General features: G+C 43.0%; 2 protein-coding genes across 2 annotated transcripts; both read right to left on the bottom strand.

The window, feature by feature from the left end:
* Positions 1-5077: 5077 nt before the first annotated feature.
* bola1 (bolA family member 1) lies at positions 5078-6660 on the bottom strand. The gene is made up of 2 exons (XM_080720146.1): positions 6616-6660; positions 5078-5748 (listed from the first exon to the last, which is right to left on the bottom strand). The coding sequence occupies exon 2, from the start codon at positions 5710-5712 to the stop codon at positions 5260-5262; it is 453 nt and encodes a 150-aa protein (XP_080576272.1). The 5' UTR covers positions 5713-5748; positions 6616-6660; the 3' UTR covers positions 5078-5259.
* Positions 6661-11717: 5057 nt separating this feature from the next.
* sv2a (synaptic vesicle glycoprotein 2A) lies at positions 11718-42679 on the bottom strand (the record flags this gene model as incomplete). The annotated part of the gene is made up of 12 exons (XM_080741689.1): positions 11718-11901; positions 13051-13210; positions 13836-14042; positions 16455-16588; positions 17720-17884; positions 19173-19261; positions 20156-20260; positions 21482-21571; positions 22526-22659; positions 23010-23161; positions 24124-24304; positions 42070-42679. 12 exons carry the CDS (start codon positions 42677-42679, stop codon positions 11718-11720), a joined length of 2211 nt encoding a protein of 736 aa, XP_080597815.1.
* Between the last annotated feature and the right edge of the window lie 23595 nt (positions 42680-66274).

Raw genomic sequence — 66274 nt, forward strand, 5'->3', positions numbered from 1 at the left:
AATTAAAGGTCTTAATAGCCTATTACCATGATCTTAAATTCAACACTTGTTTTTCCTCACATCATGAAACCAGCTTCAGAGTAATGACCAGATCAGCATGGGAGCTTTTGAAACCTATTCTGTAGGGTTTTCTGTATCTTAATGAGGTCTGATTTCAATGCGTCCTCTATTCATTGCGGCTATAACTCTGCTACAAACACAACAATGGTAAATAAAAGAGAATGACAAAGATTACTGGCTTAAGAATGTGGCAAATATACGCATGGTGTCTGCTTTTTCCTTAATGTCAAATCCTTACTTTTCTTCCGGGTCTTCTGGTTTACCATTAAAACCATATAAACTTAACAGTTGTTGTTTTTAGCGGGGAGCTTAATTTAAATGTGTTTAACAGGCTGCTCTCTCTGCACACATGTTACACAAACCCTGCAGCTGACCAGGGGGGCCCAGCGGAGGCAGCTAGTCCCTTGGGATGACCAAACGCGAGTCTTTCTCAGACATCCATTTGGCGCACCCACCCCACCCCACCTCTAGCCCCGATGGATGACCCCCAACCAGGAGGGGTCAGCTGTGCAGTGGGAGCTTCGGCTGCTTCAACCCCCCACCCCACGGTCCGGAGCCATGGCGTAAATCAGGGGCCTGTCCATCGCGGGAACGCCGCCCTGTCAAGGGTCCCAGCCCGGCCTGGCACCATCCGTCCGAAGGCCGTGACGCAGGGCCAGTGCTGCCAAGGTGCGTTCCCACTGACCTGCCTGCCCAGACTGGGCAATGCGGTCTAGACCTGGAGCCCTGTGGCAGATCTGTCAGTAGACTGGACGTTGGAGAAACCACCATGTTGTACCATCTAACATGGTGGGTGGCATTGGCGGTCATTTGCTGTCATATCATATACTTGAGAATTGTATACTGTACTCAAGTCTTTCATTGTGCAGTACAACACACAAAATTAATCATTGTTTTTTTTTTTATTCTTATTTTATTCTTCTTCAAACCAATGCCTGATAATTTTGCTTTATGCTCTCAGCCATCCTCTAGTTTAGCCATCCTCACGTTTTGACGTGTGTGCTCTTGCAAATGTAATACAATTTTGATAGACTTAACAGATACTGGTACTCTAAATTAATCCATCCATCCATCCATCAATGTCTATTTGCTTCTTTATTTGATTGCTTTCAGAAGTACAGTAATTAGCAGAGACACTAGCAATAAATCCCTTTTCCCATCATTCGGATACAAGCGCTAACCAGTCTTAATGGACTCCCGACATACAGCCTACATAACCATTTCACCGGCATAAAATGCGTGCCATAACAAGTCACGACCTATTGGGACACTCAAACCCACCCTGTCATTTTGCTGTAACAACCAGTCAGAATAGGTGATGTACAACCCACAAATGTAAAACAGTCTGACTTTTAAGTGCAAAACAAGTCCTTGCACTCCTCCTTATCACCCTTGACGACTTGACATCTCTCCCTCTCCATCATAACAGCACCTGGAATTGCAACACATAAATCTCACCGCCAGAGACAGTCTGTGACTCCCCCGGGCAGTAAGACCAGCTTATTGCCTCCTCCCTAGATCATGCCGAGTGTCTCGTCCCCTGTGTGCATCTCTCCCCTTGGGCATGCTGCAAATGGACAAGCGTGGGGTCATAAAAATGGTTGTGTTACTGTTTTTCCTCTTCCAAACCAGTGACACCAGTTGTTCACCCTCCTCATCAGAGGCCTTTTGTGAAGTCTGACAGGCCGTCTATTCCAGACTGAGAACGGCTGTAGGAGTTGACATACATTACTCCAAGGTGACATTCCACCAAAGGCTCGTCTTTATGAGCTAACAATAACTTAGGATGGAGTAAAGTATTTCATGCTTATTTTGGCTGTGTGCATTGTTGATGGGACCTATTGTTTGTTGATGTGCTGTATCAATTAAAATAGAAAAAACTTAAGGAGATATAAAGAGCAACATTCATATATCAGATAAATGACACCAAGGGCAAAGGATGGGTTATTCCTTGCTGTTTTTAGACTCCTAACAATGGTTTTGAGCGATTTTTTGGCATTACTCTAAAATGTTTTTGTAAAAAGAGTGATAAGGGGGAGTTCACATGGATGAGGGCTGGCCTCAGTGGCCTGTGCTGTGACACACACACACACACACACACACACACACACACACACACACACACACACACACACACACACACACACACACACACACACACACACATCTTTCATTCACACTGAATATTCTGTTACTACAAAAAATAAGAAAAATACAACGTCAAACCTGTGTAGCCTATTCAGAGAACAGGTTTGTATTTATGGGGTAAAGGAAAGTTTCATTAGGATTTGGCCTATGCTGAAATCCAGTATCCATTGTGTGGGACCTTTTAAGGTCACAAAATCAGCTTTCAGTTTAACATAACATTTCCACTGCTTGCCCAATGCTGCCCCCTTGTGGTAAAACTACCACATCGAAATTAGTCTCTGCATTTAATAGACGCTTGATCAGTTTCTCTGGCTCCAACCTACTGTAGTACAGTGACAGTCTGTGAGGTTCAGGCGAATTCTGTTAACTGGCACAATCAATGTCTAATTGTAGGCTGTGTCCATCGTACAACTTCTCCCAAAAGCGCGTGTGGGTTACCCCGGTTGCCCCGCCATTTAGCGTTCTTCATAGACATAGCAACGCTAGCCTAGCCTCGATCGTTTGGAATGAACCTCACTCTCTCCCCACAACGGCAGAGTGTGGTTTCAAACGAACGGAGGACAACGAATATAATATTTTAATGTTTTTTTGCGGACCAAGCGGTCATCAACACAGTCGCACACAACTACAATACTATATAATTTAAGTACGTCACGGTGCAGTCCCAGTCAGCAGAGTGGCGCAGCGGAAGCGTGCTGGGCCCATAACCCAGAGGTCGATGGATCGAAACCATCCTCTGCTATTTTTGTTTTCCCTTACAGATTATTCAGTAATATAATCGTAGGCTACTAATAATACTCACGCCGGTCGCGTAAAGGCATTGCTTAATTAAAAGTCGAAAACCTGCACGTGGTCCTCTTCCCTGTAGGATTGGACACAGTAATTTAGTTACTTAACAGCAATCGTATTGTTTTATTGATGTAATACTTTAGAGGGACTGGTATGGGACGGAATGTATACCTACCATTTCTTAATTCATTTTCAATAATTCCATCAGCCGATCAGCGTCTTTTTGAAAGAAGTATGACTTGGACGCCTTTTTAGATGGTTAAAGTGTCGACGTCGTTTCAACCTTCTTGCAACAAAGCTGAAGGTCTGACTGACGTTGTATCAACGTTATATGGACGTCTTTTTGGGATGCGTCTTGTACACACGGGTTGCGTATGGTTTCCGTATGGTCTAACTTGGACGTCGTATGGACGTTGAACGGACGTCTTCTTGCCACGCGGGTTGTACGCGGGTTGCGTAGCGTCTGACTTGGACGTCGTATGGACGTTGTACGGACGTCCCCGTTGGTTGTGCGCTGTTGTGCGCTGTGGTAGTTACTTGCTACGTCCTCGTCCTGGGCACACAACCAAAACATTGTCTTTGTGCAATGTTGACGTTTTTAGATGGCTTTTCCCAACATGTAGTGTATAACTGTAGCCTATGAAACATCAGTGATTGTATACTAACTACAGTGAGGTGACAAAATCCAGCCAGGAAAAATGAAATCAACACCAACACAAACAACAGTTATAAATATTTTGTTGGCAGTGTGCCCAGTATTAATAGAACAGTATGATTTACAGGAGGACAGGGATTTGAACAAGAAACCTCTGTGCTGAAAAGTCATATTATTTGACCACCTCAGGGGTAGCAGTGGCTCAGTGATAGTGGCTGGAAGGTGACCAAGAGGTTCCCAGTTCGAACCTGGGCTCCCCCAGAGTTAGTGTTGAAATGTCCGAGCAAGTCTCTGAAGTCTTGAAGTCTCTGGTGCCTTCTATGGTTTCTGCCATCAGTGAATGTAATGCACAATCTATGTAAAGTGCTTTGGATAAAAGCTCTATATAAATGAGCCATTTACTTCAATATCACTCAGTGACGGCCACTCTCAACAGATGTGTCTCAGTACTGTAGTGTTCTTTTGTATGTTAGCCCTCAGTTAGTAAAGTTGAGATATTCTATTATTTAGCACATTATCCATGTAGTTTCCTGAAGGGCAACACAGTATTGTTCTCAGCAGACTTTACTCTGTAAATTCTTGTAACGTCACCTAACAATTCCAGGAACAATTCCTCATTGGCTAAAATGTTTTTTTTTTTTTTTTTGCTTCCTCGTTGTCTTAATGTTATAGTGATGTATGCTCGCAACACCAAAAGCAGTTATTGCTGCTTCCTCACTGGCTAAATGTTACTCCATAAACTCCAGAGGATTGGTCAAGCTTCACATGACATTGTGACCTATCTAAACTGGCCTCTATGCAGCCTCCTCATTGGCTAAAAGCAGTTTTTGCTGCTTCCTCATTGGCTAAAAGTTACTCTATAATGTAACCCCATTGACTTGAATGGGGGAAAAAATGTAAAAACGGCTTACTTTAGCTGCAGGGTTGGGGCATAAACAAGTGCAAAGTGAGTGGTGCAAACACGTCATACGTGCATATCTCCTTGTATGGGCTGTTCTGTCCGTGACCTCAGTTACTTTATGTGCATGAGCACAGACCTCACATGGAGATCTGAGCTCATAATTGTGTTTGGCTGACACACAAAGTGAAACGTAGTTCTATCGTTGGCCGAGCTTGTGTTAAAGTTCAAGCATTTTTCTAAAGGTGTCAAACTGCATTTTGGGTCAAAGGAGCAAGAATGTGTTAATTGTACAACCCACACAAATTCCTGTTGTACTACCTCAAACCAGTGTGAAATGGAATGGAAACAAAACAAAACAAGGTTGCAATTGTAGAGAAAAAAATAATAATCATGAAGTAGCCCTTCAAATATAGGCCTATTAACTATTCACTTTGTAAATTAAGCATTTTATTTCTTCATTGATAAATGTGAATAAAGGAGACATTTTAAAAAGAAAGTGTCACTTTATTGTTTAACATATTTATATAATAATAATATTGTAGCTTCACTTAAATTGACAGCAAATTAAAGTTTGTATTTACACAGCTGACATTTTGCTCTTCTCAGGGAGCAGGGTTTCCCACCCCCCTGAGTATTGGTTGGTTTGGTTTATCAATTCTAAACCAATTCCAGTCCAGCCCAGGGTCCATCACCGGAGTCCATCGACTCACTCTCGTCCAGCCTTCAACTTCTCCTCCACTGTGTGGTCGCCCCTGGATCCTCCCATGCACTGTGGACTTTTGGCCAGGGTAGGGTTACTCCCCCACTGCTGCGGGGTCTTCGCCTGGATAGCCAGCGCATGAACACAGGTACTCAGCTCCTCGCGCAATGCCTCGTTGACCAGACGGTGGCGCTGTATCAACGACAGGCCGTCAAACCTCGGGCTGACGACAAGGACTCTGAAGTGGGACTCGGAACCGGGAGGCACGGCATGCATGTGACTTTCATTGTGGACCTCCAAGTGTTCCGGTTCGAGCATGCTGCTCAGCTTGGTTCTGATGGCCCTCTCAACGGGCCGACTAGGGTCTGGGTCCATGTGCGGTCTGAAGTTGGCCAAAGACTGTGTAGAGGCAACAGTGGTGTAGACAGGTCGAGCAATGCGGAGGACACGGGGCAGCATTAGACGTAGTGGCAGCTGAAGACCTTCAGGGACAGGCTGGTGTAAACAGATGTGAAAGACAAATAATAATCAGGTGTTGAAAAGCATAAAACATAGTATTATGTATCCTCGCGAGGTAGTTGCTAGATCAGTTAAGCTTGCATAGAAGCCATACGCTGCTGTGTTAATTATTATCATTGCAGGTAAATTTGTTGCTGCTATATAAGGTGATAAATGACGTTGAGATGATGTCATTGCATTATGTTATTACGTAATGTCACAATTCTGCATCATTATGTATAATAACAATGTTAATCATATTGACGCACTGGCTATCTCTGTGAATGTACATGAAATACAAGTTAATATTTGTTTGTTATAATAGTATTATTATTATTATTTGTTTATTATTAACAACTTGTAATCAGATATATTTTTATGTCATATAGAGGGAGAATGAGTGCAGTTTTACACACTGTTCAAACATTTCTAAAATTGCCAAATTCATTTTATAAAGTAGCTAGATTTGTTGACAGGTGCTGTTGCTATATTTCGCAAAACAATTATTAAGTTGGCAACACTGAAGTCTGCATGGACTGTCAGTATGTGCTGCTATGTTGTGTTTATGTCTATGTATTTCTATAGACTCTACAGTCTACATCATAGAAATAAATACAAATGTCTGCAATGCTGCATTGCAGACAATGCATTGCCAATGCATCATAAGGTCTGATATGGGTTTGACAGGCATGCTAGCTAAGCTTGCTAGTGATAGCCGTTAGCTTGACATACACTTGTCAAAATCATTAGTAAACACAGTAACATCACGAATCTTGAGCTCGTGTATATTGAACAGATTGATTTTGTAACAGTACACCAGAAAGCAATCAGTAAAACTACTTTGCCGAAGTCAGTCAGACTCACCTTCTGCTCACTGTCACTGAGTGTACTGTTCTTGGACTGGTGGTCCTTGTTGATTACGGACGTTACGAAATGTTACGCCAAAACGGAAACAGCGCCTGCACCGTTTCCGTATCCGCTCTAGTTCTTAAAAAAATAAATAATAATAATCTTCTTTCTATCATATTACCTTACCTCTAATGGTCCAAGCAAGGTAGGATCAAGGAAGATATGGATATGGAATAAATGTATTTATGTGTGTGACAAATTACTTATTATTTGTATTCATTTATTTTATTTTCCAAATGTATTTACCATTTATTTGTTTATTTATTTCATTATTTATTTATTAATTTGTCAATTTATTTCTGTATTTTCGTTGAGTGCCTGCCTGGGAAATGGAAGGTCCCCCGTTCTATTCCGGGCTCCCCCTGAGTTAGTGCCCTTGACCTTGAGCAAGCCTCCAAGACACTGACTGCTCCCAATGAGCAGGTTGGTGCCTTGCATGGTTTCCTCTGCCATTGTGTGTGTGTGTGTGTGTGTGTGTGTGTGTGTGTGTGTGTGTGTGTGTGTGTGTGTGTGTGTGTGTGTGTGTGTGTGTGTGTGTTTGTGTGTGTGAATGTAATGCGCATTGGCTATGATAGTTGGTACCATAGTCATAAACCATAGTCAGCACCATAGTCAATAGTAATACCAGTCAGTCAACTTGCTGCTTGCCATGTTTTGTACAAAATGCCAGTGGGTCCCTGAGTAGGAGATGAGGGCCTCTACAGCTAAAGCTACAGATTGTGGCCTTTAGGTAGTCATGACCACCACTGTCATATTTTAAGTCGTAGTCATTTCCTACAAATCTGCGCATATATTTATGTTGGTTCTAAAAAACTGTATAAATAACAGAAACACATGGTTAAGTTTGTATTCTTTATTCTTCATGTTTCTTTGTTATCCATTGCAATTCTAAAAGGTCATTTGCACAACAGAGTGCAACTCCCATCATAAATCAACAATGAGAAAATATAAGAAAAAAAATCTCACACACCTTAAAATAGAATTGACGTTGAAACATTTAGCCTAACTATATTTTTCATAACCAGTATTTGACATTGATGTATTTACTTATATTCCATTCTCATTTACAAAATACACAAAATCAAAGACAACATACAGTATTGTTCATTTACAGTTTTTTTTTCTTTTCCTTTTTATATACGGTATGCATGGTTCCACAAACTGTTTCTATACTTACATACAAACAACTACAGGCTCTACAGCACAGTACTATGACAAATGTGATAGATTCATTGTTACATTTAATTAATGGCAATGCAATCTTATTGACAAAAGCCTCAGGACCTATAGTGTTGTTTTATAGAACATGTGAGTGTTACATGTTCAGCCCTGTTTATTAAACCAACACTCAGTATTTCCACAGACAAGGCCAGCATATAATGTGCTTAGATTCCCAATAGCTTTAAGGGAGAGAAAGAGACAATACACAAAGACTTATTGCTTTGTTAACTTTTTGCACTCACAATTTACTGTTGCTTCGGCAACAGGTAAGTTAATAATAACGATACAAAAAACCCTGTAACTGAAGCTAAGATATGTACGTATTTACTAGAGACCACCTTGATTTGACAAACGCCTAAACCGACTCACTGAGATTTGATAGATAGGTTAGCATTTTCACCGCATTCCATGTCAGATTATGCAACAAATCTTGACATCGTTGTTTAGAATTAGGTGAATACTGGATGACATACAAACAGGACATGGAGTGACACATTAGGAACATGCTGTAGTGCAGAGGTTTCTGTTTTTCCCAACTGATTTAGATTTCTAGTCTATTAATGTGCTTTTAAGAGGACATCTGGACAAAGTTGCTGTCTTTCTCACTGTTGGCCACAGGCTTCCTAAGTCAGTTCAGACAAACTGACCGTACTGTAGCACTATTTTGATTAGGTCAAAGGGCACAAGGAGATTATTATTATTATATATTATTAGTTATATAATATTTAATTTTATTTACATATGTTCATATCTTTATCAGAGACTTGATGATGTAATGTGTAAACGTAAGACATACAAAATATTTGGCAATAATTAATGTGAGATGGTACTCATGGCACACTCAGATAATGGGGTCACTTTCTCAGATGTTACATTTAGAATCTCGTCAGTATGTTCACAACTGCATGCCTATTCACGATCTTGTCATTTGGTTGCGTTTTTGTCTTTGTGCTCTTGCTAAATGTTCACATTGATTCTCAATAAACCTTTAGCAAAGCTGCATCAGGATGTGTCATTATTAAGAATACAAGGCATTTTATAACTGTGCATGTACAACTATGTACATTTAGTGCAGGGTTAGTCTCAATAACTGTCTCGAGTCTACATATGGCTGCTATCCTACAAAATGGCAGTTTGGACAATGTTTATATTATTTAATCTCTAGCATTGTCTTTCGTTGTATGTTGATTTTTGTACCATGCAATTGTGAACATATTACTATTGGCTGATAAGATGCATTAAAGGGGCAATGTGACAATATTCTCCCCTAACACTCTGTGCTGTTACCAGTAGATACATTGTAATCATGTATTCTCAGCCCTTGGCAGTGTGTTATCTACAATGTATCTCATGTGTCTAAAATAAACATATGCCCCATTATACAAAGTATCGCCTTCACCATAAAATGCATCATTAGCACAATCATCCTCTGCATGTATCCTCACTGTTCAATGTGTGTTATAACGGCAATAAATAATCACCGTAATCAAGGAAAATGTAAAGGGTTGTAATTACAGCACCCAACTCTTTATGTTCTGGGAGAATTTTGTCCGCTCTTCGTTTGATCATTATCATATTGGAATTTGTCTCTAATCCTTAAGACTTTCCTGAACATTAGATCAATAATGTATCTTAAATATATACAAATAACATTGTCACTCAAATTAAAATACTTTGCACCTAATATAAAATGGCAAAATCAACATAAGACTTCTGTATTGCACACAGTTTCAATATTGCACGAACAAAGAAGCACACTCACATCAATATAAACATTCATTTGAAACAAAAGAAATGGATCGCGATGTCAGCATATAAAGTTATCTGTAATCTCTTACACATTTTTGCAACTTGACCAACCACTAGAGATTCAAAACATAGCCACTTTTACCCTCACACATTTTATATCTATTTAGATTTCTTCCTATGTCTATGATGTAAATATACTGATATTTTGAGACCATTTGAGACCGTCACATACAGAGATTATGTTTAACATCATAGGAATTGTTTTAGGTGTCACCAACTTGTAGATGATACTTAAGTAGTGCTTTAAAACATCATTTATACTTCACTGTACAACCGTGTTGCTCGACAAAAATGACGTATTTTCAACTAGAAAAGGTGTTGACGTATCTATCCTTTTTGTCAAGCCAAGCGAGTAGAAGTATGCCTAAGAGTGTGATGAGGTTCATTGACCTTCATGGTGTTTCTGTGCAGAATAAAAGGCTGCAAAATAAGTATTTTGTGGGGCAGAAGTTTCAAATTATGATGGATGATAGTGAAATGCACCACATCTAAATGTTTACACGTTATACTCTCAATTCCATAATTTCATAAATTTACATACATACTTTGTTACATGCATAACACTCTCAAAAACACAATTTCTAAGAGAGAAAGAAAAAGAGGATACGTAATGTAAAGGCATTTCTTACACCAGGATGTATGACTAAAAATATTGATTGAACAGCGTGGGACTTTAAATGTTTTCAGCAAGTCAGGGATGTTGGGGACATTCACACTGGCAAACAGTTGTGCTTTAAATGTGAAAGTTTAGCGCAAACAAAGTCTTTAAATGAGAATGGCAAACAATAGCCTGATTTATTCTTAGTTCCACATTGAGGAAAGGCAGATCTGCAAGCTCACAACACACATGTGAGCTTGTAGATTGCTATCGTCAGTTCTTAACATGATGCACAACCAAGAATAAAGCAGGCAGGCATTAACAGGGCAGCAAAATGTCACCTTTGTCCATCAGAGTAGTCCAATCCATTGATTGACTTGCATTATGTCATGACTGTGTCAAGATGAATGGAAACAATGGTTTAAAGGGAAAAGAGCTTGAACATAGAACATGTCACATTCAAACAATAATAAAAGCAAACCCGGAATGTTCTATAATCTATAAAATGGCAGTAAGTCTGTACATAAACACAAGACCTTGAGAGACAGACAATGAGGAGAGGTCTTGGTTTTGAAGAGAAAGCCAAGAGAGGAGGTCTTGGCTTTACCCCGTAACATCAAAAATGCTTCAAATCAAGGCATAAGATGTTGCATTTTTGAGAAAAGTTGTACAGTTACAATGTATTGAAGACTTGAGAGGTGAGTTGAATTGCTCAGAAGAACTGTAGTCACTACAAAGCATTCTGAAGCAAATGGCTAGTGGAGTCTATTTGCATGGCTCATTATCAAGGGTCCCCATCCCCTAACCTCTAACCCCAGATGCACACATACTGTATTGGGATAAACCGGTTCCAGATTTACTTTCCTCACACACACACACACAACACACACACACACACACACACACACACACACACACACACACACACACACACACACACACACACACACACAGTAATTTATATCTGTATTTACAATACCAACCGTGTACTAACACGCCTCTCTGATTTGGCCATTCTTCCTTCACTCAATTGACTGAAGACGTATTCAGTCATCCTTAGGTGCTTTACAGCCCCACCAATCATGAAAGTATTGGTGGTGTATCTACACGGTGAAATCCTCAATTTTAATTCAACTCGGAGTGTACAAATATTATTTTGTACACTCTTGGGAGTTACACATGATTAAATTAACACTGAGGATTTTACTGTGCATTTCATTTCTAATTCCAATCGATAGACGATCGAGAATATTTACATTTTAAGGGATCTGTGACCCACCTACTACTTAGTAACTCCTGCCAAGTGCCAACGAATTTCAAACCGTTTCAATGGGAGGGGGTTAGAGAGTAGGGTGTGGAGGGCTCTTGGGCTGCTTGTTCACAGTGTGGCGACTGTAACTGGTCTGCCCACTCATGGGGTGGTGCCACACTATGCCAGCACCTGCCCCCGCGTCTCCGGTAGTTTTAGAGCCAGGAAGCTGCCCGCTGCCAGTGCTCCTGAGGCGAAAAGGATGGGCACGGCCTTGGTGATTCCCACAAAGGACGTGAAGATGCTGATCCCCAACACAGCCGCCAACTTACAGAGGGCATTTAGGAAGCCAAATGCAGTGGTTCTAAGGAGAGAGAGACACACACAGACAGAGACAGAGGAGTGTGTGGGGGGTGGGAGATCAGGGAAATGGGGGTTAGTTCCACAGAGATAGAGAATAAAAAAGGAGAATCACTATCACTATACAACTGCTGTATAATCCAATCATAAATCATGATCATTTTGTTGTTGAATTCAGTTGCTACAGGCGTTGTTGTTGGTTTTTGCTTTCCCCGATCTGTTTTCCTTTGCTGTGACTTTTAGTAGTGTAGTTAGGTTGGTGGAGTGGAAGGTGGCGTACCATCAGTATGTGTTCTGCTTTAAAATGCACACCAAACATTTGAAATGAAATGAAGCGATAAATGAGGCCTTTAGCTTGTTCACCTTTACATAATGCACACAACACTGCAGGAACTCTATTTGTCCATTGGGTGGAGCCACATATTGAAGGATCAAATACAACATCAGCTTCCCTACTGATGAATGCAGAATGTGTTTTTTTCTGGTTCCATTTTCTTGGGAAACATTTTAGAATTATAAAATAAAAAGAAAATATTTTTCATATTAAGATCTATTTTCAATCAGCCCATTAAACAAAGTAGGCTACAACATCCCCTCCTATTAATGTCAACAAAAGAAATCACATGAAGCGTGCCATGTTTCAGCCAGAGAGTGGCAGTAAGGAGTCTCCATGGCATGCGTCAGATTGTTACAGTAACACCTCAGATGATGTCACTATACCATTTGCTCTACATCTCATATCCAGCCAATCATTACGGGGGAACACCAGTTTTTACGTCACATGCCAATTCTACACGCTTGCATCACCACTGCATGACCACAATTCCGCTGTCACACCCCTCCTCCATGGGGTCACAGAGATATTGATACCTAATGCAAGGATTCGTCAACGTTTATACATTTCAAGGACCCTCGTTTCATATGCATTAGGCCACAGACCCCCATTTGTTACAATTTATATATCTTGGGCCTCAATATACACTGTGAAAAATCTGTTTAAATCTCAGAGTGTACAAATGGAACTAAATGGAACCATTTGGTTCCTAACTGTCGATCATTTACACTGGGGACCCCCTGGAACCCACTCAAGGATCCCTGGGGGTCCCCGGACTCCACATTCCACATGCACATCCCTGATGCATACAGTACATACCTCTTGTCAGAGGGGTAGAGCTCAACGGTCAGGACATCCAGGGCATTCCAGGAGGCGATGCTAATGCCCCCGAACAGGCAGAGCAGGGCGATCATGGCTGACTCGCTGTTGCCGAACGACAGGAAGAAACAGCTGATACAGGAGATCACACTAGAGCCCGCTGGACAGCAGAGGAGAGACAAGAGAGACAGAGGGTGTTGGACGAACGGATCAATGGGAGGAAGGGAAGTAAAAATGACTTCTAGTCATTTCACCAAGCGTAGCCGTTTATCCCCAGAGGGGCGACTGGTTGTGCAGTAGGGAAAAAAGAAAAGTAAAACAGCCATAATATAGATGCGGAGAGAGGAGATACCTAGTACATTTTAAATTGACAGAAACACTATACACAAGTTCAGTTCTGATGGAAAGACTTTGCATTTTGGGTGTCAGACTGACATAATGATCAGAGGGTGCTGTTTCTGTATGAATTGAGTGCAAAAGGACCACAATGTAAACATGCCATTGTGCTTTCTTGGGTTTAAATCCTATTAGTAGACCTTGTATCTGAACTGTAATGTCCTGTGCTTTTCCTATGCGAACTTCTAATAAAGTATTCAATCAATCAAACTATCTATACATTTGTTGACAATGTTGTAGCAATTGACTGAGTAGTGATTGTCGTGATCATTTCGATTGTTAGGTTCTTTTGCACGGGTTGTGTTATGAGAAATGCTCTTATTGAGAAATTGAGAAAAACTGTAAGATGGTTCCCATCTGAATAAACCATGCCCCAGCCCTCTTATTACCCAGCATCCTCAGCCGTCCAATCTTGTCCATGAGCAGCGCTGAGACGATGTTGCCCGGTAACACAGCCAAAGTGCCCAGGAAGCTGACGAAGTACACCATGTAGGCATTGTTGTCATCACTGACGTCGGTGAGAAGGCAGCCTTCCTTGTTGTGCAGGAAGGTACTGTTGATGAGTCGACTGTTGACGAGCCTGTACTTGAACAGATCTGGAGAGAGAGATAAGATGTTTATTTGTCACCGTATGGAACATACAAGGAAATGTTGTTTAGTGCATCCACACAAACAAATAGCAGCATCATCAAAGAAAAATACACAAGTGGAGCAACATAATGCCATAAACTGTTCGTCTGTTCATAGTTGTTGTCGAGACAGACAGACAGACAGACAGACAGACAGACAGACAGACAGACAGACAGACAGACGGACAGAGAAATGGAGAGATAGGAGCAGAGGAGAATGTATGAGAGACAGGTGGAGTAGGGAGTTAGTGAGAGGAGAGACAAAATTATGGGAATGGTGGGAGGGAGGAGAGAGAGAGAGAGGGAGGTGACAGAGAGTAGGAAATAAGTGGAGAGGAAGTGGTGAGAGCAGAGAATGAATGGTGGCAGTGAGAGCGAGGGAATAAAGGAGAGACGGATAGTAAGAGAGTAGTGACATTGAGAACTGCATGTGGAACTTGAGATTGAGTGGAGGGATGTGCAGTAGATTAGAGTTTATCATGATTGATTATGTATGACGTTATAGTAGATCATGTATTCATTGATTATATTAATATCTAGGTCTGTACAGTATGATGATACTAATACTTGATAGTTAGGAGTTGAGAGGTCTTCAGAAGGCCTCAGTAACTATTGTTTTGATAAAGCCTATCTTGTTATGGTACAGCTTGTTCCAGAGGCCTTGAAGCCACAGTATAACTCTAGTGTTTGACCATTCTTCTGGGCAGAACTCCTTTACCACTGCCCAGAGTGTTAATTGTATTTCTGTCCATGATATCATGTTATATATAAACTTGACCACACACCACCTAATATAATTGTCTTGTCTCCTCATTCTCTCATGATTATTGATTGATCTGAATTCCACCACAGATGCCTCAGATAGAATAGACAGATACCGATTGACAGAACAGACACGGATTGTGATGAGCTCAGTAAAGTGAAGGATAACGTTGCAATTTAATCTAGAGCCTGGTTGTGCTACTGTACATTTAAAAAGTGACATGTCTGGGTGGCCCGAATGCCGAATGGCATCGGCTCTATTGCCTTACACAGCAAGTCCCTGGCCCGGTTCAACTCCTGGGCCGGGGCGGGCTGCATGTCACTCCCGTACTCTCCTCCCACTTTCTTGTCTCTCTCTACTTTGTGTATATTAATAAAGGCTAAAAACAACAACAAAATACAAACAAAAAAGAAAGTGACATTTCTTATTTACCACTTAAACCCTGGCTTAGTTGACCGTTCCTGTTTTCCCTCTACACTATATCTCTTCACCAAAAATCTACAAGCTCACATCTAGTTGTAGTACTTGTCGATTTGCTGGGACGAAACTTTGCTTTGCCCCAGAATAGTGACGATTGGGACATGATTGAACACATACTGTATAATCTATATAGAAATGATATATAGAAATATAGAAATTACTACGTGGGCCTATCACTTATTGAAGAATACTAGTTAACTGTAATAACGCTAGAATAATAATTTAAAAAAACTAACCGTATTTGGGGCAAATAATAATCTAAAGTGTCTGTGTTTGTTTTCTACTGTATACAGGTCAGCTCCCTGCATGTTGCCTTGCACACCTGCACTTTTCACCATGTTTAACCTACATTTTCTGCACACATTTGTGGTTAGTTCCCACCATGCTTCACTCTGTAAATAAACACTATGGCAACTATCTGGCACACCCTAGTTATGACTGGGAAGTCCAAAGAAGGATTAAGCCATAACGCAAGAATGACTCTAATGCTAATTGTAATAAAAGGAGCTCCTGCCTGGCATTGATAGCAGCTGCGAATGATTGCTCAACTGGCTATAAACTACAGCAAAAGCCTGGGAAGGCGTATTATTCTGTTGTATAACACTGATAAAGTTGTATACAAATAGGAGTTATAACTGATAGCATCTTCAATGTTTACCACCATTGAACATGGATACTAGATAATTGGAACAAAGATTACATAAACAGCATGACAGAGAGTTAGTGGGCCATTTTGTTTACAGTGAGACTCTAATGAAATTACGCAGGATTAAGTAGTGGATACATTTTAAACAAATGCAAATCCCTTTCCTGTCATGGGTATTTCCTGTTCTGTGGGTCTAAAGGGGACAGGGGATGCCATTTTGTTTTATTTGTTAAACATGGGCATGTAAAGCCCTTTGAGACTGCAACAGTGATTAAGGGATATACAAATAAATGAGACTTGACTTGACTTTAATTTAAGCCAATAGCAGGTGCTTGAGTTCATGTGATTGTACACAGTAAAATCCATTTAAATTAACGGTGAGTGTGTGTGTGTGTGTGTGTGTGTGTGTGTGTGTGTGTGTGTGTGTGTGTGTGTGTGTGTGTGCGGGCAGGTGTGTGTGTTGTGCTGTGTTTGTGCGCGCACAGCCAACCTGTGTTGTAGAAGAGAGTGGCGATGAAGGTGCAGTTCTTGAAGAAGGTGTTGCTGGATGTGATGTCCTCAAAGTAGCACTCCTCAAACAGCGAGTCCTCAAACACCATGGACTTCATCTTTAGGTTCATAAACCTGTGGGAGAGGACAGGAAGGGTGGAGCAGGACATAAGTAAGGAGTGAGGTTTATATTTTATCAGACGTCAGTTTGCACTGCAGGAACGCAGTTTATCATATAGTAATAATAACCAGTAAGACTCCCTAATAGGGATATAAGCGACCGTCAGGTGGCAGCGTGATTTTAGGGCAAAATGTGTAGGAGTAGTGTCCAAAAATGTGTTTTAAAATATCGGCCTGAAGGTGGCGCTATATGGGACATATCCTTGTTGATGACATGAGTGTAGACATACTGTGTACCGATTTGCGTGATTTTAGGGCAAAATGTGTAAGAGCAGTGTCCAAAAATGTGTTTGAAAGAATCGGCCTGATGGTGACGCTATATGAGACAGATCCATGTTGATGACATGAGTGTAGACACAGTTTATCACATAGTAATAATAATAATATTAATAAACTTTATTTGTATAGCACCTTTCATGACATGAAATGCAGCTCAAAGCGCTTTAGAAAATGAAGCACAAGTGCTTAATAGAAAAAGTACACATGATTAGCATAAAAATAAAAATAAAAACATAAAACATTAAAGAACATTTAAAACATCAGTAAGGACTCTATCATAAAAAGAAACAGAACAGACTTCAATAGCAGCGCAGGGATAAAAAAATTAAGCTAAAAGCAAGAGTAAAGAAATAGGTCTACTAATCACACACTAATCTCTCGGCACCACTGCTCTAAACATGTGGTGTTGTTGTTAGTAGGAATAAACATAGAAGCACCCAGGAGGAAGTGAACAAAAAAAGGGTGGAGCCAAACCAAGTTCCTGTTTCTACACAAAAAAGGGAGTGGCAAAAACAAGGGCAAAATACAACCAACCAATTCATGCTGAAACATACTGTAACACACACACGCACGCACGCACACACGCACGCACGCACGCACGCACGCACGCACACACACACACACACACACACACACACACACACACACACACACACACACACACAGAGAGATGCATGTGCAAACAGAGTAGATATAAGCAAACAGACATGACAAACAACTCATCCCTACTTACAAAGGATGTAATTAATGAGCTAAACATACCATTATTCACTATGGCAACACTAACAATGGAACACAGCCACTTACTTATCATTGAAGTATTCTCCCTGGCGATGCACCTGGTTCTCCAGTGTGAAGTTGAACGTGACATGCTCTACTTTTTCCTTGATGAAGACCTTGGTGCGACTCTGGTACTCCTGCTTCTGGAGGTACTTGATCATGTCAGGGAACCACACTGTCAGGCCGTAGTAGCTAGGGGGACGGACATGGATTGATTCAGATTCATACAGCTAGGGCTGTCACGATATGACATTTTACATGACGATTAATTGTCACTCAAATAATTGGCGATTAACGATTTATTTGTGTTTTTGTCATTGACAATTACATTTCTGTTTGGCTTTTAGGCTTTGAAGTTGCACATGGCAGATATGACACAAAATCTAAATACACAAAGAAATTAATGACATATTTGACAACTTACTACTTAAAAAATAACATTGATAGTGGAAATAGCCGATCTACAAGCTCACAACGCATCGCGATGCGACGCGTTGTGAGCTTGTAGATCTGCTATTTCCACTATTTCTGAAATTTTTCAACATTCACGATTATGACGATTATGACAAAATAATTGCGATAATGTCAAATAATCACAATTAGACGATTATGTCATAATTGTGACAGCCCTACATACAGCATAATCTGAGAGCAGTGGTTCTCAAACCTTTTGGCTCGAGACCCAAAAGAGAAATTTGATGTCTCCCCCGGGACCCAAACTAGTGAAAATAGCCAATCTAAGTAACGTATTTTATTTTAGGGAAGAAGAAAATCTTTAATTTGATTTTAACTTTTTTATATAATAACTGAAAACTAAATGTTGGAAACCAAAAATAAAGGGGTATTTACTTGCGAGACCCATAAACATTGGTCCGACTGTTTGGGTCTGACTGTTTAGGAAACAGTGGGCTAGAGTATGAATATTACCGTAATAGTCTGGGTTAATGCCTAGTTTATACTCTGTAGTACTCTGTAGTTACTTTCGGCAAGAGACACAATAGTGAAATGGGGTATAAATCAAGCTTAAGTTTAAGTTATTAGTTCTCATCTGTTTACTCTGATTTCACAATGAAGGAACCTAACTAAATATAAATGTCAAGTTGTCAACATAACTATAGGTGATCCTTTATTAATGACAATACTTAGCCATGCCATGTGGTTCTCAGTTTTAGAGCTCACATCCAAAAAGCACTTTCACATGCCCAGAATGCGCTACAGTAAGTTGCACCGTATGTCATAGAAATACTATTTACATCTGCAGCTCCAACCCATCTGAAAGCTCCAACCCAACCCATGACTTCAACAACCCTGGATAGGCAACCCAGCCTTGTCTCTGCCACACTATGTTCTCTGCAGAGCACCCCTTTCTAGATATAATGCACGTTATCCTAAGCAAGATTGTAAAATACTATCGTATTTTCTGATGTGTTTTTTCTTTTTCTTTTTACATCTAGCGAATTAAGGCTTCTTTCTGTCTTACCTGAAAGACATCGAGAACCAGACAGCCATCATCATATAGGTGGTGCGACGATACTCAGGAGAAAAGATAGTCAGGAAGTTACTCCACACCTGGAAGAGACACAAGGAAAAAGAGTGTGTTAGAACATTACTAAACAGAAACCAGACAGAGTAAGTCTGTCTCTCTCAGTAACAAGACATAAACAACAAGTCCTAGAATCCCTTTCCCAGTCCACAGTAAGCGTACTGAGAACTCCCCAGCAGCCCACCACACTCCAAGCTGCTAAGACATAAATCACAGTCACTGTGCAGACACACTGATACCACGCTGAAGAATAATCTACCCAGGGCATGGGCAGACAAATTAAAACACTCCAGAGTTCATTGATCCAACAGTTCAACTCATCATTCATGGAATGGTGTCCATGAATGACGAGTTGGTGTCATAGTATCCTCCCATTTCTGCCTGCTAATAAATGTAATTTAATTTAATCTGATCAACTTGGGTATCATCAGAAAACAGATCTGCTTGTGGCAACAAACTATGCTTTTTACACATAATTATATAAAATGGTAAATGGTACATTTATATAGGGCCTTTATCCAAGGCGCTTTACAAAGTGCATTACATTCACACTCCGATGGCGGAGGAAACCATGCAAGGCACTAACCAGCTCACCGAGAGCAACTAGGGGTTCAGTATCTTGCCCAAGGACATTTTGACAGGAGGAACTGGGATTTGAACTGCCAAACCCACGGGTCATTGGCCAACCTGCTCTACCCCCTGAGCTACAGCCACCCCTATATCTTTATCTTTTTTGAAATATCTATGTATGTATAAATGTGCATGTATGTATACAGTTATTACAGTATGTATAAAAGTTTCTGCAATCAGCTGCAAGTCCCCACATACAGTGTCACACAACAAAGTCTAAGTCAGGCTTTACAATCTCCAAAGTAAATAAAGCAACAACAACACAAAGAACACGTGACAGATACACCAACCTGATGGAAAAGAGTACTGAGCTTCATCCTCCACTTGTGGTGCCAGCTTTGACCTTCATAATCCACCAGCTCGTCCATGGGCTTCACTGTCTTAATGGTGGTCACCTGGAAACAACAGCATACATGATCATTCAGTCTCAGTGCTTTTATGTACAGATGATTGAAAATGTCCTATTTTGTCCTATAAAGTTAAGTTAGTAGATGTAATTGTATGCCTTAAAGGACAACTCCTCCCTAAATCACTTCTAGGCCCATTTTTTTTTTTTTTTTTTTTTTACTTATATTGATCCAACATTACTGTCCATGGGGTCTATTAGGCACAAATGCTCCTGTTTTCCAGTTTCCCCAGCAGAACCCAGCAGCATGGAGTGGAGCCTATAAGCCTATCACTTTTAGACTATTTGTTGTGGTCAAAAATGTTTTTTTCCCCCATGAATGTGTTACTAGTTGTCATTACTAACACATCCATGCCTTGGTTGTCCCACACAAGCCACCACAATCTCATAAATAATGTTTTGGAGTGAGCATTTGGCACAACTGCCAATCAAAGTGACTGTACTGGCCAATCACAGGGCTTCTTTTCCGGGACATGGCAAAACACATTAAAGCCTAACATCTGTTTAGCAGAGTGTGGTGGCTTGTGTGGGACAACGATGACATGGATGTGTTTGTGATGACAACTACTAACACATTCATGAAAAATAAAAACTCTTTTGAACACAACAAATAGTGTAAAAGTGATAGGCTTATGGGCTCCACTCTTTGCTATGAGAGCTTCTGGGTTCTGCTGGGGAAACTGGACAACAGGGGCATTTGTGCCTAATAGACCCCAAGGACAGTCTTTTAGGATCAACATAAGTAGGAAAATCAGCCTAGAAGTGATTTAGGGAGGAGTTGTCCTTTAAAAGTGTAAAACTGGCATGTCACTTTATATTCAAACTAGGGTTAAAGAAAATTATACAGGATTCCAACACAAATGAACACAAGAGCTGCTGCCATAATACAGTACTGTATGTGATTGCATATAAAAAAAAATGTCTGATAATAATTGTTAATTCAAAATGTATAGTGCAAGTAGTAGTGTTCTATTCCAAGTTAAAACAGCTTCAAGCTGCATTAGCTTTGCCTTCATCATTAACTTTACCAAGTGTTGTTCACTTATGAATAAAGAATGATCAGCATAAAAGACTTCACAGCAAGGGTAATCTATTAGTCCAACGACAACACACAAATCCCCTCTAAAAATTAGATGACATATAAACTTACAGTTGCATAAAAGCTTATAAAAAGTGTGATGTAAAGTGATTGTTCAGCGTGACTACTTACAGAGAACACCCTCTCGGGGTAGCCTTTGGCCCTCATGTTGGTGTCATGCACCTGCTTCAGAATCATCCATGCCTCATCGTGCTTCCCGTTCTATAAAATACAGGCATTGCTATTAGCTCCACCATGAATATATTAGTCGGAACTCATTAAGTTGCAGCTATAAGTCTCTCTGCAGGGAGAGTGAAGGATGATGCAGACACACTACAGCAACTCTGAAAGTCATGTTCAATTTTAGCACCTCTTTACTCTACAGTTTGCTGCATTTACCAGTACCAGCCTGTTCCTGTCAGTGTGAACAAAGACAGAGTAAAGATTACCATTGTTACGACTTACAGTAATAGAAGAATGTTAATAACAATGGAGGTAGACAGCACCTTACTTTTTCTTCTGTGGGGTGGGGTATATATCTATATAATGTCATGATGGTATCATTTCTGTAAGGAAATCTTGATAAAAGTCCAGAGCGACCGAAACGTCAATGCTTGAATAAACATTATGCTGCTGAGCAAGAGCAGTGGGCAGGATTTCTTTTTTGTGAGTGGTCATAAGCAGGGATGTGCAGAGAATGAGAATTAGAGAGGCAGGGGCTGACATTTTTAAAAGGGCCTTTTGGTGGAAATATTGAAAATAGCCACAATAGCCACAAAATTGATACCACACTGAACTAAGCATGATCAAGTCAATACTGGAGATGTGGCGTAACGGCATGGATTTCTACACAGAGAGGGCAATTCTTTCAACATAAGATGCTGCATTCAAGTTCAGGAGAGTTTGAACAAGGCAATTCTCTTTGATGCTGCCTTCAGGTATGGCATGAAAAGAGGGTGTGCTTTTCTTTCACCATAATAAAAACTGCATTCATGGTCTGGAAAGGGCACTTTTTACAGACAGATAAAAGGGCAAGGGCTCAAGCCCCCTTTGATGTCTATTTATGCACGTGCCTGCATGATCATTAGTTAACTATAATAATCTTGATCCTGTGTACTGGCAAATACTTTTTCAACAATGTCTCTCCATACAGTAATATAGCAGTGCAGTACTGACCTCCAGGTAGAAGCGAGGACTCTCAGGCATGGTGGTGAGAGCACAGATGGCTGCCACAGAAGGGAAGGCACAAACCAACACAAAGACACGCCAGCTGTGGAACTGGTAGGCTGAGCCCATCTGGAAACTCCACCCTGCGCAGGGGGAGAGAGGGACCAATTTTGGGAACATTTACATTTGAATTTTAGGCATTTAGGAAATTCGGTCTGTTTTTGCCTGCCAACCATAATTTAGAGCTCTTATGCTGTCTGACAAATGCAATTTGGCTGCAATCTGGCAATTTAGCTGGTAGAATAACGAAGGAAGCCTGGGGGATTTTTGAACCTTTTTTTACTGGTGGACAAAAACTTGAGTTGCTTGTCATATTACCAAGGCAGCCATTTTTATCTTACTGTAAGAATATGAACAAATATGAAAAGAATACAAAAATAAATGTAAAAAAATGCCAAATTGTGAATATGGTCAATGGTGGAACATTTCTCACCGTAGTGTGGGATGATAGCCCAGGCCATGGCTGAGGCGTAGATGCCTCCGATCATCCAGAACATGCAGAGCCAACTGAGGTGTTCTCCTCGTTTCTCCTGGGCCAGGAACTCAGAGTAGTAGGAGAACACGATGGGGATGGAGCCACCAATGCTGAAGAGAAGGAGCAGGGAGTGGACAAAAGAATGGAGGGAGTCAGAAATTAGGAATTCAAGAGGTAAGAGAAAGTGGTAAATGGTATACTAAACAAATACAGCAAAAGCAGAATTAAGGGGGAAAGACAGCATCACAATTAGCACAAGAAAAATCTAGAAGAGAGAGTGAGGCATATGAGAGCGACGAGCAGCCTATTCAAACTATATTACCAAAAATAATCTCCTGGAAAATATCAGAATTGCTCATTATGGATGATACTATAAGTACACATTCCATCAAAACCTTTGCAATTCACTGCATCATGTTTTGTCCGGGAGCTACCGTATAGCGACGCTAATTGGGGAATGTTTACATAACATAACAGACTGCAACAATGGAGAGGCCTCTGCATGTATTTCATCCAAATAACTAGCTCTCGAGCATAGTAGTCAAAAAGAGACTCCTGGAGACCTGTCAGGTGGTACACTGAATTTGGAGCTTTTAAAGTTTCTGCGGATTATTTCTAGCGGTGGAAGCAGAGGTATTCTCCCAGGGGTACAAGGGGGGAAGAAGTATCATACAACACAGGCCTAATCAAGTACAGGTCTGCTGCAGATGTTCCTAAACCTTTCGTGTCGAGACCTAAAAGAGAGATTAGACGTTTGTCCAACTATTGAAAATAGCAGACAAGCGCACAACGCGCGCCACAACGCGCGTCACTTCGAGTTGTGCAGATCTACAGCCGAGCTTGTAGATCTGATCAGCTATTTTAAAATGTATAACATGAAATATATATTTGTTTTTAACAGTTGTTTTTGAAGAAAATGTGGTTTTTACTTGAGTTGTGAGCCATAAAAATTGGTCTGTGACCCACAAATGGGTCTCGCCCACGTTAGCAGGTTAGCCTGATACCCAAAAGGTAGACGCAGCCCAATTAAGACGAACTCCAATGTACTGTACCAATGTGTGGTTTCCCTTACCCGACACCGGAGGCCAGACGACAGAACAGGAAGGAACTGTAGCCCTGGACAAAGGAGGAGAAAAAGGCAGCGACGCTGTTGATGGAGAGTGAGATGAGGAGAGTCTGGCGTCGTCCAATTCGGTCAGCCAGGCCGCCCCACACGAAGGCCCCGACCATCATCCCAAGGTAGACAATCAGCCCTGGGAGAAGTAGAAACGAAGACAAGGATGTAACTCTTGAAAAGAAGACATACAGCAAAAGGAAGGAACAAGTGAAAGGAAGCCTTTAACAAAGGCCTGACAGAGGAGAAATGGACTTGTAATCCAGAAAATACGTTTTAAGGTAGAAGCATGGAAAAATAGTCAGATGAAATTGTGAGGAAGGGAGAGAGCCAAGCAATGATAACAACGAGTTATTATGCAGCATCAGTAAACTCATTGTTATTTCACTTTGCCCCACTCCCAATCTCTTTTGATCTTCACTCTCTAATGAGTGGCTCATTTGGAGACCTTACAGAGAAATAATGGGAGAAAAGAGACAGACTGGAGAGAGGGAGGAATGTATTGAGTGAGTGAGTTAGAAGGTGAGTTAGAAGGTTTCTCATAGTTTCAAAGATGGGGTGGCGTGATCAAACCTAAAATAACGACTTGATTCTTTTTCTACATTTAAGCTTTCATCCATCACAAAGAAGTCCTTTAAGCGTCACAATTGTATGTCCTTGTTATAGGGATAGCCAACAGTTAACCATTACCGTTTAACCACTAAGAAATTGGTTAACGGTAACCGTTAATGGTGACTGATAAAAAAAAAAAAAAAATCAACCCACATGTGACACCAAAAGCCAAAGCCAAAGCCAAGCCAGGACACCAATGTCTGTGTAAAATCACCCATGCAACTATAGGTGATGCGGTCAAACATTTCTGTGTTAAGCCCCTGATACCAATGTCTGTGTAACATCCATGCATGCGTCTGTCCGGTGTCCGCAACATGCTGACAGAGACACAACTAGTTCATCAGGAAACAACAGCAAAAAATGCTAAGATTGGATTTTCCAAAACAGTCACCCCTGTCACCCGTTGAATTGAATCCCGTTTTAAGGAGAAAAGAAGAGCTTAAAACACAACTCTCTAGTGTTACGTGTTAATGACATAGGTTTATAGCTGATCTGCAAGCTCAAAACCTGTTGCGTCCGCGACGAGTTGTGCAAGCTTGCAGTTGTTGATGAAGAGTGGACAGGCACACTGCAGTGTAGACGCGGCAGGCAGCTAACTATTGCTTATCTCCATGTGTTTAGGTGAACTGGGAGTCAATTTGTGCAATTATTTACAATACATTTTACTATTACATTAACATGTTTACACATTGGGAATTAATCTGTTCTAGGGCTCGCGCTGCTGCTGTTGCTGCATTACATTACAGATTATGTGATTATGTCTATCCTACTGTTGCAAAAAAACACATTTCTTATAGAAAGCATTTGTATTCTTCTTATTCTTCTTCCTACTCTTTGTGTTGTTGTTTTTAATGTGTAAATAGGGAACTTTATTACGGGGAAAAAACTGTTGTATTTTTCCTTTTTAAATGGGTAAAATAGCGCATTTCTTAACACATTTCCTTAACGGTTACATCCTAACGGTGACTGGTTAAGAAAACTCCATTTGGCGATCCCTGGCTTGTTAACATCTGAAAACACACTAGACAGGATGTCATGGCCAGACAATGTCTTCTCCCATCAGGAAGTCATTGCCACTAAGGACAGATTGGCAGATAACAGAAACAAACCGCACCTCTGTCAACCCTGGCTCATGATGTGAGGTGCCAATATGACTCACAACAACACAGTGAACCTTGCCAACCTCTATGTGTCTGCCTCTATCTATTCTTTTCCTCTCTCCCTTTCAACACTGATGTACCCCTGCAGGTTGCTCTCTCATCCCATGGACTTTCTGTCAGCAGCATTTTCACTCTCACTGAGCATCCTGTAATGACACAGCTTATGGGCGAAAGATCACTGTGAATAAAATATGGAGGGAAAGGGCGAGAGTCCCCTGCATGATCATGACATCTGTTTGAACACTGCTGCACCCTTTTGGGAGAGATTCACAAAACAATATGACATTTTCATATCACGATTATTGTGAAAAAAGAAATCGCGATTTACGATATTATCGCGACAACAAAAATCCATTATCCTGGGGCAGAACATTTGCCAAAAAATTGCCGATCTACAAGTAGATTGGCTATTTGTAGATCGGCCTTTTTTTGGAAAAGACATTTGATAGAGAGTGAAAAAAGACTGTATGAATGAAGTACGTATTTTATAAGTACCTTTTACCAATTATAGAGGGTTTAAGCGGTGATATGCAGCTTCGCAAATAAAAAGTGAATTGATCCCAGTGCATGATGGAGGACAATATCACGATAAATTAAATCTCCACGATACAATTATCTTGAGTGTTTTTTATCACGATAAATGATAATATCGCTTATCGTTATTTAAGTGTGATAGTTTGTACTGAGTGTTAAGCTATACAATTATACAGTAATCAGTATTTATCTCAAGACAATACAAATACAAAGTGTGGGGACATCTTTCTCAAAAACTGAACGTCAAGAAGCTGAAGGGCAGCCATTTTGTGCCACAACAATCACCAGTAGTGTTAAGACAACAACAGTAATCACAGCAGAACAGCTGAGCTGTGATTACAGCAAAGGACAAAAGAGCATCCTCTCTAATATTGTCACATGGCGCAGTATTGGTCTAGCCAGATAAGAGCATGTGGACTCATTCACACCGTAAAATAAACACCAAGGCTTGCCACAATGGCTTTAAAGAGATCTGTTGGATCAACAAGGCTAATCTATCAGGCACTCTAACAAGCTCACTGGCTGGATGGGGATCGAGCATTAGTGTGATTTAGAACACAGCTGGGAGTAAAAAAGGGGAACATCTATCTATAAAGTCACAAAATGACTGTCTGCCTGTCCTGGGCATAACACGGCCACCGTCTGACCGATTCACCTCAAATATGGCAGGTGTGCAGTGCACAGTGGGAATTCAGTCAGACCAGCGGTTTCCGAGAACCAAAACAAGATATATGACTCAGTCATATTTACCAGTAAGGCTCCCTAATCGGGAGATAAGCGACCGTCAGGTCACATGTATACACAAAGAGGGCTGTAAGTGGCATTGGTTCCTGAGTGTAGGGGGACGGGTGTGGCCAATGTTTAGCTTTGTTTGGCCCAGAGAAGGAGTCCGTGGTCCCCGGGAATTCCCCGTGAGCAGGCCCGTTGGGGTGGTCATGTGGTCATTTTTGCACATTTGGTCATTTTTTACATCTGGGGGTCCCCCAGGGACCTGGGGGTCCCTGAAGCTGCGGGGGTCCTTGGAGGTTGTAGTTTGGCAGGCAAGGAGCGTGTGTGCAAAATGTGGCATGGATGACATAGTGTGTACCGATGTGTGTGATTTTAGGGCAAAATATGTAGGAGCAGTGTGCAAAAATGTGTTTTGCAAGAATGGGCCTCATGGTGGCGCTAGAAGAGGGGCATGTGAGAAATGAGGGGTGGGGTCTCCGCGTTGCTTTGACGGACGAATAGGTACCGGCCCCGGCTCTCCCGGAGGCTCCTAGCCGGAGTTACGGCATTTTATGTGAGCTGCAGTGGAGGGGGTCCTCCACTGGGGGCGCCACCACTTTTGCATCCGTTCTGGAGCACCAGGAGTGGGTGGTCCCCGGGAATTCCCCGTGAGCAGCCCCGTTGGGGTGGTCATTTGGTCATGTTTGCACATTTGGTCATGTTTTACATCTGGGGGTCCCCCAGGGACCTGGGGGTCCCTGGAGCTCCGGGGGTCCTTGGAGGTTGTAGTTTGGCAGGCGAGGAACGTGTGTGCAAAATGTGGCATGGATCGGGGCAACGGTTGCGGAGATATGAGCAGGGCAAGAGTGTGACGTGTGAGGTGTGACAGACAGACTGACGGACTGACGGACTCACTCACAGTTTGTGCAGGTTTTGATAGTAAGTGCGACCTACGGTCGCAATCAGGTTGCACTTGTAGTACGTTCAGACATGTGCTCGTATTTCAATAAATGTAAACATCCTTATTTGTACTTGCATATACCTATGAAATTGAATGACAGGACATAGAGCCCAACAGCGCCACAGATATACCAGTAAGGATCTCCACAAATAGGGCAAAAATGTGTTTTGCCAAAATCTTCCTGATCCATGTTGATGACATGAGTGTAGACATACTGTGTAGTGATTTTCGTGATTTTAGGGCAAAATCTGTAGGAGCAGTGTCCAAAAATGTGTTTTTAAAAATCGTCCTGGAGGTGGCGCTATATGGGAGAGATTCATGTTGATGGGATGAGTGTAGACATACTGTGTACCGATTTGCGTGATTTTAGGGCAAAAATTGTAGGAGCAGTGTCCAAAAATGTGTTTTGCAAGAATCGGCCTCATGGTGGCGCTAGAAGAGGGCCATGTGAGAAATGAGGGGTGGGGTCTCCGCGCCGGCAAGGCGGACGAATAGGTACCGGCCCCGGCTGTCCCGGTCGCTCCTAGCCCGAGTTACGGCATTTTATGTGAGCTGCAGTGTAGGGGGTCCTCCACTGGGGGCGCCACCACTTTTGCATCCGTTCTGGAGCACCAGGAGTCGGTGGTCCCCGGGAATTCCCCGTGAGCAGCCCCGTTGGGGTGGTCATTTGGTCAGTTTAGCACATTTGGTCATTTTTTACATCTGGGGGTCCCCCAGGGACCTGGGGGTCCCTGGAGCTCCGGGGGTCCTTGGAGGTTGTAGTTTGGCAGGTAAGGAGTGTGTGTGCAAAATTTGGCATGGATCGGGTTTGATAGTAAATGCGACCTACGGTCGCAATAAAGATATACTGTATATACAGTGGCCGAACACAGTATTGCATCGTGCTTATAATGTCATACTCTGAGAGGGCATTGAGCCCTCAATGGGGCAGGACAATGAGGAAAGTTTACGAGAAAATCACAGCCAATGAGGAAAAAGTAACAAGAAAAACATGCGTAAGTGATGAGAAATATGACCATGTGATCACTACTTGCACGTCTCTGCATTGATCAGGCCGTCTACGACCTGATAAAAACATAATCTGAATCTGTAATCTGAATCTCTGTGTCTGTGGTGGGGAGTAGGCATTGGCCTCCCAGATGGGTCAATCCAACCCATCAGCTTCACAGACTGGCGGACCTTTGTGTCACGTTTGTGCCACTGCAGTATAAGTTGTGTTGATGATTCTGCGGGTGTGAGTGCATGTGTACTTGTGTATGCATGGGTTTGCTGATTATTCTCTGTGTAACACAGTTTGTCTAAAGCCTAATTTATTCTTCACTGTAGGACCGTGTCGCTCATTGGAAAGAACAGATTTCTAAGTGAGAATAAGTTCTCAGTGCGACACTGTTGTATGGTGAAATATAAATTAGGCTTAACACACTGCAGCTTTGTGCTTAGACATGAAGGTGACTTTGTACCTCTTGCTGAGTCCAGGTGATTCTTTCTGTCTCTGTCCCTCTCTGTCTCTCTCCCTCTCTCTGTGTGTGTGTATGCCCATAAGCCCTGACAGCAACAGTGTGTGTGTGTGTGTGTGTGTGTGTGTGTGTGTGTGTGTGTGTGTGTGTGTGTGTGTGTGTGGTGTGTGTGTGTGTGGTGCTCCCATTGCCTACAGTATCCACATGTGCCTCCACCATGGCGGAACGGACATGCAGCTGTCAGCTCCAGCTACTAGACATGAAGTCCTGGGGAGCAGCATGGACCTGGTAATAATAACGACAGGGCTCAGCAGCCATCGCCGCAATGCAGCAGTAGCAGAATTAGCCACAGTAGCCATGCATGCCTGTCTCCTCCTGAGTAGTCTCGCGAGCCAGGCTGTTGCTTCCGTCATAGAGTCTGGAGCATAGACATAGAAAGTTAGACGCCTCCTCTGGCTCTGGGGCTTTGGTAAAAAAGTATAGACAATTTTTAAGGAATTCCTTCTGCGTGCATCACAGAAACTGAAGTTCGGTAGACCAATCAGAGGCAGTACTCCCTCTTTTCCCAGAGGCACTTGCTTTGGCAATGTAAACATTTGTCTCCTCATGCCAATAAAAGCTCCTTTGGATTGAATTTAAGTCCCGGAAAAGACACAGTGATTGTGGCAGCGTGCCTTTCCCACTGCCGAACTTCTGCCTATCCTTTTTTACCAGTCGCTCCAATGAACTGCAACGGTGGAGCGACTAGGTATCTAGCTTTTTATATCTATGGTCTGGAGCACGTTCGGAGATTGTGGAATAGTTGTCTGGCTACGGAGACAGCTTGTACTTTCTGAGCCACACTGCCTTTTTCCTCCTGCCTACAAGCTGGGGGAACTGTCCGTGGTGCTGAGCATGTCCTTTCAACAGCAACTCTCGCTGGCTGATAAAGTTGCCTAGCAATGGTCTGTGCATCATAGTGACTGCCCTGAATGCATTGGCTAAGATGTAAGAGGATATAGCTCAATCATTTGGAGAAAGATTTCATTCTAAATGAGTGGCATCAGTAGGAACTACAAACTGTGCCTCTCTTAAGATGTGTGAGATGTTTTTGTTTTTGTCGCATTCCTAAGCCAATAATTTGATGCCAAAACTGGCTTAGGAACGGGACAAAAACAAATGAATCTCTATTAATTCAATGCTTCATGGGGTGAGTAATTGATAGAAAATACGTCATTTCTGGGATGAACTACTCCTTTAACCATTAAGTCCTCTAGTCTTGGAGAACTGAATTTGAGTTACAACTGCACTTTGACCGCTTTTTTCAATCTACACTAAATCTCTCTTGCCATAAATAGCCAATCAAGAGCTTGTAGATCTGCTATTTTGGTGAATGTCTTCCCCAGAATGTGGATGCTGGGATTCAAGTGGTTGTTAACCTCAAACTTATCAGGACTGGTTTCCAAAGCAGTAGGCTGTTAGCGCTGATTTTCTCTGCTGTTTTAACCCCTAGACATAGACAGAATATAGATTTCCCCTGATATATCAATAGGTGGAGATCTCTGACCATCTGGCTACGTGAGACTACGCCTCTCTAGGCATTTAGAAGGTGGATCATTACTGAACCCACAAGATATGAGGGAGCCACAATATCCAACAATATCTCACAAGAATGCTGCAGCCGCTTTGATTTCAATTGATCATTATTATTATTATTATTATTATGTCATAAATAGCACGAGTGGAAGGTGGCTGTATGCTAAACGTTGCATGTCTGCTAATTGTGCAGCCAAACAAACAGCTGTTGCTAGATGCAGTTGGACAAACCCAAGACGCCCAGGGCAAAGGGTTGGGTCGTCTATGAAGGGGGCTAGAGAGAGATGGAGAGGACAGACTAGGAGAGAGAGAGAGAGAGAGAGAGTGAGAGAGAGAGAGAGAGAGAGAGAGAGAGAGAGAGAGAGAGAGAGAGAGAGAGAGAGAGACCGAGGCAGATTATAAGACATGTAGTGTATGAGTAAAAGGGTGCGAGGGAGAGAATTAGAAAGAGGTGAGGAAAGATGGGAAGGAGGAGCCTTCAGACAACACAGCTCCACAGTACTCTGGAGAGGAGATGGGGGAGGGGAGGAAGTGTAAAGAGAGTGAGAATGAAAGAGAGAGAGAGAGACATAGAGAGATGGAGGGAGGAGGAGGGGGAGGTGGGTGGCCACAGTCTAGAGAGTGAGAGGCAGTGCTGTGACAGCTCTAAGGCTTCAGGCTCTAGAGAAGGGCTAGGAGTGTGTGTGTGTGTGTGTGTGTGTGTGTGTGCGTGCGTACGTGCGTGCGTGCGTGCGTGCGTGCGTGCGTGTGAGTGTGTCCTTGTGCATTTGTCTGCGTGTGTGCATATAGATTGGTGTTTGTGTGCGTGTGCATGTGTGTGTGTGAATGAGAGAGAGAGAGAAAGAGAGAGAGAGAGAGTGAGAGACAGAGAAAACATGCATTGGGGTTTTGCATGTAATGCTGTGTATGTATGTATGCATGCATGCATATCTGTGTGTGTGTGTGTGTGCGTGTGTGTGTGCGTGCGTGCGTGCGTGCGTGCGTTCGCGTATGAGCGTAAGGGAGGGGAGGACGACAGGGCCGCTATAAATAGCCGGTTTTCCACTTTCTGTGAGAGCGGGCAGGGCTTTTTGAAAAAGCCAACAGCAGATGCACATTGAATGGAACTGATTACGCTGGTCAGCCATCGAGAATCTCAGCCACCTTCCACCAAAAGGTGCAATGATGAATGTTATGAATGCTACTGTGTACAGTGGCCCCTATGCAGCAACAGCAGTGATGCTTTTTGTTTTAAATAAAACAAATAGTGCGACGATTCGTAAGGATCAAAGCTAGTTCAGGGGGCGGTCCCAAGGGAGCGCGCGCGCGGAGGGGGGTGGGTCACTAGGTCCTGCCCCCCCCTTACCCATAGTTCTTAGGGAAGTCAGATGGTGGGACTCAGTCTTGTTGCATAGCACTGCTGCTGCTACCACGCTGCAGTACACACACAAGTGCCACACTTGTTGCTTGCAGATAGCTGTGCTGTTGCCCACCGCTTGGAGAGGGTGCCTAACTTGGCTGAGTATTTCTGGCTGTTTCTGCTATTTTACTATCGCTCAATTCATGTTCTTAGCTGCCAAACTAAGAAGCTGTGTTCTTGGCCAGGTTGTATGGGAAGTTTGAGATTGTTATTCTGGTAATCGCTGAATTCTAAACTGCTGTTTCAAGGTTCAGATTTCTTGCTATCGTTGCTGGTGCCTAGCTGATTTCTGTACTTGCAGTTGTTTGTTGCTAAAGCTATTTCAAAGGTGCTACAGGCTTGCTAAAGTTGCTAAAGGTAAACTCGGTATCATAGAAGTTGGCTGTGGCTACGGGCTAAATGCTAACTTATTTCGTGCCCTGGTGGGCCTTTACTGGGCTACCATGAGTTAAAGTAATCTCAGTTGTTGGGTTTGTCGATAACAATGTCAGTACTTTGCAACGGCGCGGGCCGTATCGGCTAGCGCGGAACAACAGGGTTAATGTACAGTCAGCTAGGAGCTAGGTGGCTATTGCTAGCCGGCTATTTCGGTAAGGATGCTGTTAGCTGGTAAATCAATGTGCTAGCCATGTCAAGGCATAAGAGCGGCGGCCCGCGTGAAAACATGGCCCCGTAGCAAGTAATGAATCACGCTAGGAGGATTCAGTTTGTAGGTTGCAGGTGTCTGTAAACGGCAGCGTTCACCTAGCTCTGAGCTAGCCGAGTCACGTCAAGCGGTGATTTACGGCATGACGTTCGGCAGCGAATACTAAGCGCTGCGTGTGGGAAATGTAGTTCTCTATCATGCCAAGCCTCGGCGTCGTGCTAGTAGCAAGAGTCGTATGAATTACTAGTCACGTCAGGCCAGGAGGAAGCTTTCGATTCAAGCTTCGCTCGCAGCATGCTTAATCTAGTTAGTATGGGGCTATATTGCTTCTGCCTCGCCTCGGGTTATGTGTATGTTTTCCTCGTTTTGCGCTGTCTGGCCGTCTTAACAGCTGCTGCTTATGAGGTGCTAGTTGCTATACCATAGCAGCTAAATGGTTTCTGTCGCTTCTTGGACCACAGTAGGGCTGCTGCCAGTTACCGTGGCGTAGAAGCCCTCGCGGGACGAATTATTAAATACAGTAATCGCCTCTCTTTGAGAAGCCTATAAAGGATGTCTGTCTGCGTGGGCTCCTGAGAGGAGGAAACCCGCAAGCTCATAGGTGCCACAGTTTACGTGCAAACAATGTTTTGCTTCCGCTAACGCAAGTCGTGCTGTCTGTCCTGATGTCACCAGTTGAACTCGCTAGTGCATGCAGGGAATCGTAGTCTTCTCTATATGCTCGGTAGCTCCAGCTAAATATTCTCTTCTGCTACGGTAGGAGCCATCGTTCATTCCAGCCACGAGCTGTCTGTTGATGGTCGGCTAGCTTGCAACTCAGAACTCATGTAGCTAAAGAGGTTTGCTAACGTTCCGTAATGACTCTTCAAGCTGCCTATTCCATGGGGGTTGCGTGTGTCCGTGGTCAGCAGCTACCTAGCATACAGGCTAGCAGAGGGTAACGTCACAAAGCGAAGGGTGGCGCACGGTCTGCGCATTCTGAGCACATGGGTAATGTGGCTCTCTAGCATTTAACCTCCATGTCACCTGGTCCGTTACGATTCTTTTTCGTTATTATATTATTTTATGTGCACGCGCAGTTCAATAGGGCAGGGATGCGCATGTATTATCAATGTCTATGCTTCGATTGTGCCCACTGTACAAGCTTAGCATACAGGCTTCGTTTGCTGTTCATGAGGTTTTGCCTGGTCTCGGTTAATGCTAGCTTTGCCCAAGCTGCGGCTGCCTGCTGGCATAGCAGCTGATGATGGTTGCCGATGCTACTCTGGTGAAAACGCTAACATCTGTTTATGTTTGCAGCTCGGGCCAGAAACTGCCGCGTGTCTGTTGGCATCAGGGCGGCGTCGAGTGTGGCAGCGTTTAAGTCATTGGATACTATCCTCTATCGAGCTGCCGTATTGTTTCAATCTAAGGTTATAGTTCTGGTCACTGCGTATCGCACTGTATGCCCTTGTGGTGTTTCCGTAGCTGCGGCACTCGAGCTAATAATTACAGCTAAGGCTACTGCTAGTGAAAAAATGACGAGTTGTTTATCTTTACAATCACATTAAAGCGGCTACAGGACTGTTGCATCTGTTCACCATTGCAGCTCCAGGATAAAGGCTGCTAACGCCATGCTTTCTTTTCAGCTCAGGCTAAAGTGCTACATGTCTGTTGCTGCAGCTCACGCCAAAGCGAATACTTGTTGGTTGCTAACATTCTGTTTATTATTTCAGCTCCAAGCCGGAGTGGCTGCAGGCCCACTGCTACGTCATCAGGTTATCATGGCAGCTTTAGGCTAAAGCGGCTACATGTACCACTAAATCGCGTTTTTCTTTATAGCTTCGGGCCACGGCTGCTACATGTTGCTGCTAACATCATGTTTGTCCTTTCAGCTTCTTGCCGGAGCCGCTGCATAGTGGCTGCTACAGCATGCCATCATTGCAGCGTCGCGCTGCAGCGGCTGAGTGTTTTCTGCTAACATGTTTATCTTTATAGTTTCGTCCACTACTGCATAATTCCATGAGACCAGTCAGGAGTCGGTTAGCACTGGAGAGGGCATTGCTACTACAGCTTCCGCTACTTCTGCCGCTACCATGAGCTGCCAGCCTGCCCGCCCGCCCGCATGCCTGCCCGCCTGCACGCGCCATATTCAGCAGACGGAAGTGGCCTACCGCCAGCCCGCCGCCGCCTGCCTTCCCACCTGCCTGTCGGCCCTCCCGTCCGGCTGCCCGCTCGCCCGCTACAGCATCAGTTAATGCTATTACTGCTGCTACCATGAGCATGATCCAGCGCTGCGTCGTGCTGGAAGCCTGTGGTGCCGGCCCATCTTCCGGAGGCGCTGTCAGGCTGCGACCGTCGTCGCCACCGCCAGGTCACAAGGGAACATGGGAAGCTGCAGTTCCAGCACCAGCGGTGGGAACTCCATTCCTCTCGCCAGCTGCAGCTTTCCCAGATGCCCTGAGGAGCCACACTCTAGCAGGTAAATAGCAACGCATTTGCTTGTTCGATTCTGTGAGCGTTCAGCCGCTCTCTAAGCTTGCTAATAATAGGCAACCATTATAGTTACATAGCAGCGACTTACTTGTACTGAATGTTGGGCTTTAGCCGCTCTCTAGGCTTGCATAGCTTGCCTTTAAAGGTCAAGACGGGTATCTCGTGGAGATTCTCATATGTGCAGCAGCAGACTCTGCAGCAGAGCGCTCCGTGGGCTGCGAAAATGTTCTCTGTGATCCTAAAAGTCAGCGACCTTAGGCGTGGTTTCCTTGTTATGGTCAGCTAAGATGGTAATTTCTGCGGCAAGCACATGCGGTCACCAAGGCCAGGCTTAAGATGCGACTAGCACATGGCCTCTGAAGATTGCAGCTCGCAGTTTAAGCAGGGAAGGTACACCAGTGTCAGTCGCAGAACTAACTCTCCCTTCTGTCCTTTCATGTCCATGCTGAACACCGGGCTGTCTGCCCGACGTCCTCGTCTCACGACCCCCGGAGAGAGCTGCCAGATTTGCGGCCCGCCCCTCTTCACTCTGCATTCTCTCCGGATCGGAGCAGCCACACCACCAGCACTTCTGGTGCCCTCAGCTAACTCAAGATCCTGCACGCCAAGCTATCAAGCACACACAACACAGGACTGACCGAAGCGTAATGGTTCCAAGCTGGAGTTGGACGCGTTTCAGTTAACGCTTCTGCTGCTGATGCTAATAGTGCTGCAGGCACTATTAACAGGGTTGTTCCATAGGGTTCATTTTGCTGCTTCTGCTGCGTTACTCGGGGCACGCGCCCCTGATAGGTTGCATGTTTTATTTGCTGCTTCTGTTGCGTTACTCGGGGCACGCGCCCCTATCATGCAAAAGCTAGGTGGTTGCTGGGGTGTTAGTTAGGTAGGATGTGAAGCTGTATGGCGCTGTAGTTATATGAATTAAAGGTTTCATCGCTGCTTCTGGTTCTGCTGTCTATATATATATACGTCCATGTTGCTGCTCCCGCTTTCTCTAGGGTGTTTTAGTATGGCTTCAGTCAGATTGCAGTATATCGTTATAGTCAGCAGTACCACCTTCCTCACCGTTGGTTCGGTCTGCCAGCTGCTAACATTCTTAATTATTAAATTGCTTTAGCAGTACTTATAGCGTTTTTGGCAAGCTGCCAATATCATTGCTTAGTATTTTGCTTAGTAATATTCGCTCTGCCAGATGCTAATATGCTTAATTATTATTTTTGCGTTAGCAGGAAAGGCAGTTCATAGTTTGCCCCGCAGTAATGATAACTTAATTGCTAGAGTCACAGCAGAGCTGCCTTCCTCGCAGTTGGCTAGCACTGGCATGGGATTCTGAGATTTTGGCGTGCTTTGGGGGTTTGTAGTTTTGGGGGGTATCGGGCCAGGGCTCGCTGTAACTAAATTATGCCCTCGATGCTCATGGTAACATGAGGATCGTGGGTTCAGCGAGCCATGGCCCGAGGCAGAACCCCATGCCAAACCAGGCTAACTTAGGCTATAGATTCTATGCTGTCTTATAGTAGAGCTAAGGTAGGCTGCCAATACTATGCGCTTAGATATAGGCTTAGATTCTATGCTGTCTCTATAGTAGGGTGCTCAATATGCCATGCTGTGTGATGCTTGCTTTCTGCCTTCATTCTGGTCAATAAAGTATATCTTAACCCAAGTGATCGTCTCCTGAAATAGTGCGACGATTCGTAAGGATCAAAGCTAGTTCAGGGGGCGGTCCCAAGGGAGCGCGCGCGCGGAGGGGGGTGGGTCACTAGGTCCTGCCCCCCCCTTACCCATAGTTCTTAGGGAAGTCAGATGGTGGGACTCAGTCTTGTTGCATAGCACTGCCCCGCCACCACCCCAGCGCCACCTTCAGGTTCTGCCTTTGATCCCCCTCGGGGGGTATCGGGCCAGGGCTCGCTGTAACTAAATTATGCCCTCGATGCTCATGGTAACATGAGGATCGTGGGTTCAGCGAGCCATGGCCCGAGGCAGAACCCCATGCCAAACCAGGCTAACTTAGGCTATAGATTCTATGCTGTCTTATAGTAGAGCTAAGGTAGGCTGCCAATACTATGCGCTTAGATATAGGCTTAGATTCTATGCTGTCTCTATAGTAGGGTGCTCAATATGCCATGCTGTGTGATGCTTGCTTTCTGCCTTCATTCTGGTCAATAAAGTATATCTTAACCCAAGTGATCGTCTCCTGAATTCTGTTGAATATACTGTAGTTTAAAAGCATATTTCTTGAATCAGTGCCCAGTGCAATACAATCTTAACAGCGTCGTCTTTAATTAAGGTGTGCTCCTCAATGTGCGATTCCAATGTGATTGGATGTTTCATGATACATGGTGTTTTTAGTAAGAAATAGGCACCACCTGCAAAGTCAATTGCAGACAAACAGTAGGGAGTATCAAAATTCTGTTTGATGGTCACTCATGAGACCATTTGTGCCTAATTTGGAAGAAGAAATCAAACAGTGACATTTCTTGTATTATTTACACCCCCTATGGGTGTAAGTAAAATCGCTTTTGGCTCTACATTGTCATGCTCGTTATGTGTAATTCAAATTTGGAATAGATTGGACTTGCGTCATGTTTTGCAAAATTAGCCCAGCACACACTTGACTTCCAGTCAACCATAGACAACTGGAACATCTGACTGACTGGTCATGATATGACTCTAGAGAGAATGTCTACAGATTTGTGGGACATTTTGGACAGAATCTGTAGGAGTACTAGCAAAATAATTGTTTTGAAGAAAACACAAAATTGGTGTCACTCTAGCAAATGGTATAGATAAAACTATCCCTCTTCCTTCCTATTCTACTGTATGTCAATACCATCTTTTCTAAAATATCTAGAGTAGTGAATAGCTCGGAGATATCATGTGAGGTGAGTGACTATGAATGAAGGCTTCTATTCAATAAACACTGTCTCCACATTTTTCAAATAGTGGATGTCTCATTTTGCAAAATCCTCCGGTTATTATTACACATCCACAATGGATGAAGCTGTTCTGTAAAAGTGCTGAGTGGTGCATCCCAAAGACAACCGACGTCTTCTTCTTGACAATGTGAAATCTATTTGACAGAAGAAAAAAAAATACTTGTGCTCATCCAGCACTTTTCCTGGTATCTCAAAAAGTGTGCAGCAGTTCCTGTAACCAGGGGTGTCACAAGGGGGAGGGGGGTGGGAGTGGGACTGAGTTACTAGGGCCCAAGGTGGAGGGGCTTTAATTATTTTATACTTTAGCTATGGAAAAATAGCAGATATATAAGTTCAAAGCGTGGCACCGGGTGCTGCGCTGCAAGCTTGTAGATCTGCCATTTTTTTAAAAGTCGTGAAAATGTGTGCAAATCTTTGAATATATGTATTTTTTAAGCGATTATTTGTAAGTCAAATTTTGCTTCTGGGGGTTCCCTGGAACGAAATATTTTGAGATGGGGGTCCGTGGCCAAATACATATCATTTTGAGGATCCTTCACATGAAAAGTTTGAGCACCACTGACATAGAAACATAGGTTTTTCAAAAAAGAAAAATGGATTTAGAAGACATAGTCGATTTATAATCAGATCAAAGATACATTTAAAAAAAAAAAATAGCAGATCTACAAGCTTGCAGATCCCATGCTGTGAGCTTGTATATGTGCTATTTTTCAATAGTTAAAGCACAAAATAATGCGTTCCAGTCTAAATGGGTTTAACCCCCTCCTCCCCCTATGAAGAACATTCATGGGGGGCCCGCAGTGAATCCTTGTACCCAGGGCCCAGAATTGGGTGCGACACTCCTGCCTGCAACCACTGTCCCCCTCCAATTATGATAAAGACCAAGCAAACACACTGCTGCTGTTACCTCCTGAGCTTCACAACAAGGGCAAATCAATGACACAGTGCTGCTGTATTGCTTGCACGTGTCGTGTCGTGTCTTGTCTTGTCTTCGCAATTCCCCTACAAAACGACAGTACCGTGCACAACGCTGCTTTAACCGCTGAATGATTGTACTGTAAATCTCTGTTGTGGGCGAGTGCACACTACGATTAATAATACAGAATCTTAACCACACGAGAGCTGACCTTTTAGATTGTACACATTTTTCATCAGTGACATCTTCCTCTTTTTGATTCAATTTAGACACTTGCTGCATCAAATAGTGAGAATTCTACACATCTTAACCGCGTATACACACATACACAAGTACACATTAAACACTACCAAATACACACTTGGTGGTTCCATGGAGCCAGTGTAAAGACGCTCTGACAATGTGCCAGCAGAGACTAGAGAGAGTGTTCAGTATTTGGACTGCTGTTCCAATAGCAGCCAGGAAGGGATGGAGGGATGGAGGGAGGGAGGTAGGGAGGGAGGGAGGGGAGAGACAGCATGGGCCATGGGGACACTAGGACCCATGGGTGGTGGAGCAGGCTGAGTGAGAAACACACTCCAGCATGAGTCAGGCATGTTGTGTAACAGAAGAGAGAAGACTGGGGACCAATGTCTTCCTACTGGCTCCCTACAACATGGCATAGACCCAGCGAGTGTAGGGGGATACATAAACACTGTGTATGAATGTCAGTGTGTAACACATAGAGCCAGAACCTATGCACGCTGGGCCAGGCACTAGCATATGCAAGCAGATGTACACACTAATCCCACGTGGATGCATGTGGGGGAACGGAACACACTGACTGACTAACATATAGTTGGTCGTAGGAGGTAGATATTGATGATAAAACCACTGTGTATGCAGATAAATTCACCATGTTTACCATAGCAAAATGTAGACCATACTGATACCCGTTTCTTCCTCTAATGATTATTGTAATTCCCCGCACATGGGAGTCTGTCAGTCTTCCTCAAATAGCTTAAGATTGTTGTAAAAGTTGGTCTTCCCATTATACACTCCTTTTTCCCACAGTTTGTGAATTTGCATAACACTCATGTGTTTATTGATTGGGCTAAGCATTGTGGATTTTCTGTTAGTAAAATCAACTCGACTAGAACATGGTGCAGAACGATAATATAAGAGAAGACTTAAGCCTGAGTTATATTTGTTTGCGTGCCGGTGACAAGCACCCAAAATAGCAGATCTACAAACTCACAATACTGTATGTCACGCTGCAAAGTGCAAAGTGTTGGGAACTTGTAGATCTGCTATTTTCTGTGTGCAATACCAGCAACTAATTATATGGTAAATCACTTAACCTCTTGAACCCTAGCGTTCCTATTCTGGGCATGTCATAATAGGTGAAAAATCTGCTAAAATAGCAGATCTACAAGCTCAAAATGTGTCACGTTGCAATACATTGTGAGCTTGTAGTTCAGCTATTTTCAGCGAGGAGATTGAACGTAGAGGGGAAAAAAGGAGTGGGCCAAGGACAGACCCGTGGGGGATAGGAGGCAACAAAGTGTATAGATTTTAACTCGTTAACGTTTCAAGAAGCAGGCTTATGTCTTGAATGCTGCTGCACTGAATCCTCAGACATCAGCAACTGCTGTCAGTCGATTCCCAGTTGGTGCTGTGTAGCTGCAAAGTGTTCTTTATTACAACACAATCATTTGTGGTTGCACTGGAGAGCTCCCAGGTGTATTTGTGTAACTTTATGAATGTGAATTTGAAACATGCGTGCTTAACAGTCGCAGGAAATGTTTTTAACCGACCATTATTTATGCAGGCAAATGATTTGCCTGCATAAATAATGGTCAGTTAAAGGGTTATTTCCCCCTTTGACCCATATATAGATACAGTAAAAGCAAAGGGAGTAACATCCATTACCCACTGGCAAAAGCAGCAATGTTAATTGATGTGACTATGATCAAGAGACATGATAACAGCATGGGCATCTTTAGCTACAACTAACATCAATGTTATTTAACTAAACACTGACAGCTTGAAGCAGCACTAAACACCTCCTGCTAGTCCTCGCTTTAGCACAAAGCATGATGTTCAATTCAATAAGCTCTAATGTTAATCAATGTGGTAAACAGAATATAAATGGAAGGCTGAAGGCCAGAATTAATTCTGCCCCCCTACCTACAATTCAGACATATTGGTTGGAATGGAAGTATGACCAATGTGTAGAGATGTGTACCTCTAGTACAGTACAAGAAATTACTGGAGGCTATACAGCCAAATGAAATGCCAAGATGGAAAGGGAGGGATGGAATAATGAGTGAAAAGTATATAAAAAGGAAGTAAGGCGAAGACAGATGTAATGTTAGCCTGAAGACCAGAGAACCATGCCTGTGATTAGGAGTTTCTATAGTCTTGGCAGAGACTAGAAACGTTTAGTTATTTTGACTGATTAAATGCACATACGTTCCAATCCTGGAATATATAGTATCTAAGACTTTAGAAAGTGAAATGGTAAAGTTAGGAAGTCCACTTACCCAGCATGCCTTTGTTGGGCTCAGACAAACACATGTCCTTCTCCGCACTGGGCAAGACAAAGCCCACCACGAATATCTCCACACCATCCGCCATCAGTGCCAGCCCTAACACGAAATATAATGTCCACTGGAACTTCCCGTGGCCACACTCCTGCAGGATGGTCTCATACTGCTGTGCCAGCTCCTCCTGGTCCTTCCGTCTCTCGCCTTCATAAGCCGACAGGTCCCTGAACTGTGCCTGGGTAGCAGTGACTCCATCCAAACCGCCAGTTTTACCTGAATCAGCCCTTGGGATTCCCTGGTACTCGCCCTCATAGATCTCATCATCCTCATCGTGCCCCTCAGTTGAGTCACTGTGGCCGCCCTCGTCATCGTTTGCCCGGCTGTCATTGCGGTAGTAACCGCCGTCGTTGCCGGGCGCTCCGGCGTAATCGTCGTCGTCATCTTCCTCCTCAAATCGCTTGTAGGAGCGTTTGGTGTACTCGTCTGCCATTTTGTCCGCGGTGCGGCCTACTTTCTTGCCAACCTGCTTCTTGGCCACCTTGGCAATGTCCTTGGCACCGCGGATGAAGTCTGTGCGGTTGTCTCGGTAGCGTCCATCGTCCTCCATGTTGGATGAGGAATTGGTGGTCAGTTGCGACTTGAATCGGGGATATCAGGAGCGGCCCAGGCACATGGATGTGCAATGGGTTTTTCTGCTGACTGTGGAATTCAGCACCAGGGACAGCTCCCTTGTTCCAATGTTATTCTGGCCAGTATGTGCGCTCGGGTGCAGAAACCTATGGAGTAGATGACAAGAAGATTGTGTCAGCATGATTCAGTATATTTCAGGCAAAGACACAGGCTGCAAGGCACTTATTTTTTTTAAGTTCAATACCAATGTCAATTAATAAAACCAGACACTGGAGCACTGGCAGACACTCTACACTAGTAAATATCACACCCATATGCCAGCGTATGAAACAAACATCTGTTCTAAATATAATGACCTCAGAGGAATGGACATGACATTTTTAAGGAGCTTGTTGAGGGTTGGTACAGCCACAGACACTTGTTTGAGCTCAGCGGGCTACATCGATTGTGCAGCAGTATATTGAATAGCTCTCTCCGTCGCACAGCGTGGCATTTACAGTACTACCACATGAATCAAACCAATGCGACACTGTCATCCCCCATTAAAAATGTAAACTGTGTTGTGGTATTGGGGGGGGGGGGGGGGGGGGGAGCTTTGGCTTTGACTTTTTACAGGGTCCAGTTTCAAGTTGCCTTCACCTGTGGGTGTTCTTTCAGAGCGGTTTTAAAGGAGAGTGGGGGTTTACTCTCCTCTAAGGCCGTTGGTAGGGCGTTTCACATTTTTGTGGCATAGCAGGAGAACGAATTTAACCCTTTGTTGAGACAGAGAAACAGGAGAGGAGAGAATTCTATCTTAGCCATGTGCGTGTCAGACCCCTCTGTCAGACTGTCAGGGTGACTCTGTCCTTGTTTATCTCACTAAGAAGGACAATAACAACCACATAAAGATGGCAACAACTACAAATGACGATGACAATGCAGCAGGGAGAGGAACAGTCACCGGGGACATTTTTTAAAAGCTGTCAAAGGACCACACAGGTCCATGATAAATTCAACATGGATGCAGTAAGACTCCCTAATCGGGAGATAAGCGACCGTCAGGTTGCATGTATACACAACCTCATGGTGGCGCTAGAAGAGGGGCATGTGAGAAATCAAGGGCGTAGGTTGTGGTTTGCCAGCCAAGGAGTGTGTGTGCAAAGTTTGGCACGGATAGGGGCAACGGTGCCGGAGATAAGAGTAGGGCCAAAAGTGTGACGTGACAGACTGACGGACAGCCGGTGGAGGATTTCAAAGTAACTTGCGACCTGACGGTCGGAATTAACTTCAGGGATAAACACTTGTACATGGGCTGCCGTAAATGATATGGTATTGTTACCTGTACTTTCTTTTACATTTAAACCAGTTAATGTAAGCATCTATCTATTTTGGAATATTCCTCTTAACTTGATCAGCACCTTACTCGATATAACACCCCAAATAATACTACTGTTTGCATCTAGTGTGTGTACTAGTGTGCGCATGTGCGTGCGTGAGTGCGTAAGTGAGGGAGTGAGTGAGTGAGTGAGTGAGTGAGTGAGTGAGTGAGTGTGTGTGTGCGTGCGTGCGTGCGTGCGTGCGTGCGTGCGTGCGTGCGTGCGTGCGTGCGTGCGCGCGTGTGTGTGTGTGTGTGTGCAGGAGAAGTGAACACTAATATAGCCTACATGTCTCAGGAGAAGAGGGTGACTGGACCAAAATGTGAGTGTTTCTATAGTGGTTTGCATCTCTCTGTGAACAGAGCAGTTGCAGCTCTGCAGTGGAGAGGAGCACATTTAGGCTGGAGGGACCCTACAGGGCCTCGTGATGAGCACAAAGCCCAGTTGAATTACACCGCAGAATGATGCCCAGTGAAAGCAGACAGAACTAGGCTGCAGCATTTGCCTTTTCTTAAATGTTTATGTCTTCTTTTTACCATTTTAAAATGGTGTAATTGTGTAGGATATGCCTTATCATCTACAGAAGATTAGGATCTATCTAAAAATGATAAAAAATAAATAGAATAATTGTTATAGTTATTTAACATCACATATCTAATCTCATTTGAACAAGAACAACAAGAGCAGAGAAGAGCAAAGGCCAATGAAGAGGTAAAGAGAAGAGCAGGTTGGTTATCTTCTGGATCCTCCTCTGAAATGGCCACAAAGCCAACATCTCTTTGAAAACTGACACAAAAAGCCCAGAAGAAAGCGCTCAGTTACTTTGGATCTTGCCTTTTTCTCCATCAAGTCATGGACATCAGAAGGAGTAAAAAAAAAAAAAAAAAAAAAAATATATATATATATATATATATATATATATATATATATATATATATATATATATATATATATATATATATATATATAATTATATATATTATATCAATTGATATGTATCACTTGATAAAAATGTAATATGTGGTTGAGTTATGTATACTACTGTAATCCTCATGCTCATTTTAACAGACATGGCTGACAGGCTGTGGACCACACACATACTGAACATTTTGGGGTTTTACTTCAGTCTGTTTTACTTCAATCTACATTTCCCTGTAAGGTGCTGAAGTCTCCTGGCTCTATATCGTTAGTGGTTGATGAGCCATAGTTTATAAGCATCCCTCCGTCTGTTGGGAGCTATCTTGTTTTGTGAGACATTTCAATCGAAGTATAACCGGGGAGTGAGCTCAACTCAAGTATGGCGGAAGAAATCGGGGGAATGGCGGCAAATGATTTCCTAAGGGATTAAAGATAGAAAAGGTCACAATACTGGTTTTGTACATTAAGGGCATTTAGCCAATAAAGATATAGGATTTATGTTTTGCCTCTTGGTGACATTGACGCAAAGACATCTTAACAGTAAAGATATCTCTCTGGTTTAGTGAAGAGACATTTTGTTGTAACAATCATATCTTACATGCAGAAATGAGGGATGCAGATATTCAGGGCAGCAAATACAGTTCATGCTCTCTCTAGTTCTTTCTTCAGCTTTGCACAGTGACTCAATCAATTTTCTACACCTCTCAGAAGAGTCAGCTGATTGGTTGGTCATCCTTTGTTACCATGGTCACGACCTCAGCGCCAGGCAACGCCCACCCTCCAGTTTCACCCTGAGCTCCATTTAAATGCAATGAGGCAGCCATCACCATCCGATTACCCTTTCAACAGCCAGAGATATTGAGATGAGAGTGGGTGTAGGCTGACTCTGAATAACAAACACGTTCCTTGTATGAATATGTTGGATTACTGAGCAGCAGTGAGGCTGCATTTTCAGTGTCCCGATCACTGAGTTTCCCCAAAAGAACACTGACTGACATTCTGAAATAATTTATGCTTTTGGATGCAGCTAACCTGAAAACACTAAACCTAAAGACACACTAGGTAAATGATTATCTAACAATGTCAATGTTTTTTCTTTAATTACATTGGTCTTCTTACCAATCTGGCATCTCTAATGAAGTGCAAATTGCTAATAAATGAATTGCCAGGGCAGTGAGGGGGTTGCAGAGCAAAACCCCTGGCTTAAAGACTTAATTATGTAATCCCATTTTCTTATAGTGAGCTGAGAAGATGCAAGAGGGATAGTGTGGTGTGTAAGGATAGCATGGTTACACACACACACACACACACACACACACACACACACACACACACACACACACACACACACACACACACACACACACACACACACACACACACTCTCTCTCTCTCTCTCTCTCTCTCTCTCTCTCTCTCTCTCTCTCTCTCTCTCTCTCTCTCTCTCTCTCTGTAGGCTAGCAGAGTCATGCTAACAAAAGAGAGCAGGGAAAACTGAAAATGACCTGCCCTGAAGCCAGGAAAACATGAGCTAGCATTGCACTAATGTAGCCTTGCCTTTGTTCTTGTTAGTGTAAACCTACTTGTGCTCTGGCTAAAAACAGCAAGGCACAGAGAAACTAATGATTGAGATGTCCACATGTAAAAAATTATAATGCCATCACAAAATTCCTCTTTGCGGAATAAAGATAACATTTCAAGATGGAGCACTATATTTTTAGCAATATTGAGCAAAGAATTTTAAGTAGTGTTATTCAATACATTTACTATGGTGCTAATTGTCAAAGAATGCCAAGTCATTTCACTATTAAGACTTAGCTCAGTGCTAGGAATCAGGAATCCGGAAATGCATCATGTAAATACTGGGGAGCGTGTTGATATTGTGACATAGCATCTGTTCGACGGTTCATTCTTTTGACACGGGTGGTGAATGTTAACCTGGTGAAAAGCTAACCTGCCGACGCTGGTGAATGCTAACCTGCCGACGTGGGTGAATGTTAACCTCTATGCCTAAACCTAACCCAAACCCTAACCCTAACCTCAGTAACCGTGACGCGGGTGAGTAGCTAACCTGCCAACTCCCTTAGTCGAAATGATGTTAGGCAGAAATAGCAAGAGTTACCCTAAATACTGTACTGGAACATGTCCTTGCATGAGCCAAGATAGAGCAGCGGATTGCTATCAAAGTTTTTTTTTTTTTTTTTTTTTTTTCTATAAAGTTGAACAAAACAATACAAAATCAGTAAATCCTTTGCCTTGTTTAAAAATGTAGACTGTAAGAAATAGCACTGGGCCAGTGGCTCTATGACAGCAAACAAAGCTGCAACTCTGTGTGGAACATTGCATATCATAATATTCTCAACTTGTTTGTTCTTTTGTTATGTAAGCAAGTGTACAATGAGGTCAATTTTGCACTCTCAGCTCTAGTGACCATACAAAGCGTGGTTTATGTTTCAGACAGTTGAATCAAGCCATGTCTGTCTACAGCCTATAGATGCAATTACAAAACAACAAACATGTCAGCATGTAGTTGAAGATAACATGGTGAGCAGATCAAAAATGTCCTATCAGAGACAAGCAAATACAAAGGTATCTACTGTATTTGTAGCCTATTCAATATGTGGCTAATACACAGGTGATCTAATGTCTCAAAAGTTGTTGTACTGTGTCTGTTACATCTACTCTCCTTAAAAAACACTTCTTGTCATTGTAATATCATAGCCACAGGGGTAAAGACTTTAATGAGGTGAGATCATTCAACAGGAGCACATAACTGATTCCTTAGCCCTCACATAATACCCTTGAAAACTCAAAAGTATCTTCTAGACTACACTCATCGAACACAAGCATCAAATCCATCTGCTCCACCAGCTGGCTTAAGATAGATCTTTTTTGCACCAGGCATTGACACTTGATGGTATAATTAGGCCTTACACTTCAAGTGAGGCAGGGATATTCTCATTTACTGGACACTCCATTTGGCAGCAGACAGGTTTTTGGCAGAGGCAAACACACAAGCAGTAATAGTTTCATAGAAGATGGATGATGGCACTATGGTTCATAGATAGAGCACTGACTGCTGGGGGCAGAGTATATCCTCTGGATAAACCAGCTTTGACAAAATCCCTGTTAAGGCCACATGTTGGATAGTAATAGATTTGTTACAGTCTATCTATGGGTTTGACGCTCTGACATCATGCTCTGACATCACTGTAATGTCAGGGGAACCACACTAACAGAATCCCTTTTATGCCCTTATATGGAGATCCCTGATCTCATCAATATTAATCCCATATCTAACAGGACTTCATATCCAGATGTTTATTAGAAAGAGGTCTTATTCAAACTATGAAGATCGCCCAGCTTTTACAGTATTTGACATATCTTGTAGATGTTTTACATTACTTCTGTAATGTGGTTGCAACAAAACAGCAATAACAAGGATGATTGTAGCCCTTGTTTTAATTAATTAATCTCCCATTTGAGAGATTGCATGACTATTAGTCATATTATACACAGTTTGACTGTGAAAATAGTTGAGAAAGATGTGACGTAGTCCAAACAGTCAGAAACAATGTTGGGTTAACACATTCATTTAAAAGCTGCATCTTATTAACAGTCAGCCAGGATGACTCACTGCTGTCTCCAAATATACCCCCTGCTTTCATCACACACACGTATGTACGCACGCACGCACAAACGCACGCACGCACGCACGCACGCACACACACACACACGCTCGCACAAACACTGTCACACTGCTCACACGTACTGGATACAAACGCACAAACACACAGCTTATGATGCTCAAACCCAGTCGAATGATACCTAGGGCTTAGACACACATGCAAACAAAACAGCACGCAAAATACACACATTTGTATGACAATCAGCATCTTGTATGGATGCTGTAATGTAATTTATCATTGTTGGTCACTTGGACAACACAGAGGCTACAGTTCCCACCACCACATATTGACCATCTGCACATCAAAGGTCTGGTTCCCAGAGATTGTATTATAACTCTGTGTGTGTGTGTGTGTGTGTGTGTGTGTGTGTGTGTGTGTGTGTGTGTGTGTGTGTGTGTGTGTGTGTGTGCGTGCGTGCGTGCGTGCGTGCGTGCGTGTGTGTGAGAGACAGAGAGAGAGAGAGAGAGAGAGAGAGGTGTGTGATAAGTGTGTGCGTACAATGTGTGTGTAAAAGCTCAATCATGTGTGCTCCTGCCTACAGTATGTGCGATGTAGTATTATTAGGTCACCGTGGAGAAATCATCTCGCTACAGATGGCTGGGAGTGTCATATAGTGTTGAATGCATTTCCCTGACATACAGTATGTTACTTTCTCATCAGTGTGCCACTTGCATCAAATTGTCTGCGCTGTTAAAAGTGTCTTCAGGCTCTGCACAATCCAGATGACACACATGACATGATGGAGAAAAATGTAATGTAAATGTAAACATGTGCGGGGATCACCAACATTATACAGTAAGTGCTACATTTGCAGGAATCAATAAAAGATATGCCCAATTCCCACAATCCTGTAACAAAATGCAGGCCCTGCCCTCAGAGTTGGGTGATGAATAAATGAATGAATGATTTTACTGTGTGCATTAAGGAACTACTGCTTACTGCACAGAGTTCTCTGAGATAGCATTTCATTTCCAGAATATACTGTACTGTAGTGAAATGCCTGGGAACAATGATTCAGATATTCTTTGACAACTGGAGCGGACAATCTGGGGTGGTGGCAGTCAAGTTTGTGTGAAATGGCTGCACACCTGTGCCACTGCATTGGGAATTGGGGTAGAACTGGTATCAATGTGTGCACTACTGTACACAAATACTGAGACTGCTGCTTAAAAGGAGCATGCAGGAGTACCTTCCATGGCCTAATCAAGGCAAACAAAGTTTGGTCATCAATTCGTTTGCTATTGGCTTAAAAATGATATCTTAATTAAAAGTTGCACATTTCATTGAATTCCTATTAGCCAAATGAGCCACATGCGCATTCAAATCCATTGCACAAAAAAATCAATCTGGGAGTCATGGGTCCTTAAACGCTAAATATGATGGTTTAATACTGCATTTTGCATATTACATCATGAGTCTGTTCTGCTTTGCATGCTGGGAACCAGAATCGGTTCCATCGCATTTGGAACCGTTTCCGGAACCAGTTCATCACACTGTCAGAGCTGGTGTGTGGACTTCAGCTTTGCTATACAATTACAATACCAGTGGTTCTCAAACTTTTTTTAATTTCAAGGACCAGGACCACTATAACTCTGAGAGCAGATTTGGTACCATTTGTACACTCTCAGAGTTCCAGAAGTATAAGTAAGCAATTTACCCCGAGTGAGAGGACATTATGCTCTGATAATGTCCTGTGTGAGGGGGTGATCGGACGAGGCGAAGCCGAGTCCGATAACACCCTCACACAGGACATTATCAGAGCATAATGTCCGACCCCGAGTGGTAAATAGCTTTTCTACCACTTTTTTCCGTATACATGAAAGAAAACACATAGTTGTAACTTGCAAGGATATTAAGTTACAATCATTATTGCCTATAAAACTTCCGCGACGACAGCAAATAGTTCCACAAACAACATCTTCTACTCACCACCAGATGACGCCAACTCCATGCAGAGAAAGATGTCTAGCATACAGCTAAGCTAACGTCAGTTAGAAGGACCGTTCCGGCCGTAAATAGAGGCTGTTCGCTTCCAGAAAGGCATAGGTTCAGAGAAAAGGGGCTTTAAAGTTGGCGGATTGCATTGGATCCAAATAAATCGGCGACGTCGTACGCACGTTAGTAAACATAGGACCGCTACGACCGTCATATGTTGGTTGGGGGAAAGGTGTTCCGACTACCTCCTGAAGTCCCCGGATGTACACTGAGGCGCATTGATCTCGTCCTCACACAACTGCGGCGGTTGTTCTGCCATAACCTCCGGAATTTAGCCAATCAGAATCCAGTATTTGAACATGTGACTAGAAAAAGTGGTAGAAGAGACCATTTGGATGAAAATTTAGACGGAGGCTTCGGTGAGGCCTCCGATGAAATTGGGGGGCTCTAAACTTGGCATCTGGCCATTTTCAATGGAATAAATCGTCGGACCACGTAGAATGGCTCGTTGGAAAGCGCAGGACGAGCCAGGACCACCCACGTCTCTACAAGCAGCTCAGGGTAAGTAAAATAGCAAAAAAATATATTGTATTGCAGTGATGTTAATAGGTTTTTAATGTAATGAGTCCCCAGGACCCACGAAGGGTCTTTCGGATGAGTCCCAGGGATATTTTATGGGTCCCACAAAAATTCAACGTGTCATGTCATTTTTGACAAAGTGCAGCATTTAACTTGAATTGGTTATTATATGGTTATGTTCATGTTACGTAGAAATGTGTCTGAAAGAAATGAACCACAATTCCAAATCTTACAATTTTAATACTTCCAAATAGTCATGTGACGGTTTGATTTTTTTTATACCGAACCGGTAATATCGGATGTTGACCACTTGGGGGCGCAGATAGAAGCTTTTACCGAGTCTTCATAATCAACAGCCACCTGTTATTTTATATACATCGATAATATATGGATCTTCTCAGTGAGATGATGTCTCCTGTTTGTACTGTTACTGCTTCTATGGAATGGCGTGCTTGTGTTTGCTCTGCTGTACAGAGAACCAGTGGACTGGGTCAAAAACAGTGGATTGGGTTGCTTGTAGATCGGCTACTTTTGTTTTGAACGGTTGATCCTAGAGGGACGTGCCACCCCTCTATGGATGCGGGAGGGCAAGGCACAGGCGGCCGCGGTGGTACGCTGCCCCGGCGGACCACCAAATGGACGGCGCTGCCACGAAAACGCTATAATCAATCAAACAGTTAGGCAGCCTAGGCTACATACATAGACTGTCTCAGATAGCATACATGCTAGGCTAACTTGCTTCCTCCGTGTTGTAGTTGAGCCAATAAAGGTTATTTGACCATGTTCACCACGACGTTAATCGTCGCTATTGTTGTAAAGACGCAATGAAGACCTGTGTGGCTTCTAACACGTTGTCCAATGTCCACCACATCTATAAACAATAGCGCGTGTACTGTATATCCAGTTGTTATTGAATGAAGGGGAAAGGAGGCGGGTCGCTGTCTGAGCAGTGAGCTGCAGTGTAGAGACGTGACGTCACGTTTCTGCGCCGTGCTACACGTTCTGTGGGGGAACCCTTTTCGGTGTATCACCTAACACGCTGTGCCACTATGGTCAGAGAGCGGCCCGGTGCTACGCTAAAACTCAGGCACCCATTGAATTCTGTGACCAAGCGCAGTCGCACAAAATGGCGGATTCAAAACACACACAGTCTTAGTTCTATCGTCTGTTTTAAGACTTTCTACGCGGATTTCATTTGTGTTAACGTAGGGTCAAGTAGCATGCCTTCACCCATGAACAATGGTGGCGTCTGTGGACTTTTTAAAATATTATTTTTTTCGCGACGTGGTAAATTATTTTAACGTGGACACCAATGGTCCATGGAGGCGATGCGTCCGTGGGACCCCAGAACAATGACGTGAATGCGTCTCTAGGCAACGTGAATGCGTCAGAGACGCGGGACGCGCACGTATTGACGTCACTGGTATTGTATTGAAAAAAAGTCGAACTTGTTCGGGATCGGCACTAGAAGGGTAAGGGTTAAGGAACCGGAATCGTTAAAATCCTGAACTAAAGGATCCCAACCCTAGTCAGCGCTGCCCATCCACTGCTGGCACACGTAGTGTAGCAACAACACGACTCAGTAAACAAACACTAACATACTGCAATGATAATGAACTCAGTCAGAAGATGAGAGCTAAGAGCGGCAGATTCGATTAGGGAGTGTATTCATATTCATATCGCATCACCAACAACGGATAAGGCAGGCTAAGACAATTAAGGCACTCTGGGTGTTCTCAGATTAGCTGTAGGAATGGCCTGCTGTGCACTGAGGACGTGGGTTGCAATGTTCAACTTGGAATTTGGAAAGGCAAACACGGGAAGTAATTTGAAAAGTGCAGCTCATAATAAGACACAAGGTTTAGGATAAAAAGGCATTCTGAGATTGTGAAATATGCAGATAGACAGACAGACAGACAGACAGACAGACAGACAGACAGACAGACAGACAGACAGACAGACAGACAGACAGACAGACAGACAGACAGACAGATAGATAGATAGATAGATAGATAGATAGATATACAGACAGATGTCAGGAGAGGAAGGTGGTCAAATTTAGCATTTGAAATGGCTTGGTAATATAGGTATAGATTATCACACACACACAAGCACACACACACACACACACACACACACACACACACACAGTCACACACAGTCACACACGCACGCACGCACGCACGCACGCACACACACACACACACACACACACACACACACACACACACACACACACACACAGTGATTCTCCATTTCCTTTTGTTTATGCCATCATTGTTTCATCGGCTACTTTAGTTTGAGCTTCTGGGGGGGTCCAGTTGGCCCATTTCATCATCTATGAATGATTCATTTCTATAGTTTTCAGGCCACAAGGACAGAGGCCAAGCCATTACTCAGCAGTGGCACATGGGGTGATAAAATGCCTGTTCACCAACAGCCTTGGTCCAATAAATTTAGCCTGGTCTGCAGTGACAATATAGCGTGACATATTGGATAGGGTCTCGGGGGAATGAGTCTTAACGTGCATTGTGTGTCGCCACCAGCTTCAACACAGCACAGGTTGCCTCCGGAAAGGTGTCCAGATTGTGAGGAGGGTGCAGTGATTGGTGGTTAGGCTGATTAGGTCATCGCTCCTCCCATCCAGACAGTACGGTGTGCTGCTGTGCACAGGGGAGTTCCCTTTGGGAGGAGCTGCAGCCCTTCATGACGAGTCACATGACCATTCCCCTGTGTGCGGGACCTCGGGAGTGTACACTGTCATCACCCTGGTGGCACTTTAGGCGGCTAGCAACACCATGTCAGGCAGAGTGACATCAGCTCTCTGCATCCATTTTGGCTTTTGTTCACAGGCTAAATGGACTGAGGAGGAGAAATCAGTTGTAAAAGCTAGCTGCATGGTAAAATTCTCAGCGCTAACTTTGACAGCATACCAATAACCAAATACATTTTAGATCCATTTAGTTACATTTTTATAGGTTACTCTCATAGTTACATACAGTTTAACACAATGCAATTCATCACCATACACCAGCCAGCAGGAACCATTGCTATCTATATTTCAAATGTCATCTTAATCGTAATCTGCTCAACTACACTCTACTTTGTCTTCCCCCAATAGAAGGTGTAGTCACTGTAGTGTGTTAAGGATCTTATTTACGTGCTCAGAGACAGAGTTGACATTTCACAACAATGGGCAGTTGTTGTATCAGACAGTTGATAAATAAAAAGAAGGCATTTTTAGGAGTTAAATGAACACTCCGGCTGTTAAATACAAGAATATGCTGCAGGGGTTATAGATAATCAAGCTATGCAGATCCTCACCACTGGCTTCTGCAGATGGTAGGTCTATACTGTATAGCAAGTGCTCTCCTCTCTTATCTGTCTGGCACAGTTACTGTTATAATCTATGCCAGTGGTCTTCAACAGGGGGTCTGGGACCCCTAAAATTAACAACTTGAACCCTCGCATCCCAATTCTGAGGGGAACTTTAGCCATAGCAGATCGGCTATTTTTGGCAAATACCGGTAGGTTTGGTGAAGAGGTAAAAAAAAAAAAAGAGCAGACCAAGTACAGAGTGAAAAGTCAAGTTTAGTAAGTAACAACGATTTAAGTGGTTAAAAAGTCTGAAAGAAAAACACATCAACACGAATCTAACAGACTGATGACAGTTCTGTCAAACAAGTTTATGAATCTATCTATGAAATCGATGAAAGTCTGTATCACACATTTATACAATATATAGAGGGGGTCCCTGCTTCATGTCTTCATGTCTCAGCTAAGGGGTCCTTGGCCTGAAAACGTTGAAGACCCCTGAGCTATGCACTTGTTGGCTCTCTATGCATTGAGGCTAGACGTGTGTTTCCCCTGGACCTATAGTGTGTGCCAGCGGCTACGTCATTGTAGTCCTTAGCGGCCATTTCTTGGGTCAAAACACAGGTGTTTCAATTGTTTGATTGCATAGAACTAATGTTATTATAGTCTAATCAGAACACCTGTGTAAGGCTGTTTACCCAAGAAATGGCCGCTCTTAGAACTACATTTGGCACACCCTATAGTGTATAGTTTTGCCAGCACTTGATGACTCATAACTGCATTCAGATTTTAAAGTTAGATACCTCTTTGGGCAGACAGGAAGTGAAGGCACTGTCAGTTGTTGATTATGTTGTAGTTAATGGATGGTTATGTGCTTAACACGTATCTATACTTTGACCCCTCATTTGAGAAACTAAGCAATTAAGAATGATTTCCCCAAATGTCATAGAATAAGCAGCAAGTAATGTTACCCAAATATTTTCAATCTATGTAGAACAGTATAACTATAAACTCTAAAATACCTATACTACATGAACTGCTGATCTCCATAAAATATGTATTTTATGGAACTGCTAATTTGAAGTAGATAGTTTAGATATGCAATGTTTGTACAGCTGTGCTCCTGTGCATTTTACATGTTAAGCTAATTACGGTATACTTCAATTATAACGTAATTATAAGTCGATTTTCTTGAGCAACACCATTTTATGTCAAAATATAAATTATGTTTTAATAATACAAGTGCCGTTGTTCTGAAAAGGCAAGTTGTAACTTGTGACGGGCTAATCTCTGTGGGCAGCGATGAACACAGACTAATAAGCAGAGGTGGCAGGTAGGGAATGAGAACACCAAAGAGACAAGCTCCTTGCCTTCGTCCTGTCTTCCACAGTAAGTTCTGTACCTGCCTCAAGCTGTGATAAATGGCCTGTGTTCTAATGGCAGCATTTACCAGTTTGATAGTCATCAAAGGGGGGCCTTTCACTTTCAAGCAGCTGCAACTTCTGCCAGCCATTGTGAGCTTGTAGATCAGTTCTTTTCATTAAGCAACACTGCAACTATGTATAACTCACCCTTTATTGTAAACTGAGAAAATAGAGCCAAAATGTGTAGGTTTAAAATACATGTACAGCATAGCTCAAACATGGTGCAGATTAACCCAGAGCTTTTAGAAGTCTATATACTCAACACTACATTGATCTCTAGAGACTATATAACCAATTTAATTCGATTAATTAAAGCGCAGAAGTTGTTTAGACTACTAGTGTGAGCCGGTTACACCCCGCCATTCCGAAACACCGCCATTCCGAACATTGACTTCTAACCCTAACCCTAACCCTAACCCTAACCCTAACCCTAACCCTTACCCTAACCCTAACCCTAACCCTAACTAACCCTAACCCTACCCCTAACCCTACCCCTAACCCTAACCCTAACCCTAACCCTGTTTCGGAATGGCGGTGTTTCGGAATGGCGGTCTGACACCGTGTGAGCCAATGATACTAAATCCTTTTGAAGCAGTTTACTAGTGATACATTTTTCTCTGAATTTCTAATGGATTCCCCAACAAATGCTTATATCTGAACTTCTGAAGATGTTTATATGTATCTGGTTTGAGTACCATCTCATCCATTTAGAAGGCATGTATGAATGGTTGTTGAAATCAACATGGAGGATTTGACTGTGTACACAACACAGTGCAGTGGTGAAGTGGCTTGAAGCTAAACCACTGATGAAACAGAGAAAACATCATTATGTGTCATCAGAGCCAACACCAGTGTTCTCTGTAGGGGTTCAAGGTGGTCCCCAGCCAGGTAACCAAATGGACCCTTATAGATTTGCAAGTGCAAGTGTTATAGATCTTGAGAGTGTAAAATGATTCATTTTATGCTCTTTTTTCTATTTTTCCACATAACAACAGGTATATTAATTACATAGTTCAATATTGAAAATGGGTGGTTCTCCCCGTGTGTTATACTGTGTGTTATAACCGTGTGTTATACGTGTATACCGTGTGTTATAGTTCCATTGATTCAAGTTTCAATTCAACAATTCAAATAAACATGTTCTGAAAATGCACTCTGCCCACCTATTTCATCACATTCATCTTAAGTGGTCAGATGAGTGGGTCCACTGGGCCGTGAATACTTTCAAGATGCCCTGGTCCTGAAAATGTTGAGAACCACTGTTCTAAGATTCAGTAGATTGGCACTGTTGAATATCTCCATCATATACACTGTTTTTCCCAGTTGCTGAGAAGGAAACAGGGGATTTGGTTTTGATGTTTTCTTTTTGACAAAACTACTCTGATGGTTAGTTGGTGTGGGTTTGACCTGGTCTATCCTGATTCATGCGTTCAGTTGTTCCTGTGCGATTATTAATCAATCTGTCATTTTGTGTTGACGGTCTAGACATTTTTCCCCCAATAGGTTCACTATTAAATTCACTATTCCAGGGGTTCACTAATCCAGAGGTCCAAGAGATTTTGAACACACCAGCCTGAAATGATTTCCAGCCCGAACTAATGCCGAATGAATTGTTTGTCCCTGCACAATAAAATCATCAGTTATTTATTATTAGAATGTAAAGCAAACTCTGATAATAGACCTCAGTCAGAGCGTCATTTGTGAATAAAGTAAATACCAAATAGACTGATCTAGAATGTATAGTTACAAATAACATAGTCTGGTAGGCAAATAGTCTAAAGCAAAAAGCTTGCAGCAGCCAGCAGGTAGCTACATATGCAGGGGGACATACTTAGGTCTACCTGCACTAGCAGTCAAATGTAAATCCATTCAGGAATCAGGACACTTCATTTTTGAACACTATCAAAGGTGACAACCAAGGCACTGACTGCCATAACTAGAAAGCCACAGGAAACGACAATAAATAATTCGTCATCAGCAGCCCCTGTCAACTCACCCCCCTCGCTATATGTAGCCTATAATACAAGGTCATTTTGGCGACGTGTGTGTAGCTTCCAAGGTAAGCTACATGCGCCGAGTTTATTTATATTATCTGCACATTTTATCAAAGTAACGAAACGCATTACTTTCTGTGGATGTAAACAAATGTTGTTCAAGGTGAGACACATTCCAAACGGTCAAGAAAAGCGAAAAGGTGAGGCTTCGATACGAAGGGCATCGGCATCCATTCCACAGTCTGATCATAATCAGCATCAATTAAGACACATTTGGATAGATTGAAGGAAAGGCCTAAGTAGACCATGTTTGTTCGTGTTTTAACAATATCCAGACAATATCCTCACGATATTCTCGGAGAGAAACCCCTTTCTAAATGATGAGATCGTGGTGGTGGTGATGGTCGCCTACTGGGATGGATGGAGCATCCATGGAGGAATCACTCTTACGCACGAGACCCCGGGGCCATGCATGCAGTAGCAAAGTAGAACGCTCCCCAAACAGGCCTACGCAAATCAACGGATTCATTTTAATCAGTCAACTGATATTTCTACTTTAATTTTCAATTAACTGTTTGGTTTATCCCGCAAAATCGGTTTGGGTCGAGGTTAGGGGTCGTTGCGTTGCGCATAACCTAACAAGCATAAACAAGCGTATTAATTTAAGACATATATAAGGATACACATACAACGAATGTAGCAGGGGGAAATAATGTAATTGAAGTTTTACAATCTAATAGCCTAATCCAAAAGAACAGTCTGTCCGCAATTGCTTACCTTTGGCCGGGTGTAAAGCAGCAGCAGACGCGTTTTTCAAGCTGTGACCAAAAACGAGCTCTTCCGAATGTGAGGAAGCTCGGGTTGACGTCAACCTGGCAAAAAGAAAAATACAGGGCAGAAACATAAAATCCGGTTTGTATAGTGCAAATAACTGTGGATGATGACTGCGAGCACACAGCACTATACAGTGCACTGACTCCCCTTTACTACAAACAGCATCCTCCTTCCTTGGAGCATCCTCATTTATACTCTGTCGCAAGGCGGTGTCGCGCGCTAACCTAAAAGCTCACAGTGCAACGTGAACGCATAGCGCTGTCAGTTTGTAGATCGGCGATCGCGGTACGACGAAGTATAATGTAAATCCAGGCATCTCCCCTCCTCCTACTTTCACCCCCCGTTCCTCTCTCTTTTCCAGCAGTAGCAGACACCATTCCTTTCAGGAAGAAGGGGGTTTGCTCGTTTGCTTTCACATTACAAAACAATAAGTGTGTTGATTTTTCTCCAGGGGTGGGTGGTCATTCAAGTAGGTGGGTGGTGGGGGGTTCCTTTAGAGGTGCTTTTAATTGTCATACGCGGTGGATTATACGCAGTTCAGTCGACAGAAGTTATATTCTCATTCAAATGAGACATCTCTCTCTCTCTCTCTCTCTCTCTCTCTCTCTCTCTCTCTCTCTCTCTCTCTCTCTCGTCAAGTGGATTCGACTGTCATATTCGCCATATGCACCAAATGGCTGGCTGGTGCAATCAAGTGTGCACGACGTGCCACGCACCACACGTGCTTGGGCTCGTGCCTATAATTGGACATGTTAGAAACCCCTTGGTATGACCATAGTAGCCTAAAATATATGGGCCTACATAGCTGTTTTGTGTTGCAACACAATATTCTATTGATGCAGGCTAAATGAAAGAAACCCCCTGATAGGCACTAAGGCACGCACACATAGGCCTATAATATGAAAGTAGCTGGTTAACAATGTAGCCTATTAATTGCAGTGATTTTATTTCATTCAAATGAAATAGGCCTAGGCTGAAATAGCAATAGAATGTTATGTGAACTATTATGTTTACTTCATGTGGGTATTCTTTAGTGTTTTATGTTACTCATTTTATGTGCAGATTGTGCACTGTATGACAGTTGTGCTTTTACTAATTTTATGGTATGTGCACTTATATGACAGTTATGTTTTTATTGTGTTTGTTTAGGGTAGTTGTTTGTGTGGTTTAGGGGCTATGCATGTTGCTGCAAGAACAAAACACTCTTAAAGTTCACTGTTCTACATTATTAAGTGTAGTATAACTTAAGGTCTAAGAGATTTTGGATGACCCGTGTGTAAAAAAAAAAAGGAGTTAAAATGAAATATTTGTCCCTGGCTCCCTGCACAACTCTTGGTGACAGTGTTTCTCTCTCTTCCCATATGTATAGCAATTATTATTACATATTATTATTATTATAGAAAAACACTGTTAAAATACATTCTGTTGTGCACAGAACACTTTTTCCAAAATAAATCACAACGGACAGATGTTTTTAATACATTGAAATGCTCTTATAGTGACATTGCATTTTACTGTTTTCTTGACTCTATATGCATAAGAAGCAAACCCCCTGGCTTTGAGTCAGATGTCTCTGGCCACACCAGCTGCCATCTCCCCGGCCATCATTGATCAACCAGGAGCAGATGAGCTCATTCTAATCTTGCTTGAGGGCTTTTAATGCTATTGTCTGACTGAAAGATCTATTGACTAACAGGCCCTATTGTCTTGTATCTATACTGGACACAGTGACATATCTTCTCGGCTCAGCCCGGGTACGCTTAACAACAGATACCGTCTCTCTTTTCAACTTCGAAAGCAATAAGATAAGATAAATAAGGTAGATGAGAAAGAGAGAGAGAGGGAGGGAGAGAGAGAGAGAGAGAGAGAGAGAGAGAGAGAGAGAGAGAGAGAGAGAGAGTCCAAGACAGGTGCGAGACATTCAACTTTTTCCTCTTGTCACTGCCTGATGAATCTGTTTATAAAACATTCTCAGAAACAACTGCAGTGCCAAGTTAATAGTTGAGTGAACAGTCGCCACCTGAAATAATCCATCCGACTGTTGGCTAGAAAACCTTATCTTTAAAGTGTTTTTCTCTCTGAGACCCCAATGTGTACTCTGCAAAATCCTCAGTGTTAATTTAACTCAAGTTTACAAAATAATTGAACCAAACATTTGATTCAATTTGTACTCTGTACAAAATACAAATTACTCAGTATAAGCCACAGACCTGTAAGGACCTCTGGTACCATCATTAATTCGGCTGTTCGGTGCTGCAGAGATTTTGTGACTCCCTGAACCGAAATAGATTGGGCTCTAAAAGTGGAGTATGCACCATGCAGTAATGTTTTGACCTAGAACTATTGAACCATAGGTTGTGTAATCAAAACATTGTCTGGCACATCTCCTGGATGTTTTCGTACTACTCCTACAGATTTTGTCCAACAAAACATCCTTAACAGGCATCTGTATGAGTTCTGCAATGTACATCCTAAAAGTCTCTGTGCAGTGCACCAGAGTCCATACAGGAATCAGTAGTAAATAGTAACTGACAGTTGCGGTATTGATATTATATATATATTTTTCGCTTTTCTGCCTTTATTGATAGTATTACAGTGAATATAGGACAGGGAACAGGGAGAGAGAGATGGGGAGTGACACGCAGCAAAGGTCGTCAGGATTCAAACCTGCGACACGGTGTCAGGCTGCATTAGCCTATATGTGGTATGTGCCCGGACCACTAGGCCAGCAGGCGGCCCAACAGTGCAGGTCTTATGTTCTCATGATGAGGGAGTCAGGTTTGGTTGTGGAGCCTGATGGCCACAAAGGTGCTGAGCGGGGGTGGAGCGGGGTGAGCCTGTGGATGAACATGTGCCTCAACTTTGCAAGGTCCTCATAGAGGGAGGGAGTTCAACTTCAAATACATCCTAAGCAGGGGTGAGATGCCATGGGCTTGCGTGGGCTCGGCGAGCCAACTTATTTTGCTGGACGCACGCGCCTCATATGCACACTAGTTAACAATAAAAACAGCGTGCGCGCATGACGTCATGAATTTAGAGGACCCACACTTCTAAAATCCATATCACACCACTGATCCTAAGCTATCCTTCATCACCAGCTTGTTAAGTTTGTTGGCATCACTTGTGTCACACCACCGTGAATCTCTCCATCAGTTGTCTGCTTTATCATCCATGATGCAGCTTACAATGGTCATTTCAGAGCTTCCGTGTTACATAATGGAGCTGAAACAGAAGTTGGCGGTGTGGACTGAGGGTGATCAGGAAAGTTTACATGGTTCCTTGGGGAGTGCTGGTGTTTCTCATCAGCACACCTGACAGGCTGACGTACCCGGTCATCTGACGTACCTGGTGAGGTAATAATCTATAATCTCTAGGCCAGGGGTCTTCAATGTTTCCAGGCCATGGACCCCTTACGAGAGAGAGATGAAGCAGGGACCCCCCACAACCCATATAGTTTTGTCATTTGACGGCACAATCATCAGTGTATTTTGGATTCATGTCAATTTGTGTTTTCAGATATTTAACCACTTGAACCAATAATACTTAATAAACTTGACCTTTCACCTCTGCTGCGAGGCGTTGTGAGCTTGTAGATATGCTATTTTTGCCTCAAGTTCTCAGAATATGGACGCTAGGGTTCAACTGGTTAATATAAAAAGGGAGGAAAAAAAAGCTTCTATCACACAAAGATTTGGAGGACCCCCTGTAGTAACTCTGAGGACCCCTAGGGGTCCCGGACCCCCCGTTGAAGGCTACTTCAACAGTCTACTAGGCTGTGATCCACCTGTATGTGTGGCTGGATGGTGGTCTGTGTTCTGGGTGGAGGGGTCAAGCTGCTGCTTCCTAGGTTATGGGGGTGGAGAGGTATGAATGGGGCTCTGCTGGAGAGTGGAGAGTTTGAGTGGCCTCAAAAACAAAGAAATGGACGCTGCATTATCTACTACTCATGACATCATAGTGTCTTGAGGCATACCTGAAACATGCCATAAGTAATTTGTATTTCTCAGACGTTCGGTTGGTCCGACTCGCCCCATTACTAACCCTATCCCTAAACCTAACCACACGTGTAGTGTTGATTGATTGAAGACTTTATTAGAGGTTTGCATAGGAAAAGGTACAGTTCACTGGTACAAGACACGGTCAACTAAAAGGATAAACACCACAAGAAAGCCTTTGGGCTTGTTTCAATGTTAACTGCTCATTCTCATAAATGTCTCATAGATGTCGGACTTATGGGCAGTCCCCAGTCATATTAGAAGACGTCTGAAATAAAGAGATAACGAGGCAGCAGAGCAGAGATGGAGAACAGGAGGCAGAGAAGGAGGAGCAAAACATATGCATGGCCCTCAAGGGGGACCTGTTGTAAAACTGGCAGAGCAGATCAACACTCCTACACAGCTGCTTAGATTGCCTCTGAACCAGCAGGCAGATGGGCTGCTGTTTTGACACCCACATTCCTCCTGACAGTGAAAGATAATGCACTAAAATGTGTCATAGAGATGATTGCTCTGACTGCGACGGCAATGCATTGGCATTGTGAAAGGCTGCTATTTGAGTTGAGTCTAATTAGATTTTAATTGGAGGAAATGATGTCCTGTGTCCTCTCCACCTTTCTAACAAATGTAACTAGCCAAGCCAGTGCTTAGTTCACAGACAGCAGTGACGCATAATTTAATTTTCAAAGGGATCCAATTTCCTGGGCACAATAAGGTCATTAGGGGGGTCAAATCCTCTGCCCTCTTTATGCTAATAAATTGTAAGGTAACAAAGATAAAAAGGCAAACCGTTTCCCTATTTTTTCTGTACAGCTGGTCAACAACAAATATTGTGAACATTTGTGTTGTGGTGGCAGCTGCCACAGTTGACATTCCAACTAGGTTGAGATCTAATGTCTTTCCCAAAACTAGTTATAGGATACATGGATTTCAGAGTCCGCTCAGAGAGTGGGCGGGTCTATGGGCTGGAGCCAGGCAAGTCATAGGAGTGAGTTGCAAATGATGCATCCTTAAAACAAAACTAATGCATTTGATGGAACTTTGATGGCACTTGCTTGCAGCATTTTTGACATTAGCCTATGGTTGTCTTAAAGCAGCACTATGTAACTCTTCTACCCCGGATTTGAACCCGGTTTCCTGTGTGCAAGTGCTTAAGTATTTATCATTGATCTAATAGAGCCGACCTGCTTGCTCAGGGGATAAACTGAATCTTGATCTTCATCTGGTCAAATGTTGTCCCTGTGTCTGTCTACTGTAGGTGAGACTTGACCTATGTCTCAATAGAATAGCAGGGAGACATATGCAATCACCCCAATTGTGTATGTTATATTGTGTTAACAGAGGCTACTCTACCATATAGATTGGACAAAATGAAAATGTATTAATTATTGATTATTATCTAATACTAGAAGGGCGGCCGAGCGTCTAGTCGGCGCCCTGGCCAACTCGGGAGCAATGTAAATAGGGGATGAATGCCCCGCCCTTTAATGCAAACCCCATTATACCTGTTGTCATAGGATCTGTTTTAACCATCTGTTTGCGTGTGTCCATTTATGCCCATATATGGGGATATCTATCTGTCTACGTCCATTTTATGTCCATATATGGAGATATCTGTAGGACCCATTTTGACCATCTGTTTGCCTGTGTCCATTTATGCCCATATATGGAGTTATCTGTCTGTCTGCGTCCATTTTATGCCCATATATGGAGATCTCTGTAGGACCTGTATTGACCATCTGTTTGCCTGTGTCCATTTATGCTCATATATGGAGATATCTGTATCTGTCTGTCTGCATCCATTTCATGCCCATATATGGAGATCTCTGTATCTGTTTGTCTGTGTCCCTTTATGCCCATTATGGAGATCTCTGTATCTGTCTGTGCCTCAGCCTGTGTTACAGACACAGTGCTGGTTCCCCCTTTAATGCAAACCCCATTATACCTGTTGTCATAGGACCCGTTTTGACCATCTGTTTGCCTGTGTCCATTTATGCCCATATATGGAGATATCTGTATCTGTCTTTTTGCGTCCATTTTATGCCCATATATGGAGATCTTTGACCATCTGTTTGCCTGTGTCCATTTATGCTCATATATGGAGATATCCGTATCTGTCTGTCTGCATCCATTTTATGTCCATAAATGGAGATCTATGCAGACACAGTGCCGGTTCCGGAAAACCCTGATGTCAGACATCAGAATCCGAACCTTTCGTGCTGGTTCCAGAAAATCGCGTATCGGATCGGGTCGAGGCCGTGCACTGCACTACCTGCTGCGGCGGGGAACGCGCGTGCCGAATTTGAAATAGGGAATGAATGCCCCACCCTTTAATGCAAACCCCATTATACCTGTTGTCATAAGAGCCGTTTTGACCATATGTTTGCCTGTGTCCTTTTATGCCCATATAGGAACATCAGAATACGTAACCATGGCATTTTTTGTTGACTCATGTGGCGAACGTGATCTCAGAGCCTTTTATGATGTGATGTCACAATGAGTCAGCGCTTGCGCCGATTTCCTCCGGAACAGCCTGATGTCAACAATCAGCCCCGCATAAGGAGATTCCGAACGTTTCGCGCAGGTTCGGGAAAACCGCGCGTCGGGTCGGTTCGAGGCCCGGCACTGCACTCCGCGCCGCGGCGGGGAACGCGCGTGCCGAATCTGAAGCCGGTGGGACGAACGGTTCTCGAGATACGCGGATTACAGACAGACAGACAGACAGACAGACAGACAGACAGACAGACACACACGCAGAGACTTCTCGCATTTATAGATAGATTAATGATGATGATTATTATTATTATTAATTATTATTATTAGTGTGGTTGCCAGGGCAACCACATTATTACTCTGGGGAATTTTGCATTTTTCAAAACTCTTAGTCTCATTGACTTGAATGGGAAACTCCATATATAGTGAGTAACTTTTATGACGTAACTTTTCCCATTGACTTCCCATTGAAACACCATATATAGTAAGGTAACTTTTTTTATGTAACTTTTTATGCAACCACACTCGCAATTTCCCAAATTGCAATTTCTCTAGTTACCCTTATTATTATTATTATTATTGTTGTTGTTGCATTCCTAAGACGAAAATGTGATTATAGTAAATGTATTCTGGTTGGGGACCCAAATGCATCGCCCTGGATGGGGACCCGAATGCATGGCCCTGGATGGGGAAACCATCAGGGTACTTTAATTATAGGTAACTTTACTTACTATAATCAAATTATTGTCTTAGGAAAGCGACAAAAAACTAAAAATATTGAACTCAAGTCTCCATGGCGTGAGTAATCAACAGGAAAAAGTCATTTTTTACTACTCCTTTAACGTTTGACAGAATTCTCACTTGCTGATTTTGATACAGATATGTGTCGCCACCTGGTGGTTATTAAAGGAAATGGACATGCATTTTCTCTGACCTACAATCTCATTTACCGAATATCATCTATCATCATTGCCGCTGTTTAATCAGTAGGCAGTAGGCTATATTCATTCATTTCCTTAATGTAAGTGGGCGATGACATTT

This window comes from Nannobrachium achirus (genome assembly GCF_963921795.1).
Source record: "Nannobrachium achirus genome assembly, chromosome: 2".
Taxonomy (NCBI): Eukaryota; Metazoa; Chordata; class Actinopteri; order Myctophiformes; family Myctophidae; genus Nannobrachium; species Nannobrachium achirus.

Excerpts from the sequence above, each read along its gene's own strand:
- bola1 (XM_080720146.1), bottom strand. The coding sequence starts at position 5,712 with ATGCTGCCCCGTGTCCTCCGCATTGCTCGACCTGTCTACACCACTGTT.